General features: G+C 31.9%; 1 protein-coding gene across 3 annotated transcripts; it reads right to left on the bottom strand.

Moving 5' to 3' along the window:
• Positions 1–20,738: 20,738 nt before the first annotated feature.
• Positions 20,739–52,209, bottom strand: LOC126768762 (elongation of very long chain fatty acids protein AAEL008004). Of its 3 annotated transcripts, XM_050487053.1 has the most exons (9): positions 51,863–52,209; positions 49,573–49,634; positions 38,375–38,456; positions 33,503–33,693; positions 30,146–30,226; positions 27,975–28,137; positions 26,391–26,527; positions 23,731–23,922; positions 20,739–22,404 (listed from the first exon to the last, which is right to left on the bottom strand). In XM_050487053.1, exons 3-9 carry the CDS (start codon positions 38,421–38,423, stop codon positions 22,276–22,278), a joined length of 942 nt encoding a protein of 313 aa, XP_050343010.1. In that variant the 5' UTR covers positions 38,424–38,456; positions 49,573–49,634; positions 51,863–52,209; the 3' UTR covers positions 20,739–22,275. The 3 variants fall into 3 exon arrangements, with proteins under 3 accessions (XP_050343010.1, XP_050343011.1, XP_050343009.1); XM_050487054.1 differs by lacking the exons at positions 49,573–49,634; positions 51,863–52,209 and adding an exon at positions 45,082–45,100; XM_050487052.1 differs by lacking the exons at positions 49,573–49,634; positions 51,863–52,209 and adding an exon at positions 44,683–44,905.
• Positions 52,210–53,373: the final 1,164 nt, after the last annotated feature.

Genomic DNA, 53,373 nt, shown 5'->3' with positions numbered 1-53,373 from the left:
ATTACATCAGTGCAACAAAGATGAGTTTACGTTTATTTGCGTTTATTAAAAAATGTACAAATACATTTATAATTTTTTTTTAAATTTGATTACTAAAGGCTTGTACATATCTGACAAAAATATGGTTTTATTGTATTATAACATAAAAATGCATAAATATACTAAGTTGAATGAGATGAAAATTCCTCTCGGCCGTGTCTAGTAAAGTACTACAGGATGTAAAAACAAGGGCATGATTAACGTCAAGTATATTTTTTTCGCAACGGAAATAAACGTAATTTTATCTATAATACGAATAAATAAAATTGAAGTGTCTGTCTGTGATTTCAAAATAAGTAACTATTTTAATGTTATCTTAACCAATTACCATTATTATTATTATTATTATATCTCTATCGGTTCGTCGGTCTTTTGTCCAGAGCAAACTTCTAAATTGGTAAAAAATACAAATATATTTGGTCCATGGTGCTGTTTAGTCTTTATTTCATCAAAATCGATCAATATCGAACGTTTTAAAAACTCAAAGGGTATGGAAGTGTCGAAATTCCTCTTTACTTTATTCTATTTTATCAAATAGGAAGTCGACGTTATATATTAAGAAAAACATTGTCTTATTGTACTTATAAAAGTATTGTAATCAAATATATAACAATTATAGGCTAACTTAACATTCAAAAAATAAAAAAAAATCTTTTTTTAGGATACCAAACGTTGTTTTGCTTCCATTTATATTGTTACATTTTAGGATTCTTTATCATTCTATGCACAGGCATACCTCAATATCACTAAATAAGTAGTGATTAGCCCTTAGTGATTATTTTTTAAGCAAGTATCATGCCTGCTCGATTTAAGTTAATCTATTGTAAATTTACTTACTTTATAAAGTACCCGTGCCCACTTCGTTGGGCAGCAAACATTGATTGTGGTTCGGTTAAATAAATAAATCATAGCACAGTACCTGTGCTATGATTTATTTATTGACTGCCAAAAGTCGCGTTAGCCGAACATTAATAAAATTGTCTTGCGTATTTGATATTTTAAATTATCTCTAAACTATACAACTAAAAAGCATACTCTAAAAAACGATTGATGAGATTACGACACGTATGTGGTTCCACACCTATGTCGTGTTATCTCTTTAAGCATTCGTCTAAATTATATGCAGTAAAGCGAAAGTTTCTTTTGTTTAAAGCACTTGAGACGATAAGTTTACTTATTTTAATAAGAATTCATCATTGTTGATAATATGACCAATAAACATGACCTAATGATTTAAATATCATTTTTTTAATATAAAAAACTACGTTTTGTGACTTAAATATAAAAGTTAGACATATGGTGCTGCTGACTTTTTTGTAGGCATTATCAAGCTTTATAACTTTTCTCTAGAACTCAATCACATATATCTCATCGTTAAGCCAGTGTTCGTAAAAAACGTTTTCTTTCGACCGTTTTTCTCAGACTTACTTTGCAAATCCGACTAGCGCGAAAAAGTATTTTCATTTTTCGGGTTAATATATAGCCTATTATACTCACAAATAATGTGGCTTTCTATTGGTAAATGAATTTTCAAAATCGGTTCAGTAGATCCAAAGATTACCCCCCAAACTTACTTACTTACTACCTGACAAACTTTACCTCTTTAAAATATTAGTGTAGAATAATAAATCAATGTAATTATAGACATTAGGATCAAATGTCCTCGACTTGACATGATACATTCGATCAGATTCAACGCATTGAGAATGTAAAGAATTATTGATGAACAATGTCGAGGCTTTGGAAAGAATTTAGCATTTATCATCGATAATTGATTTAGCATATTCATTATCAGCAAACAAATATGTGGTTCTATAAACCTGTTGTCTTTTCAGATAATTATCAATCAGTTCCAAACTAATTTATACTTTGATTTGCCCTTCCTGATTCCATACGGGTAAAATAAGGAGTGTATCTCGAAAATAAAGACAGGGCCAGTTTAAGGGAGAACATTCGGGAAGGAACCCGGGTTCTCTACAAGAGATGGGCCTCCATAGTAGAAATTTCTAAAACAAAAAAATCCAATTTGAGGATTTAGGGAATTGATATAGTAAAATACAAATATAATTCTTGTATTATACTGTATCTCCATATGTTTGTTAAATAATTAACTTGATTTGGAATATTTTTTTATTAAAATACTCGAATGAAAAAAATTGTTCATGTTATTAAGAACTAAGGGTCACTCACCCTTCAAACCGGAACACAACAATACCAAGTACCTCTGTTTTGCGGTAGACTATCTGATGAGTGGGTGGGACCTACACAGACGAGCTTGCACAAAGCCACCACCAGTAGACCAGGGCTCTAAATCCGGCTGTGATTACACATATACAATACACATGCAATGGTACAACAAAACTCGCGTATATTTAAATTCCCATTAAACACACCTTAAATTAAAATACCTTATAATATTTTAAAAACTTCCGGTTCGGTTGCAAGTGTATAATGTTAAAGTGTACATAAAACGATTAAAACAAATATGTCAATTTTCATAATAAAAATACTTTGTGACAAACGAAACTATAGTCTATTCCAATCGAAGAAGGAGGGAAGCCGAAGAAAGTGTCATCCACACTTGCTTTGATTGCGTAAGAAAGGATATGTGTATGAAAGTTGTAAGGACTGAGATGACGAGTGACAGAAAGGAATGGAAGAAAAATACATGTTGTGCCGACCCCAAATAATGGGATAAGGACAGGAAGAACAAGATGAAGAATATTTGACATATGACCAAAGTATATAGTTTATGTCCGACCGAAAATTATAAATTAAAATAATATGAAAGTTTAGTATCAATATCATAATAGTAGTGTTTTGACAAACTGGTTAATAATTATAATTTGTATGTTTGCACAAAACGACCTTGACGTATCTATCTAGCCGGAATGACTCCTTCACTAATGTTATAAATAGCGACGTATATCAAATGTTAAACTTTACGATGGAACAGTACCTACCGTACTAGAATTTATTTTTAAACATTCCCACCGGGGTAATTGACTGGTAACATTAAAATATCATTTACACGTTTCATTGCCTTGAAAACTAAAACATATGACAATCACAATAAACCAAATAGTAGGTCCTTACATATGTAATTGGCATTTTGTACGGGAGGAATATTAAGTCAATTTTTTTTTAAATATATTTAATTAATCAAAGTATACACAGTTGTTATCTATGTACTTTTGCCATCTCATAGGTAGTTCGATTTTCTAAAAAAACCATGGGGGCGAGAATCAATAAACTCTTTGTAGGCGGTTTGGACCGCCGCATCGGAGTTGAATTTTTTTCCTTGTAAGAAGTTGTCCAAATTCTGGAAAAAATGGTAATCTGTCAAGGTCCGGGGAGTACGCTGGATGTCGCAGACATTCCAATTGTAGCCCATCTAACTTAGTGGTTGTTTGTTGTGCAGTGTGTGGCCTTGCGTTGTCGTAGAGCAGCAGTGGCCTAGAGCAATTGACCAATCTCGGTTGTTTAGCAGCTAGATCTTCCTTCATGGTTTGTAGTTGCTAACAATAGGAATCTGCCGTAATCGTTTGGCCAGATTTTAGAAAGCTGTAGTAAACGACACCGGCGCTAGTACACCAAACACTCACAAGTAACTTTTTCTGAGTAAATTTTCGTATTGGGCAAGATTTGGCTGGGTCTCCAGGGATGAACCATTGCGACGAGCGCTTCCGATTATCGTACAGTATCCACTTTTCATCACAAGTAATGATTCGATTTAAAATCCCTTCATTATTGTGTCAGTTGAGCAAAGTAACACAGCAGTCGACGCGTGTTTGCAAGTTCGATTCACTCAATTCATGAGGTACCCATCGTTCAAGTTTTTTTACTTTCCCGATTTGCTTCAAGTGGATTAATATAGTTTTATCACTTACCCCGAAGCCTGCAGCTACCTCTGAAGTGCTTTGTGATGGATCCGCTTCCACAATAGCCTTTAATTCTTCATTTTCCACTTCGGTCTCCGGCCGTCCACGGGGTTGGTTCTGAAGGTCGAAATTTCCAAAACGAAAACGTTGAAACCAAAAACGTACCGTTCTTTCTTTTGCGATACCAGCGCCGGATACAATAATCCTTCGAGCTGTTTCTGCAGCGCTGGTGCCACGGTAGAACTCGTACTCGTAAATATACCGCTATTTCATGTTTTCTATTGTGCGGTAATAAGCAACGCCAAAGAAAAAAATAATGAGGAAAAAACAAATGAATGACTGTTTTCAAAACTCAAATGTACCAACTAAATGAATTTATAAATTTGAATTTGGAATTCTTAACCAAAGATGAGATATTTCAGATCAAAGTGGTCAGAACGACAAAACGCTAATTTCATATGTAAGAACCTAATAAATCTGTAAAATTTCTAACTTAGCAATATGTTGTCACGTAATTACCTCCACAATATACAATTGTAATTTGATACTTGGATACCTATAACTGTATGAATTGTATTTTTATTTATTGTATGAATTGTATTTTAGCCCTTGTTGAGTTGCTTAATGCTGTTAATTGTTTTAATTAAAGTAACGAAATTTTGCCTATTGATTAAAATGAAGCAGATAAACTTCCGCGTTGAGGCCTGCGCGATTGCCTTTCGCGAAGTGGAAGATCGCCTTGGTTTCTGCAAGGTGACGCCAGCCACTGGCCTTCCCCGCCTTATCGATTAATTGCTGAATAAGATACAATTTCGTGTCAATGCCCGAAGCAGGTAATGACATTGTTTTTCAAATTCACGTGTTATCTGATACTAATGAACTGTAGTAAGTATACATACATACAATCATACAAACTCAAATACAAAGATTTGTGTATATTTTTTAATGATTGTTCATTCGAATGTTCACTTTTTAATTCAATAGTAATGTGGCTTTAAATTGCTTTATATGAATATAACTGCATTTTTTAAATATAAATAATATTATATATTTTTTTTATATATGTTTTCCAAATAAATCATTTTCGAGATAAAAAATTGCTTTCGTCGGCAGGCATATATATTACAGATCACAATAATGATATTGTTATCTTGCGTAATCAGGATACGTTTGCAGGATTTTTTTTATCTAACACGCTAATAAATATTCGTGCACACTTTGAAAAACAATATTTGTTAAGCAATATTTGTATACGCGCTCAAAGGTCGCCTCCGTTAGTACTGGCACATGGAGTGTTTAAACTATGTATTCAACATCTGGTGGAATGTCAAGTTATAGCCAAAGTCATGGTTACGATTTCACAACTGTATTCTACTACAATAAAGAAACTGCTAGTCATCAAATTATAAGACTTGAATATACAAAATATAGGTACTTTAAAATACTTCAAATGGTTTTTATGTTTGTTTTATTAAATGAATACAGAATAACTCGATCAAAATATTTACATATTGTGTTAGTACCTACTGTATATGTTGGGTAGATGGTGTCGTGATAAAAAATATTTAAAAGTGTGAAACAAATAGAATTTAAAATGATGTTACAAAAACATTTAAAATATAGCAAATGATATAAAATATTAAGCAAGTAGTGAAAGTCATGCCTACAAATATATGTGTATCAGGGACGAAATGTGTGTAATTTGTGGTCGCTTCGTGGTGTGTGTTCTGTGCTGTTTCCTGATTTAACATTCACGTGTATGTGTATTTAGTAAGGGCAAATTGTATTGTGTAATTTCAAGAGTAAATTATTAAAGAGTTGTTACTGTGAACTCGCTAACAAAATTATTCTATAAGGAGTTTATTTGAATTTTCAATAAAGTTGTTTAAAAAAAACACTTGAGTTTAGCTATATTCTATAATAAGTCGTATATTATATATTATAATTTATATTATTTTAATCAATCAGTCTGGTTGATTATGCTGGATATTTTATTCATTGTTCACACATTGTACTCTACAATTTGTTCGTTAGTTAAAAATAAAAATATTGTTTATAGTTAGTAACTGTATTCTTTACAATGAATAGTTTTTAACGTATAAATATAATTGATAAGGAAAATATTAATTAACTATATAAAGGCCATTAAACTTATATATTTTAAATATATAAAATATATATATACCTGAACATTCTTAAAATCATTATAACTTTATATGTTAAAACAAATGCATAGTGTTAATTACTCAACAATTATATTAAATACTTTTGTTGGCCTAGTCTATTGTGTAAGGTTTTTATTTTAATGTGAATGCAGTAAGTCTACTAACTAACTTATAAGTATTAAGCAATTCTAAGCAGTGTGCATACAGTATGTCTTTAATACTCATAGGGTACATCATCGTATATAGTTAAACATTAGATTCACTAGTTTATTGCCGATTACTGTGACAAGAACTGGTTATATGCTTATTATTTTTACACTTAGCATAAACCAGTTTTGTATAATGTTGACAAACTTGTGACGTGTAATACATTATTAGATAGATTTGCTTTGTAACGTTTCTAGCGCGTGATAAATTAAAAAAAAAGGCCTTACTTACTATTTGTCAATAAACGTGTGTAAAAGATAATATTGTATAGTGATTATCAAAACCCAGCAGATGTTCTCCCGACTATATATATTTCATTTTTTATAGCGATTGGTTGATAGGTTTATTTTTATAGCGATTAAGCTTCATTGGCCGCTTACCGCCAGTTAAAAAAGGACCTGCAGCTGGCAATAAGTCGGGCCAAAGAGATGGCGAAGGATGAACTGCTGATGAGCCTCAACCGAAACCCATGGGGGCGAGCATATGGAGGGATTCGCGGAAAATTCCGCACCCAAACCACCCTCGTGACGGAGACGCTGCCGCCGGAGCTTGTTCTGCGCCTGGTCGGGGAACTGTTTCCCCACCCAGGCGAGTTTGTCCCTCCACAGATGGCCCTTCGCTCTGTGATAGAAGACTTAGTGGCTCCACCATTGATCACGGAGCGAGAAATGGAGATGGCCCTCGGCCGCTTGAGGGCCAAAAACACGGCGCCAGGTCCGGACGGTGTTCCAGGGCGTGTTCTGTGCGATGCCCTGGAATACCTAGGTACAAGACTTCGGGAGCTGTTCAACGAATGTCTGCGCAGCGGGCAGTTTCCGAAGCCTTGGAAGCAAGGGAAGTTGGTGCTCTTGCCAAAGGAGGGGCGGGCACCAGGCTCCTCTTCGGCATACAGGCCGATAGTGCTGCTGAACGAGACGGGCAAATTGTTTGAGAAGATTCTCGCAGCTCGTCTCGTTCAACACCTCGACGAGGCCGGTCCGGGTCTCTCGGAGGCTCAGTTCGGGTTCAGGGCGGGCCGTTCAACGATCGACGCCTTGAACGCCCTGAAGACTCGGACCACGGAAGCAGTGGCCCAGGGGCAAGTGGTCCTGGCGGTGTGGTTAGACGTTGCAAACGCCTTTAACAGTCTCCCATTCGAGACGATCAGGGAGGCACTCCGATACCAAGGGGTGCCGATCTATCTGAGGAGACAGTTGGAGGCGTATCTCCAGGACAGGGACAGGGTCGTATGGGCAGGAGGCGACGGGAAGTTGGTCCGGCGTCGGGTAGGCTGCGGCGTTCCACAGGGGTCGGTCCTCGGCCCAATTCTGTGGAACGTCGGCTTTGATTGGCTTCTGAAGGCACCCGTCCTTCCCGGTAAGGGGGTGTTCTGTTACGCAGACGACACCCTCATTACCGCGACGGGGCGGGACTTTGGGGAGGCGGCCCGCCTGGCCGAAGTTGGAACAACTTTGACCGTGGACCGAATGGAAATGCTGGGCCTGAGAGTCTCCATATCCAAAACGGAGGCTCTCCTTTTCCACGGTCCACGGAGAGGCCCCCCTCGGGAGGCGAGTATCACCGTCCACGGGACGGTGATCAAGGTGCAGGCCCAGATGAAGTATCTGGGCTTGATCCTGGACGGGCGATGGAGCTTCAGACAGCACTTCGTGCAACTCGGCCCGAAGCTCATCAACACAGCTGCCACCTTAGGTCACCTCTTACCCAACGTGGGAGGACCGGGATCGCTATGTCGGCGCCTCTATGCCGGCGTAGTGAAGTCGATGGCACTGCACGGTGCCCCGATATGGGTCGATGCGCTCACTGCTCACAACCGGGCCCTCCTGCGGAGGCCGGTCATGGCGGTAAGAGCAATAAGAGGGTATCGTACGGTGTCTTGGACAGCGGCGACCCTACTCGCGGGCGATCCGCCCTGGGAACTCCAGGCGGAAGTGCTCGCAGAGGTGTACCGCTTCCGGGCCAAGGCAAGAGACCGCAGACCCGTCCAGGGTCGGTGGATGTCGGGCGGATCAGGGCTCTAGCCCAGCAAGCCCTGAAAGCCCGATTGGAGGAAGATCTAGGGTCCCCTACAGCGGGCCTGGCGAAAGTGAAGGCGGTACGTCCCCACTTAAGTCGCTGGGTCAAAAGAAAACGAGGCACACTCTCGTTTAGGTTGACGCAGGTACTTACCGGACACGGCTGCTTCGGTGAGTACCTGCACAAGATAGCACGGCGGGAAATGTCACCTTCCTGCCACGAGTGTGGTGCGCCAATCGACACGGCGCGACACACCCTGACGGACTGTGCCGCGTGGGGGCCCCAGAGGCTTTCTCTGGCGGCAGTTGTCGGCGGAGACCTCTTCTTGCCGAGCATCATCAACGCGATGCTCGGAAGCGATGAGTGCTGGTCGGAAATGGTCTCCTTCTGTGAAAATGTAATGTCGCAGAAGGAGGCCGCGGAGCGGGAGCGGGAAGAGGACGCCGCTGCAAACCTGCTCCGCCGAAGAAGACTGGGGAGAAGAATGAGGCGTTATGCGCACCTTCTCCCTCCGCCGCAATAGGCGTCGCCGGGACTAGGGGGTTCTGGTAATCCCCCTAGAGAATGGAGGCCTCCATACGCAGGCCGCCCGTCAGAGCGTCGCGGTAGCATCCCGTGGCGCTCCTCGTTATGATGGAAAGGGTACCGCTGGTTTTGTAGTGGGTATTCCGTTGTTTGGAGCGCACTCGGCACCTCGGACATCGGCGAGCCCCACATACCCCCCCCCCACTGCTCCCGTGGGGGAAACGCGTAATGCGTTTTTCCAGCGTAAAAAAAAAGGTAATAAGCTTCATGTGCTGCAGCGGCATCGGTGTGTCACAACAAAGGACCGACATAGTATAAGAAACTCTATGAAAAAGTACATATACATGTTTCCTGGCATGTCACCTTTAATGGTGATCGGTGAAACGGTGTCAAAACTTACCAACTTACTTATAGGCAAGAGAAGTTTAGATATTCAAATTTCATTCGCACATTATACACATCATCATCATTGATTAATATACAAACACATATATATAAAAATTTATGATTTTTTCAGACAAGACCTATTTGGCGACATACATTTGAAGAATTGACGCTATATTAAAATATTATATTATATTATGTATGACAGTTTAATCGTTGAACTAGTAAGACTCGCGGCTTCACTTTCGGGTGGTGCTGCGATTTTAATATATTAATGCCTATTTGAGTAACAGTTATAGTAGTATAACATAGAAGTTATATATTAATATATATTAAGCTATTGTCTAAAATAAAAATTAATGGTTGTTTTGGTTGTATTCGTTTTAGTCCTATTTATTTAATGTTCATAATATTTAAATATAGAAAAATATATTAAGCATACTGGCAATTATTGTTTAATTTCAATAGTTTTAATTTTTAATATCTTATCTATTATTCTTGTATTGAAATTGAAATATACTGTTGCTGACTGACGACCGATACGCAAACAATCGAAAAAGGATTTAGTAATACTATAATATGTTTTTTTTAGTAATACTATTATATGTTGTGACTGCCTCGTTGGTCTAGTGGCTTGATGTAAGGCCGCAGAACCTGAGGTCCTGGGTTCAATTCCCAGGTCGGGCCAATAAAAAGTTATGGGGCTTTTTTGTCAGAAAATTCTCAGTACCATCCCGGAGTCTGGAAGTTGGAAGTGTGTACACTCCCGTGCCTCGGTAAGCACGTAAAGCCGTTGGTCCAGCGCCTGAACTCTTTTCGCTCGTGTCGGATTGTCGTCCCATCGGATTATGAGAGAGAGGGAAAAGGGAGTCTACCTGTGTTTGCGCACACACTTGTGCACGAGCCAAAATGGTCTAGTGGTAAGAACGCGTGAATCTTAACCGATGATCGTGGGTTCAAACCCGTGCAAGCACCACTGCCCGCATCTGCATCTTTTTTTAATGGAAATATTATTTTAATCGTGATAACTCTTCGATAAAAAAAGTTTTTATTGTATATGGGAATAATCATTAAAATTATTATAAAATTACGTTGAGGTTAAATAAATCAAGGTTCAAGGAAGACGATCTGCGACGTAGAAATAATTTGTAAATAAGCCGAGTATTATTTGCACTTGCTAAGTGCTTGTTTGGTGACGACACAAGCAGTACTCGAGGAAGTGCACATCAAGATATCTTATAAATAGAACCTTTTCCTAAGATTTAATCTGACACACAGAAATACCTTAAAATTTCTGAATTTTATATTTCATTATAATTTATTAGAAATATGATATTTGATTTGTAATTAATTTTTTTTTTATTTTCATTTAAATTATGCCATAACGAACGTTTCACTTTTTTCTACTGTATTATTTTTTTAAAGGCAATTTTTTTATTAAGGTCAATGAAACAATATTTTATTAATATATCATATCATCAATTTGAATTCAAGCATTTAAAGTTTTACGTGTAGGTTTTATACTGTAAAAAAATACTAATAATGTAAAAAAAAGACTAATTCCGTGTTTGTGATATACCAACTAAGCGATTTGTTACTTCAAAATAATTTAATTGTCTTAATGGGACCGGCATGTCATGACCGGTAATCGCTATGTTAATCGATGGAATATTTATTTTATTTTTAGTATTGATTAGCCGTATACCCGATGGGTTTTTCCATCGGCAACATCTCAAAAAGCATATTATTATAATATACTATAATATGTAATATTATTATATGTAGTTTTTGAAAATGCTGGGATTATACTAGATGTTTTAATATTTGGTCGCGGTAATAAGTTAGCTACGCATAAAAAATATAATCTTAAAATAATTATGGCAGTTTTACGTTTTATCTACAAAGGGTGAGATTTAACATGTATATAAAGATTACAGATGAACAGTTCTTCAAACACAAATTAATTTAAAGTCATCACTCGAGACGGTAAACGTATACATACGTCTGAGCCATATTGCCCACTTTAAAAACTGGACTAAATGAGGTCAAATTCTTAAACCGTAACCGTAACAGCCTGTGAATGTCCCACTGCTGGGCTAAAGGCCTCCTCTCCTCTTTTTGAGGAGAAGGTTTGGAGCTTATTCCACCACGCTGCTCCAATGCGGGTTGGTAGAATTCACATGTGGCAGAATTTCAGTGAAATTAGACACATGCAGGTTTCCTCACGATGTTTTCCTTCACCGTAAAGCACGAGATGAATTATAATCACAAATTAAGCACATGAAAATTCAGTGGTGCTTGCCCGGGTTTGAACCCACGATCATCGGTTAAGATTCACGCGTTCTTACCACAGGGCCAACTCGGCTTTTTTTAAATTCTTAAAATAATATTTTCTCTTCACCCCTTTAGATTGATAGCCACGCACCGGTAGAGGCACTATTGGTAGACACCCTCGTTGCTGGCCAGACGACGTCACTTGAGTTAAAGGAGCCGCAGGATGTAAGCGTCATAAGAAATATTTTGAAAAGTTTGTAATAATAGAGATATTTAGAAAAAAATATTTGGTCTAAAATTTATAAAGGTTCTAAAATGTTTTAATAAAAAGCAACATTATATGAATTAAAAAGAAAAGTTTTCTGCAATTGAAGTAATACCTTTATTTGTTCGGCCTATTACAGTCGTGTCATGTTTTTCTACATTACAAATGTGTTTTAAGGGTTGTGAAAAAAGCTGATATAAAATAGCATGAGTTCAAAAGATTAAACTAGCTATACGTCCAGTGACACAACAGGAAAAAAGGCTTAGTGATATAATGTATGTAAATTTTAACGTTTTGAACTCCGGGTAACAATCATGCATTTCATTATTCTTATATTTATTAAGTTTAATTATATACTTCAGAAATCTCTAGCCACAGTTAATGTATCCAACATTTTTTTTTTGTTTGGTAGGGCATGTAGTGTAGTATATAAGCAGCTGACACATGGTATTGAGGGCAGTAATAAATTTATCTTCAAACCTTAAACATCTACTTTATTTACCTAGTCCCGTCCTTACAACAGAACCCTTCCATTGTTTCTTGTAAACATATTATATTTAACCGTAATCTTTACGTATATTGACTTTCGATTCTTCTTAAGTCGAATTATGCGGCAACTCTAACCAACTAATGTCAGATGGGGGTTTAGACTAATTTCGCGTCGCTAGCGGGGTACGGTTAAGCCATCATAATTTCTTATCATTATAATAACAGAACAACACGGTATATAATTAAACTTAAACAAAGATTATAATAATTTTTCTTATTAGTTCCGGTCTTTAACAACTTTTAAGGTATTAATCACGTAAGAAATAGTTTATTTTAATATGAGGTAACTTGATTCGGCTTATTTTTATATCTATCAGATGAGAATCAGTTGCGATCATTGCATATATGTAACGCAGAGAGATTCAATGTGGAAATGCATGTGTTGAAACATTAGAAACAAATGTAAAGGAAAAATTAGATCGCGGGTCGCGGTCTTTTAAAAATTAATTTTTAAAAATGATACTCGCACAATGAGATTTATTAATAACATTCGCACAAAACAAACAAATCGACCGGTAACCTTTAAAACCTAAATCACAAATTGTAATTTGTTCTCTAGGTATATTTTTTACATTTCGATTCGAGTATTTTCTATGTACTTGGATATCTGTCTAGAATAATTTTTGATTTTTTTAATGTAAATTTTTCCGATATTTTATTAGGCCGGAGAAGAATCCAACAAATAAGATATAATTAAAATCGGTCCAGCCACTGTTAAAAATTGTGTAACTAATCCGATTTTGTTATATATATTTTTATTAAACAACTTTATTGCACACATCCAAGAAAAAAAAGATAAATACAAGTAAAAAAGGAAAACAAAAGCTTAAGAATGGTCAAGCTATATAAACATAATTACGGACTGTAATATGTATATATACTACTATTATAAAGAGGGAAAATTACTGTTTGTAATGCATAAACTCAAAAAACAACTAAAGCCATTTCAAAAATTGTTTCACCTTATGAAAATTGTAATGATTTAACCCAACGTATCAAAATTTATAATAGGTATAAAAATACAACAACGCGGTGCCTCTCAGAAAATATTTGTCTCTTACACTTTATATTTAATTTAAATGAATATCTTAGGAGTTATCGCGGAATTAAAATTCTTATGCAAGGAAAATAAGTATGGCGATGGTCAATGGTACAATGGCAAAGTACTATGTTTCCTTATTGGTAGAGTTGCGTGCAAGCCCGTCTTGGTACGCACAACCCACTTATGACATATTCTACCGCCAAATAGCAATACTTAGTATTATTGTGTTCCGGTTTGAAGTGTGAGTGAGCCAGTGTAACACACAACAACACAACACAGGCGGACCGCTAGTATATTTTATAAGGAAGCACAAAAAATGTACGTAAAGCTACTGTGTACTCGATCAGTACAATTTCATTAAATATTATATCTTAAGCGACACGTCTGCTTAAAACTTTAGTGGTCCAAAACGGCAACCTCATCCATTTGGAGGAGTTTGCTTATTTTATATATTATTATTTATATCCCCTTATAAATATGGGTCTCATATATGATTTGATTGAACCGGTACATGACTCTCTCTTTGAACTATAGTAATTATAAACGTTCAACGAAAACAAAAATGTAAGACCTACGAACCTGTTTGTGTACTCGATCAGTACAATTTCATTAAATATTATATCTTAAGCGACACGTCTGCTTAAAACTTTAGTGGTCCAAAACGGCAACCTAATCCTTTTGAAGGAGTTTGCTTATTTTATATATTATTATTTATATCCCCTTATAAATATGGGTCTCATATATGACAAATTAAAGTAGAAGGAAATATAATATGATCATTTTTCGGTAATGATTGAAGGGGAAAGGCGGTTATCCTTGTGATTCGAATATATATCTTAATCATACAATGCTATTATAAGAGATTTTTGTTGTGACAAAAATGTCTTTTTTTTAAATATGTTATAGGTATAGGCGGACGGGCAAATGAGGCACCTGATGCTGAGTAGTAACTATTCACCCTTTAACCCTTTAACCGCCTAGGTCGAATTAATCCGACAAATATTTTCGGGCCCATTTCGCCTGAGTCGTATATTTACGACCAAAATAACACTGATCGTTTTATCAGCTTTTTTATTTAATTACGTTGTATTCTATCAAAAATATTTTTACATTAGGTAAATAGTTAACTAAGTAATCGTTTACAGTTTAATACACTTTAGCCTCTTAATTAGAAGTCTTAAAAATAATGTCCAAAGTTAGAAGAATTACTAACATTATTTTTAGAAAATTGTATTGTGTGTTTCGATTCACTGTGCCGGGCGCTGGGGGCACGCCAACAGATATGAAGTCGGGCGGTTAAAGGGTTAAGACGAAACGCAACAATACTAACGATAAGTATAGCTGTTTAGCGGTATAATGTCTCATGAGTGGGTGGTACCCACTTAGACGGACTTGCACTACGTCCTACCAACTAGTAAAGCACAAACGTTACAGTGGAATGCCTTGGCTTTTAAAGTATAGGTATTACGTACTGAACATTTTGTCTCCTTAGGAGATATGATATTTATAGTAATAAAATTGCTATAGTATAATTAGAAATGTGTACGGATTTTGAATATAAAAAAATATCCTATGCAAAGTCTTCGAATTACCTTCTACAACTTTTCTTAAATTTTTATGATAAGCGTTCGTCATGAATAAAAGCTTCTGGGTCCCCATTTTCGGTCTGTCTACCTTGATGTAATAAATTATACCTTGAAATTATAAATATCGTAAAATAAAATTCCAGCGTCAATCGGATCAGAATGTTTTGCCTGAAGCCGATGATTAAAAATTACGTTTAATATACAATATACATAATATGTATATATATATATACACTGACGGTACACTACTACAAACGCAAAAATGTTTCTAACTTGATTCGCTATACAACCTTGTAATAAGAGCATCATCCAAGTTTACTTATTTTTTTATTTTCGTAAATATAAATTTAGACAGCTTTGTTACCAGAAACATATTATGATACGCGTACAAAAACAAAAAAATACTTGTAAATGACGTATGTAATTGAATGAATGTTAAATACTTATTAAGGATAAATAAAAACTTAGACTCTCTAATATATCCTGTAGGTAGATTTGATAGTAATTGGAGTAAATGTGATTCAAGAAATATAGCCACACCATTCTACAAATAGGTAGGTACTTATAATACATTAAATAAAAGTTATTTGAAGTTCAAGACACATTGTTGTGAAAAGTTGAGAATATTCATTTATAAATACTTTAATTGATTTTAAAAAACGACTATGTTAAAATAATTCATAGACATGTGTCATGAGAATAAGATTAAGGTTCAAAGTCAAATCTTAGAGCAAAGTTATTGACCTGATGTGCAGTGGCGGAGCAAGCCCTAAATTTTATGTGAGCAAAATACATTTTGCGAGGCCCTCTTTTTTTGTTCTTACTGGAGTGGGGCTATAAAGTATAACTTTAACTTGTCGGCACCTGGAACTCCAGTGCACCGGAATACCCATTAAAAACCAGCGGTACCCTCACTGTTTCTTCGGGGGGCGTCACACGAGAACCCAACTAGCCACCTAGCCAACTAGGAGGGTTGCCGCCTCGTAGGATATCATGCGATATCCCCGCACTATGCGGATGGCCACTGTCCACTGCGAACTTTGGATCTTAGTCCTGCAGCGGCGGATGCCCGATAGCCTGTGAGACCAAATGGGTGCCCCATATAGGTTCCTAGGTGTTCCAGGGCTTTGCTCACAACACACCCTGGAACCTCGTCTGGACCCAGTGCTATGGTTCTGGTCCCTAATCAATCGAGGGGCAGAACCATCTCTCGCTCCGTGATTGAAGACAATGTAGCTCCACCACCACACCAGTGTGGTGGGAGTGTGAAGGGATGTGCTCGCCTGGGTGGGGGAACAAATTTCTAACCAGGCGCAGAAGGAGCTCCAACGACATTGTTTACGTAGTGAGAGCGCCATAGGCGTGGAATTTTCACGGTAAGTTCAGCCCGACGGGTCCCTATTTAGGGCCACCAACAGGTCCTCCCTTGCTCGCTCTTAAGACGACGACCTATCGTCAGCAGCAGCTCTTTTTCAGCTGACGATAGACTGCCAGAGCAGTTGTCCCTGCAAGTTCACGTCAAGTCCGTACGCCGGGTCTTCGGCATGGTCATCACACAGCTCCTTTAGAGCACTAAGTTAGCTCTTCGACGCTGGCTCCTTCCCACAGAACCCTACCGCTGCACGATGGCAGCCTTTGACCATATCAAGGTCCAGCTGGCCTAAGGACCACCTCGGGAGGAACACTCTCGGGGGTTCCGCTGGAACGCACCTATAATAGTTGGAGATCTCAAATCAAAATATTTGTTTTACGATAGTCTTCACCTCCTCTTCTACCCTCCAATTCCTCACTCTGCATGCTGTGACAGGGGTGGCGAACGATAGGTCCACCATGGAACCTACCTGATGCCTCGCGCAGGTGTGCACCTGCCCTTGCAAGGCCCTCTACCTAAATAATAAAACCATATTTAGTTTCGTCAATAACATCTATTTATGACCAGTAAAATTTTGTCGATGCGTTCACAGCTTTTATGTGCGATCACGGGGCAAGGCCGAAGGCGGTGTCCCACGTCGTGCACGGCTTACGCCGCCTCTGCTGACATGTTAAATAGTTCTGACGCAAAAAGATATCGTTGTTACGACAATTACGAAATTTACGAATATTAGTTTAGCGCTTTTTATCATCTACATAAGCTTATATAATAAAATATTTATCATGTCTTAATTAATTAATGTTTTTTTTTAACATAAGTTTTATATATGTCTGTAACTTTAACAAATCCAAAATATTTGTAGACGTGCTAAAATACTTGTCTATAGGACAGACTGAAACGTTCATAAAAATTGTCTCATTCAAGTTTGTCCTGTCTATGTTGTTTAAAAATATATGTTAATTAATTATTTCATTTAAAATTGTTGCAAAACTACTATTTTTCCGTGCGAAGGCGGGACGGAAAGACAGTCATATTTTTAGAATAATTTTAGTTTACTAAATAAATACTCGTACTTAAACTTTAATGTTGGCTCTTTGACTACACGGTCTAATTAATCTTTTGCTAATTTAATAGTTAAGGATCACAAGGAGAAATATACGTAGTAAATATACATTGCATTATGCAACGATATTTCAAATACGTTTAGGTACTAATATTATAATGCTGAATAATTTGTATTTGAACGCACTTTATATAAAGGCTATCAGGTCGTTTAATATTTTTGTGTTAGATCTACCAGCAACGGACTAAAAATGAACCAATCAAATAACCACCCACTGGCAACTGGCAGAGACAGAGAAATTCAACGAGAGTTTTCACAGCAGGTTGGCTACTAGTATCAGAATAAATTGTGGAATAGGCAGATTTTCTTACGAGTTCAACATACAGCCTGTTTATGATTAATATTCTAGTTTCGAGATGGCCCAGTGGTAAGAACGTGTGAATCTTAACCAATGAACGTGGGTTCAAATCCGGGCAAGCACCTCTGAATTTTCATGTGCTTAATTTCTGTTATAATTCATCTCGTGCTTTTCGGTGAAGGAAAACATCGTGAGGAAACCTGCATGTGTCTAATTTCATCGAAATTCTGCCACATGTGTTTCCACCAACCCGCATTGGAGCAGCGTGGTGGAATAAGCTCCAAACCTTCTCCTCAAAAAAGGGAGAGGAGGCCTTAGCCCAGCAGTGGGACATTAACAGGCTGTTACTACATTCTATGTTTCATGATTAATTTATGAATGTAGAAAACAATATATATATAGTAAATAGAATTGTTTTTACGAATTTCTCTGAACCTCTGGATTTAAAAAAAAAACATTATTTATAACTATAAAATGAATAGTATAAGAACCCACTTAATAAACCTGGTTTTATGTGTTGTTGATATAGATTACAAGTGAAACTAGGGAGATTATGTTTCTTTTTCACCTTGAAAAATAACAAGCGGCGTCGATTTTATACCATAAATAATTCATAAAAAGTTCAATTGTAGTTAGTACCTAGATGTTGGTGTTAGGTATATATTAATTTTATGTTAAACGTTACCAGTTTAATGTTAATGTCCATCTGCTTCCGTAGCTATATACTACTTACCATATTTTGACAAATCGTTTTCGTTGGAACTGTCTTACCTAATTCAAAATGCGCCTTATATGCTCAGCAACAAAATTTTTTTTATAAATAAATATTATCGTCATTCAGAATCAATTGAATGGTTATAATTTACCGATTGCGAAAATCTGTTACTTATTATCGTGCCTTTTTGAAATATTACTTATTTATTACTCGCACTGACGTTTGCTTAGAAGCAAATTATGAAGTCGGTCTGAGAATTATGACAGATTTTAATTGGTCAACCCCGTCTAACCTTGAGTCCTTGACAGTCTTGTTAGCAAGGTAGATTCGATTAATTACCTACGGACTTAATGATTTCAACACATTTTCAAATTATATTTTGAAATTTTATACAAATATTTGAAGACGCATAAAACCTTAACATCTGGTTTAATCACAAGATTAATTAATGTTGACAATCTAATTTAAAAAAAGTTTAGTCTTAAAAAAAGCTTGTATATTATTAAATTGTGACAGGATAATGTTTCGTCGTGTCTTTTTATTTAAAAGATTAATTATTACATGTCGACAACGTTGACATTGGCGAAATTATTACCTATTGGCATTGCATTATCAAACACCGTAAGCAATATTTTTAATAAAACAACAAAATGTGACCCATGTGTGTGTTATATCAATTTATAACTAAATATGAGGATTCCGGCGGTTAAAGAAACTCATGTAAAAAAAAGTGTTACTATTAACCCGTATTGAAGTAGTGTGGTGGAATAAGCTGCAAAACATTTTTTTTTCAAAATGTAAAGGACAACAGTACGTTAAGTACGTTTAAATAGTTCGTACTTGTATTAAATTGTGGTCGATTAAATAATCACTACCTCATTAGTCAGTTAAAGTTACATTTTTAAGTTATTATTTCACAATCTTTTATTAAACTAATTGTTGACAAAATTATTATATGTTTTTAGCTTTACGTATTTGCATAGCATGCATTATACATTGGTATATTTTTTAAATGTTTAGTTACTTTACGTGATTTTTTCAAAGGTTTCTTTGGAAGGAAGTTCTTCTTTAATATAATAATTTAATTGAATAAGGATCTAGGTCTATATGAGGCACGTCGAGGTTGCGTGACACAATTCTAACGTGTAATCATCTCGACCAAGGACTACGCCAAACGACCACATTTACGTATTTCCCAATATGCCAATGATTTGCAATATTATATTTAACCTCAGAACAGAGTGTTACTCAGAAATAGCACTTGTTTTGGATTAAATATGTAACAATATTGCATTTTTCATAGCATTATATTAATAGCTTCAGAATTTAAAAACTATGTAGATATTTAAATCTTATTAAAAAATCAAATTATATGTTATAAAAAAGACCCTGTTTAATGTAATTTATTCTAAGCGTTTAACTAATAAAAAATAGTATTAACTCTGAATAGTGTTTTTAGTTGTCCTTAGTATTTTATTAATGAAAATTTTCAGACCAGAACAGACAGATGCCATTTTTAAAACAAACTATTCTTATTCATTTTAATAGCTATGATTTATAACACGATATATAAACATATTGCGAAAGAAATAAATAATTAATTTCTTTTATTTACTCTACGACATGAATTTAAATGATATGACCTGTAGAATACTGTTCTATTTATTTTGTTATTGTACTGTTTACGAAAATATGTACATAATTGCAAGATTTAGGCGACAGGTGGTAAATAATATTGGCTGTCTTACGAAAATGCACGGTTATTATTTTTTATAGTGATTTTATGTATAGAAGATATATGATTTATATGCATAGACGTTTAAGCGCCTGATTTTTAATTCATTATTTCTTACTGTTAATAGTTGTTAGATAGGAAACCTATTCTTGGGGTCATCCTCCTCGTGGTGAGCTAGTTGTCAAGTTGGCCTGTCGATGAGTTGACAAATCATGCAGAAACCTATACTATTTTGATTCAAAAAATTAAAAAAATTGTAAGTGATATTAAGACTTACGAGTTACGTAAATTTACATTTTTGTCGAATATTGTGCCTAATATTTTATTTTTGTTTGACGTCTGTCTTTTTCATTTCTATCATATTTTGTTTTAATCACTTTATACATCTGTCATTAAAGAGATGGCATGTATAAAATAAAATTCAATATCTTATCGACGATTTGGTCAACAAATTTGACATTGGGAATGCTTTGCCACTATTATATGATTATAGATTGTGTACTATTGTTTTATATATTGAAATTATAATGTAACATAGCAAAGGAAGCAATAAAACTCTTAGTAATATTTTGTAAAATACTTTAATAAAATAATAAATAAAGGTTGCAAAATAGTGAATTCGTAGCGAATATTTGAGCATCGTATCTCGGGTAACCGCCCGATTTCGCCCAAAGCAACCGTTTGCCATTCACACAACACAAAGCGTTATTACACCAAAACTTGATACAAAATTAACATATTAAGAAATAGTTGTCGATGACAATACGGCCCAAGTCTGAATGCCATTCATTATTTTAAAACTGGTCGAGCTGCCAATAACTATGCTTACAATTTAATTTATTATTACTTTCTCTTAATGATTATTATTTATAAGTGATTCATGTTTTCTTTTCTTTATTTTTTTCAACTACGCCTATTATCTATTACTCTTTTTTTTTACTATACTCGTTTCTATGTCACAATTTTTAATTTTCCTAAAAAGCGCTTGTTGGCAACTCAACCGGCTTACAACACTGCACAGATGTCTAATAATAAATTTGTGAATATAAATAAATATATTAGTGATATATCCAATACATTCAGTATTTAAAAAAATCTTTGATCATTTTACATTTATTAAAAAGTTTATGAGAAAAGGACATATATATTAAATGCTTGATAACGAAATACAAAATAAAATTGCAATTAATAAATGACACTGGATTCGAAGAATTGTATGGTAACATCCTTTAAGACTCAATCTTCACCATAAAGTTATATTTACATAAACCCCCGCGTATACTGTACATAGCACGGTTCATAGAACTCGATTCATTCATTCATTGTATATACAATTTGTTCACACTACCAGCCAAGATAACAATCAAAATATTTTGCGAAAAATATTTTGACTAATTTATACAATAAGGAAAAATAAAATATACTATATCCGAAACCAATATAGCATATACAAGATAAACATTTCTTTAACAATTCATAGTCTAGTAAATAGTTTTTGTACTTAAAACAATATAAGGCATTCGATGATTCAATTTTTAAGGTCGAATGGGACGTTGTGCTTTACGATTCAAAATCTAATACAGAAAGGAAATTGTGAATCGGCTTTCTCTGAGAATAAACGATTATAATTTAAAGTGACGTATAAAAGTTAAATGCGATCTTTGCAGTCGACAAAAACGTGTCCAATTGCACTAGAAGCTTAACATCGAAACGACGTCCCAGGCGGGAGCGATTGAAAATGTTTTGATATAATTCGGACACAACACTGTCCAGACTAAAAAGACGGTTTCAAATACCTCGATGACTCATACTGTCTTAACTTTTATTAAAGCTATTCGTGGGTTAGTTGGGGGAGAAACGATACTATCGACGACGATGTAATCGCACCCGCTCGTATCGTAAACTATCGATAATGTACGGGACTTATTTAGATGTCTCTCTTTGGCGCGAAGAGCATCGAGTCTCGGTTATTGGTTGATTCAGTACAATGTACGATTCGTCCTCGATCGCAGTGGTAAAACCGATTCCTAATTCTAGGGTTAGGTTTGGATTTAAGAGCAGACCCTGATTTACACCGTGGATACACTAAGGATAGAAGACTATGAGATCGGCCGTCGACGGACGAAGGCATCGGCCGCCGAGGACGCGTACGAGTTCGGCACGGACGAGCCTTCTTCGTGCTTGTAGCCGTTCTTGCCGTTCAGCGAACTGCTTTCGTCCAGCACCGTCTGAAATCAAATATATGTTTCAATTTTTTTATTTGTAATCGTAGATGGTAAGTTATTATTATGGAATTTACATTATATTTACTCGGTAGTATCATTTCCACTATAAATATGTTCAATTTATATTAAAAACATATAATTTTAATTACAAATTAGATTGATGTATAAAGCGATAACATTAATAGTGAACTTTTTATTAACACTAATTTTTTGCATAGAGATAAAACCTTGGGGATTCTGAATTTTTGCATAAATAACTAATATTGTATTTTCAAATTAATTAAGAAATAATGAGCGTTACCGAAACGTCATATTTTAATTGATCAATTACATTTTAGTATGAATATAAACTTATTACATTGCCAACGAATGCGAGTTTGTTTATTTGTTTGTTACGCATTTTGCATACATGTTGTTAAGAGCTATAGAAATAAAGGTGGAAACTAGTATGAAATAAATTCAAATATATTTCGGTCAATGAGTTTAATTATCCGGCAGACGCGTTATTAGAATATGTCAATACTCCTGAGATGTCAATAGATTGTCGATCGTTAATTAAGCATATTTATTGATTAGGCTATTAAACATTGCCGTTACATAATTACGCATAAACAAAGAAATCGATTATCTGATTAATACATATAATTAGTATGTGTATTTTATATTATATATATAAATTGTTTTATATTATATATGTATGTATAATATGTGTATTTTATATTTACATTTAATAATTTGTATTGTTTTAATTAAATATTAATATTATTTTTTTCATACCACCACCTACCCCATATCCTATCTGTAATTACTTACACTCGGTTACCTGGAAGAGATCGCTGTGTAGCGATAAGGTCGCCATAATTGTACATTTATTTAGGCAATATACATGTTTTGTATTTTTCTATTTGTGGTGTGATGTACAATAAAGTATTAAAGTAAAGTAAAGTATAATTATATCCGTTTTATATTTTAGTTATGCGTAAAAATAAAAATTGTTTATGCTTTACGAATACGCAGCATGGTTTTTTTATATCATTTTACACGTACATAATTGTTAAGACACGTAAATATCGTTGTTGGCCTTCAAGTACAAGGTACGATTATAGAAGGTATGTGAGCATTGTATACAATGACGTTTTATATAAAATATGTTGTATACATTATAAAAAATATATGTTTCGCAATAATACTTTCTCGCTTTGTGATTATTTTGTTATGGTTAAACATTTTATAAAATATCAAAGGACTTTCATTATTGCGATTTTTCAAAATCGATTTCCTAAATGGGATGCCATATGCTTACCATAATACCAAATATAGTGGACATACCATGCAAAGACCGTTGTTATTGCTCCTAGGTTTCCTGTCAGCCTTATTGTAGCGTGCTTTGTAGAAATCACTGAAGAGGAACAGGAACAGAAAGCCGTGCATCGCGATCCAGTAGACGAAGACACGCGGGTACTGACAGGATGGCCGGAACAGGACTTGAAGCTGGTGACTGAAGATCAGCACGAATTGCACCTGAACAAAATCGTAACGACAAAAATTAATTATATTTCACACTTTATTCGAGATCTTTCACTCGCAAGTTAACATTTGTACGAAATGTAACGTCTGTTGGAAATATATGACGTAATGTTACATTTAAATGTTGCTAGTGTAAAAATGGTGCGATTTTTTTAATATTAAAACTGAATGAATCTACGAACTCCAGATAGTTTTGTTTCTGTAATTAGTTGTTAAAAATAATTTCCTATTTAAATAAATTCCTATATGACATCCAAGTTATAAAAAATACATGGACTATTTCAATAGTCGTAACAGCCAGTGAATGTCTCACTGCTGGGCTAAAGGCAGGAGGCCTTTAGCTTTTTAAGGCAGCTCCCTTTTTGACGAGAAGGTTTGGAGCTTATTCCACCGCGCTGCTACAGTGCGGGTTGGTGGAATACACGTGTGGTAGAATTTCAGTGAAATTATACACATGCAGGTTTCCTCACGATGTTTTCCTTCACCGTAAAGCACGAGATGAATTATAATCACAAATTAAGCACATGAAAATTCTGTGATGTTTGCCCGGGTTTGAATCTACGATCATCGGTTAAGATTCACGCGTTCTTACCACTAGGCCATCTTGGCTTCAATAATGATTAAGACTTAATAATGGATGATTTATTAATTTTCTTTTATGATATATAATAGTTTGCCTTCGCAGGTAAAGGTCGAACGATAATCGCCCTGTATAAAAACTGACAACCAGTCAAATCGTTCTATGATTTATTATAGTCTTGTAGAAGAAGTGCTATTGATTAAACATATTCATAAAAGATTGGCGGTGACGTAATCATTAATTATTTTCAATTCTTAGTACTTATATATTTCCTATTAATTTTCTTAACGTTGTAACGCGTGTTTTATTCAAAATCAATGTGTTAATTTTAACATGAGATAATTATAGTATAAAAACTGCAGTTGAGATTTACCTTTTTCATTGTAAGATTATATAATTTTCAAGACTCGATCAGAAAATAACGATAACGAGCGAGTAATGTACCGAAATAGTTGTATCAATATAGTAATATTACTAACAAAAAAAAAATTGGCAAATTGGCCTTAAAATGAAATTCTTTATTCTTGAACTTAGTTTTAGTATATTAATATATCAGCCAAAAATAGAATTGCATAATTTCAAGTATGGAAGATTATTAAAGGGAAGAGAAAAGTCTTTATTCTGTTTATGGTGTATTTTTGGTACACTCACTGGATTTTTATAAAGACAATATTTATTAGGCCAAAAATTCGTCACGTATATGTTACAGATTAGCTATTTCTCTTTTAAGAAAATATAGATGATTAACCATGACATTGCATTCGTTTCAATCGTAGAATCACACTTTGAAGAAGAGTGTATCTCCAACTAATATAAGGCCGACCTCCGTAATTATTTATTACTAGACTTTTCCTTAACAGGTCATCAAATAGAACGCGTTCAATTTAATCGTTTGTTAATTCCAATGTCCGACAATTTTCTATTTATTTTTTATATCCTAGTAACTACTAAGTTTACTGGTGGTAGGGCTTTGTGCAAGCTCGTCTGGGTAGGTACCACCCACTCATCAGATATTCTACCGCAAAACAGCAATACTTGATATTGTTGTGTTCCGGTTTGAAGGGTGAGTGAGCCAGTGTAATTACAGTCACGTAACATCTTAGGTAGGTTAACATTTCTTATAATGCCTATGTGCGTTGGTGACCATTTTTTTTATAGTTTAGGTATACCTAAGTAGTATACCTAAACTATAAAAAAAAACTATTACATGACAGTTTTTTATCTGTTGCTTTTTGAATGCAGATACAATTCTAACGATCCCAATTATATGACGATGTTTATTATCAAATTATTCTTTAAATCTCCTAACGAGTAACAGACGCTTTGTTCGACAAAAACATTACGACGAATGTAAATAGTAGCCGCTATGTAAATCTATAATAAATAATATATATTTACACTCGATGTTGTATTTGTTTTATTTGTCATTGTCATATTTTAAATGATTCTCTAGCAAACGTTCAATGATGTAAGTTCCAAGTACTTTAAGCGCGTGATCATATATAATGTTCAATTATGATTTATTTTTAATTTAATTTATAGTTTTAGGATGGATATGTCCTATGTAGTATACAAGAGAACACTTTTCAATTCGAATTGAAGTAATTTTCCAAATATGATGAGATGTTTTAATATCATGGCATGATGATAATATAGGCAGGGCGTGTTGTGATTTGCGTACTGTATATATAAATTATTTTTTGCCATAAGCACTGTTCCCTATGGGCAAACAGATCGATCATCGAATGTTTATATCACGTCGGTTGAAAATCCACGGGATAACTCATGCGACTCGCATGCATCTATTAGACGTTGATGGTAGTATGCCAGAAGTCTTAAAGCGAGTGCCCACAATATCTACAAAAGAGATATATTAACTTACCATCTGGAAGGCAGTGAGGTACTTCTTCCACCAGATGTATTTCTGGTACTTGGGACCCATTGCAGACACCATATAGTAGAAGTACATAACGATGTGTACGAAGGTATTCAACAGAGCGAAGAATGTGCTGTGACCACCTGCGGAGGAGTAAAACGAACAAATCAATTGCTAATTACTTGATAGATAATATAAGACATATTATCGTATATAAGATTAAAGTTTTATAATTTAATTCTAATTTATATAAAATATATATAAAAGAAAAACTTTAACAATACATATTCATTTGAGTTAAACGTATAAAAATAATAAATTAATTCTAAATGAAATTTACAATTAATGTAAATTTCATTGTAACTAGTTAATTATTTCGTGAATTTTTTTTTTCACCGTACACTTATTTAAATATAACCAAATATTTTTTTTATTATTTTATTTTTCATGGAAGAGATCGTTCTTCTACCGTTAAGATTTTATAAAATTTAATACAAAAAAAAAAAAAATCAAATTTACTTCGAGAAAAACTAACGAATTTCGAACGCAGGACATATTCGTTATTTTTAAATTTGGTTCTTGATTAATAACGTCTAATAAAAGTCGACATTGGTTTAGTTTTGTGTTAATATAATTATACGACAAATAGCTCAGACTATAAAAGGTTGTCCCTGGAGGTGATCGAGTGATTAAATAGTTTTTTACAATTATTTTATTTTTTTACAAACCTGCAACTTTATATGCTTATAAATAGTTTAGTAGTTAGTAGTTTTAGTATTATTTTATAACAATAGCTAATTACTTATATCATCTAATTATATTTGAGGTATTTTTGTCTCAAATTTAATGGACAAGAAACGCTATGAAAAATAATTCTTATCTATCGTTTACATTATCAAATACTTGCGAGAGAAAAGACAAAGTCAACTTCATTTACAAATGTTGTTTTTAAATGAAAATATGACGTTATTATAGAATCGTGTAATAAAACAATATTGATATATTTGTTGTTACAAAGGTCTGTATAGTTAATGTTATTGCTGTTGGAAATATATGACGTAATGTTACTTTAAAAATATAAATCAATAAGGATGTGCTAATCGAACATAATAAAATTAGCAGGCGTTGACTGAGAAACTAAGCAACAAATATTCGAACGAAACATTAATCTCGATGTAAACATTTGTATATGTATCGTTTTTTCATATTGACTTGTCTCATTTTAGGGCTAATGTTATTAACAATAGAAGTGTTAACACAGCTTAACCTTTCAAATGTTTGTTAAAAAAATAAGCGAGCTCTTCAATCTAACAAAATTAAGGTTAGGGGATCAAGGATCTCTGACTGTGTACTTGATGTATTCATATACATATATACATACAATTAACGTTCTATATGCAATTAATATAATTACTCATTTATTCATGATACAAATTGGTTCAATACAATTTTAGCTTTGAAAGGAAAACAAAAAAATCATTCATAAGATATATCATATTTTTCTTGAAAAAACACGATTCATATACATTTTATCAGTTTTCATTGTAATTGAATCAATATTTAAAAATATAAACAGTGCGTGTAACATACCAGGTGCGAACTTGAGCCCGAACCACACAGACATGGGCATGATTCCGTGGTGTATCACGTGTAGCGTCGACACGTGCTCGTTCTTCTTGCGTAGCACAAAGAACAGCGTGTCGAAGAACTCCGTGAACTTGCTAAAGTAGTACCACCAGCATGTATTCGCCATCTACGTTTCATTATTAAGTTATAAGTAAAAGTTAATTTACATAATTAACAGTTGTCACCGTATATGTTGAACGAGAAGGGTTATAAGTTATTGAGGTGGATACACATGTGGCAGATTTTCATCAGACACATGCAGTTACACTCACGATGTTTTCCTTTGCCGCCGAACATGAAATGAAAATTCAGTTGCCCGTTTTAAATCTCGTTTTTTGACGGCGTAAAAAGTGCTTTATCTTACAGTACTAATGTCTAAGAGAGGTGACCATTACACCATTAGGTAATGAATTTGCCATTTCTACCTTCTTAAAGTTAATAAAAAAATGAAATGCATACTTTTTTGATTGAGTAAGTATTGGATACGAACTAACTGACTATAACGGTACGTCAGTACGTGATCGTATGCGATGTAGTCGGTCATAAGGAAGAATTATTACAAGTTTAGAATAGTATAAGAGGCACATACATTCCTTTTATTTCTTTGTAACGTTAAAGTTATTTTTGTAAACCGGTTAATTCTAGTTCGAGTTAATTTTGATTTATATCACATTTTAATATTCTTATGCTATTTTCACCAAACATCTACCATGTTAAAATATCTTTTGGCTATTGGAGGACGATAAGGTAGCACGAAACAGATGAATAAAAAAATAGTTCAGCGTTTTTAAAGATTTAGTTATTTTAATAATTATTTTTCTACATGTATTGGCATTACATCAAAAATTGTTGTAAAAGATGTATTATAATTAGTGTTGGGTATATGGGTTTTTCCGGATGTTTTTCGTAATGATTCTCAATATAAAGTTAAGCCTTTTTTACTCACATTAAAAAGTTTGGGAATACCGTTAATTTAAACAATTATGCGTTGTTGTTTAAAACTTCAAATGTTAAAAAAATGAATTTAATTTGAACAAAACAAAATCAAAATTTAATATTGAAAATTTTGTGATTAATATTAACTAAAATTAGTGTACATTTAAACATTTAAATAAAGGATTATTTCTAATGTGTAGCTTAATTTGAAAATTATACAATAGGCATACATGTACAATTTACCGTTTTCGCAATACATCGAAATTCTCAATGCATTGAATTTTAGATTAATTTAATACTATTCTACAAACATGTCATAAATATTTATGACCTCAAAGTCTTATGGCATATAACAGTAAGCGGGGCCGTGATGCGGGAGGCGACGGACGTATTTAATGAATCTATTTACGTTGTTACGATTATCCACGAATTTTGATAGCGGATAGATAAGTAATTATTTATAAAATAAAGATTTGATTATATATAGTTAACTCTAATTCACGATTATAACGCGATTTCGGTAACACATTTAAAAATAACATTGTATAATAGATTTCGTTATATTATATAAAACTAGTTAGTATAATAATACTGAGCTTGCATTGGAATGCCTCTTTGTTTGTCGACTATTATCAGATACGACTTGCGATAAAATATTTTCGATCGTTATATTAGTTGATGTTCCGCTGTTTTATAGAGTAGTGGTATAATAAAGTGGTTAGTAGACCTCAGAAAAGTGCATATATGCGATGTGATCGATCATACAGTGTACTAAATAGATGTACGCTTAGTACTAAGACCTGTACACTAAGTATGATGTTTTCTGAGTATTCATTCATTCTATTTTTTTTTTTTTTTTTTTATAGAATAGGAAGGCGGACGAGCATATGGGCCACCTGATGGTAAGTGGTCACCAACGCTCTTAGACATTGGCATTGTAAGAAATGTCAACCATCGCTTACATATCCAATGCGCCACCAACCTTGGGAACTAAGATTTTATGTCCCTCGTGCCTGTAATTACACTGGCTCACTCACCCTTCAAACCGGAACACAACAATATCAAGTATTGCTGTTTTGCGGTAGAATATCTGATGAGTGGGTGGTACCTACCCAGACGAGCTTGCACAAAGCCCTACCACCAGTAAGTATAACGTATGATGTGTGTTCGGAATTAATGAAACTTATTCTTATACTTACCCTCATGGCTTTGGGGCTTCGAGAGTAGTCGACGAGTTGACATCTGAAGTCGTAGTGGCCCCACCATCCACTCGCCAAATACTATCAAAAAAAAATGTATAACTGATAAAAACTGTTTTTTAAAAAAAATTAAAAATAAGTATACTTACTTAAGTAAAGTTAATGTATTATATAATTTGTATTAATATGTTATATATTTATATATTTTTAATTAATTACATAAATACAATTTTTACGCACTCCTATTACCTGGCCGGCGTTTTTGTTTAGGCTGATTTTTTTCTATACATAAAATGCTTTTTATTACTAAGACAATAATATATTAATATAATTATACACTATGCGAACGTTAGTAATAATTATTATTATAATATATAAAATTAACATAGGTATTAATTTGTTTCATAATATAATCCTTGGCCTTCTAAAGTGCCTTTAGAGTATTGATAAATATTGAATAGAAATGCGCAAAAAACAAAATTAAAGCAAATATACGATCATAAATAATATAAATAAAAAAAATATTTAGTCTTAAATTTTAATATACGTTATATTCATTTTTAAAACAAAATATTTAAAAAGAACAATTTCAGCAAGTTTACGATTTCGTTAACTTTTATGAATCACATGGGTATGATCCACCTTTAGACGCGCCTATTTATCATAAATATCTGTTTAGGATCAATACATAATACTTGAAGATAACTTGTTATTTCTATGAAAAATATAAAGAGAAAATGTCTCAAATGAAATAGAACATGTCGTGTTACGTCTACAAATATTTTTCCAGATAAAAAATATCATGTATGAAACAATCTGCCTGATAATTATTCTTACTTTCGACTGCGAACTTTTTTTTTCTCTTTTTCTTCTTTCATCTTGGTAGAATAAATGAAGTAAACATTCGACAAAAAATATTCGTATATTGATATTTAATGAGAATAAACAAAGTCAAAAGTTTGTTAACTTTACGGTCGTTGTTTAAAATAATCGCAAAGTACATGTGACACTTACATCATGATTATTTTTTGATAACCGATTGGTAAATCGTAATAGAGATACAGTTAACATGCCAAGCTTTAAACATATTTAAATAGTTCCATAGTGTTAACAGTATTACTTTAACCTGTGTATCGTCAATCATACCCCGAATCTTTAAAATTAAATACTTCATAAAGCTAAAGCTTCATTGCCGTCGTGTTATATGTGTTAATTAAATTATTTTCAAAAGTCGTTAAAGTTGGTAATTATATTTATTTTTGTTATGCATTTTTTTTAAAGTTACAATACAATATGATGTGTGCATTTTGTCCTGTACACAATGACAGCTTCCAATTAAATGCCATGAAAGGAAATTTATGCAGTTTTATTTAAAAATAATAATTGCGCATTGATTTTAATACAAACTTAATTACGTTTTGCATTGATTTGGCAAGGAGACGATGTCATCATTCGTTATAAAGAGAGGTATCGAATCTAAATACATGAATTAACACATACCAAGACATTCTTTGAAAATATACAATTTTTTATTTTTTATTATTGATTTCGATTTAATATTTGTTTTATCGTAGTCTATAGCTGCACTGCCATACTTAATATAGTAATATTCCACTGGCATAAGTAAAGATAAACAAACCATAGATTTACATATTCCATGCGATTTGCTAATAGCTCTGCTGTGTGCACTATTCCACTTAACTACTTATGTATTCTTTACTTCAAAACTTCGCTGACATTTAAAACGCATTTCGATCTCGACATGTCATGTCAATTAAAGACTTATTTCTTAAACGTATTTTTATAGATTTTATAACACGCAAAATACATAAAACTACGGTAGGACATACGCCATTTCATAGCGCCATTTCATAGCGGCAATAATTTTCTGAAACGCAAATTTGTTCACGTAAAAATACATGATTTGTTGAGATAGAAACCATTAATAAATAAAATTTCAATCGTTTACTGTAGAATTACCAATTAGAGATCGATATAGAAATTTAATTAAAAAACCGATTAACAAAATAAATGACTTCATTTTAATGTTAAGATCTTGTGGTCTAAAATTAGCCATTTATTACATTTCCTGGTCAAATGTGATGTCAAATAAGAACAATTTGTATGAAAAACCAACGGCATTTAATAAAAACATAGTACATACAATAATAAGGAAACGTTACCCACTTGAATGCTGGGGTTGTATAGTTTTAACCAGACTCCGATGACCTTGTGATGTTTTCCTATTGTCGTATGTTAATATTTTTTTCATTTTATTAAGTATGGTAAGTGGTTATATAAACTGGAAATTTCTTGTATTACATTATTATCGTAATAAATTAGAGACAAGGAACGATATGAAAACGTGTGTTTACTCCGTTTCATACAAATAATTGTTATATATATATATATAAAGTACTGTTCATAATAAATGTAATAAAATATATTATTGTAATAGTTAGTAAGTATTGTTGACAAAGATATAGTAAATAATGCATACACATTACGATTATATGGACGTTTTGTATAGATTATAAACTCAGGTAAGTTATAATGTTACCTACATTATAACGCCTACTGAAATACATATATGACCTAAATAATTCCATTATTTACGTCCAAGCAACTAGTTTAATCAGATAATATTGTTATAGCAAAAAGAGGCCGAATATTAAAGTCTCGCATCGCACGCATCTTGCCTTTAAAATTAAGATCATAAATTTAAAAAAAAATAGACTACACGACTTGAATAAGCACACGATCATTTTAAATATAGAATCGTTTAAAAACATCATTGTATTTTTCCATGACATTTGAGGATTATTTATTCATTTCAAAGTATTTAAATAACAATAACGACGTTGATGTGGGTAAATTTATGTGGGATAAGGGCTGTGTCTGGTTAAGCGATAGACTGATCGTAAGTATGACTCAAGCTTTTGAAAATAGTAAAAAACTAGCTTCGGCCCGCAACTACGGTACGGGGTAGGGCGGTAAGCGTTAAGCCTAAGGAAGTTTAAAGTATAAACTACACATTTATTTAGTACCATTGAAAACGATATTTAAAAAATATTTTACAATAAATAACAATGTTTGACAAATACAATAAATACAATAAATAACAATGTTTGTAAAATATCTGTTATTATTTGTGCATGAAACATCCAATATTTCTTTGACTAGTGATCTCAATAATGAGACATGTTTTTTATAAACGACCACAATTTAATGTTCATTTTTAAATATACCAAGACATGTTACTGTTACGTCAATGTGGGAAACCCGACAACAATAAACCAATCAGTGTATTCGGCGCTATATTTGATTACTCGATATAATATATAGAACAAAGGTTACCTCATAAAATATCCAGGCACTGAATATGGTCTGCGCCAGGTTATAAACTATGAGTACGCTTCTTAGTTCGAATGGTTTCCTATTAGCCATAAGCGTGGGTCCAATTTTTCTCGCACACACCGCGTAGCACAGACAAGCAGCTAGAGTCGGCCAAGGCGAGGACATCATCGGCCAATCCTTAACACGGGGATCTGTAACAAAATTACGTTTAAATATAAGATATTCGTTTACGAATTCATCGAACATTAATATCAATAATTATATTCTTTCTTTGTTAATATTTTTTTTAATAATCCGTCCAGCCGTGCGAGCTTAGACATTCAAGAACAAACATCGTTAAGTTATTATATTTGTATGCTTGTGGCTTTTACAAGCTAAGCCGATGGAAAACCAAAATAAGAGTTAAACTCGATGTCACAATGCCATTCCTGTGATCACTGTGTTAATAGTAAGCACAAGGCAAGGGAGTATCGAGGGAGTCGATAGGCTTGATCAGGCAGTTTTAATTTATAAAATCGTTGCCATGTTGCGAGTACCAGCAGCGTTTTCCGGTTTCAATGGAGCATTGTCCGGTTTAATTTGCGACAAGATACATAGAAGCATGCTCGACCCAGTTTATCGTTTGTATAAGGATAGCTTTTAAATGGTTTAGGACATTACCCCAAAATACATAAATTTTAACCATGACGTGTATTTTTTTTTACTTTAGTGTGAATAGGGAATGTCAAAAATCACGAAACCCTTTGCGTTGAAAAAAAAAAATGTTGTTTTTGTGACTGAAATATAAGTTTTTTAAATTTAAAATATCCAGTTTAAAGCATTATTTTCAATCTAACTGACGTCAAAACTTTAAGCACACTTCAAAGTAACAACACATTTTTTTTTCAATGCTTTAATGTAGTCAATAAATCTTCAATTTATTTACGTTTGCTTTAACTTTTATTATTTTATTTTTATTATTTTTACTAAAGACGGAGGTTGCTACAGTTTACATTTAAATAAATTATTATATAATCGTTCTGTATGTTTTCGCCTCATTCTAGTCGATATTGGTAAAAGTGACTAATTAGTCTAATATGTTTTATATTTAAGATTTTGTAAGAAAAACCCAGAATTATTCACATAACGGTAATTAATATAACGAGTTTTATTATTCTAATTCGCAAACATAATCCTGACACAGACATATACCAGTTTAAACCTGTTTCACGAATTCGCAACATAAAGATAATAGGGTTATTGGTTGTCACAAAAATAAAGAGACTATTAGCTAATATTTAGTATCTATCTCGTGGTTTTCGTGAATTATCACATATTTATTAACTTTAACATTAGCCCGTTACAATTTAAGGGTGTGCGCAAAATAATTTAACTGCCACATTTCTCTTGTGATATGTATATTGTGGTAATCAAATGTGATATATGTATTTATACATTTATCATAATCAAATATAATGTGATAATTATACCAATTTTTTTTAATTAAATTATGACCAACCTTTAGTCACTTAACAGGTCACGAATATAGTTAAAGCGAAATAAGCGAGGTTAACGACATTTATGACGAATAGCTGGCACCTTAAGGGGATTTTTTAATTTGCAAACATTATACCGAAAAGGGTACAATGTCGTTCTTTTGGTAAAACCATAGTATTAAAATGTCATAAATCCGTATCCTTGGAATATTCTCAATAACCATTTCTAGAAAAAAAAACTATATTGCTTGTTATAATTTTGTGTTTATAATTGTTTTTTAATGATATTATTATCAAAATCATGTAATTGATTAAAAAAAGTAAAAATATGATTCGGTAAGCTTGTTCTTTGATTTGTATTATTTACATTCGCGAGTCGTCTGTCCGATTGAGATGAATCTTTGGGCAGTTGTTGGCACTTGAGTGAAGGTTTCTGGGATAATGCCTTCAACGTATTGTATATAACTGTTTACAAAAAAAGTATTATTTTGCATATCATGCTGGGTTTTGCCTTGCTTACTATTAATTATTATCTATGATATTTTGTAGTAACGCCTCCAACTATTAATTGCTAATTTTCATTTATTATAATATCGCAATGTATTTATAAGGTACAATGTCAATCGCCACTTTACTGAATTATAAATAAATATTAACATTTTCATAAGCATACCGTGCTTCAAGAGTAAACGAGGTTTTAAGTGTCAAAATACGTCATAAGCGTTGAGTTGTTTACGGAATACGTTGTCGAGTTCCTGTTAAACGTATACATTACATCACTAACTTTTTTTACTCAATTATTGATAGAATTGTTTTCAACGACTTTATTAAAAATATTAACACTTATATGGTGACCAAATGTCACAATTATACATTTCATTGGTCATAAGTTGATATTTTGAAATAAATACAATCACAGTGGATGCTGTCAAACTGTTCAAACTTCGATTTAATGAGTGGAATTCACGGGCAAGGTGAAAATTAACTTAGGCTACGAATAATCGCTGACATAACGATAGCCGGAGATGGCATAGCTGCGGAGTTATGCCCTAGTGGATCACTTTGTAATACTTTACGTAACGTCGTTGAGCAAATCTCTAACTGGTGAGCTCGAAGTCTATTGCCGGCTCAAACTACTTCAACGACGATGTTACCAAATTTATCCTATTAAATGTAAGTGTGGTTGCCAAGAAAACACGTTATTATGATTTTATCCAAAGAGTATCTTAATTATACCAAGTAAAATTTTAAAAATACATATAGCGCTACTGATAATGAGAAATTGTGTATGTAATCTATAAAATATGTATCCTTATGTTTTATTATTATGTTTAACATTCACATTTTCCACTGCGGTTTTCATGGAAACTAATAAACATAACTTTAAAATAAATAATTGCGCAAATAAAAAAATAGTATATAGACGCTTCTGTTGAATAAGTTAATTTATTTGTTTTGTTTGTAAAGACCTCAAAAATGTGGTATATCAATTAAAATTACGAGATCGAGACGAGGTATCAATGCCAGTGAAGAATCAACTTCCGCGTTAAATATTCTTGAACTTATGTAAAATCAATGACAGATTAATTTTCATTTGTAATTTATTCAATAACGTAACAACATCAGCAAATTAGTTCAAGATAAGGATTCTGAAAATTCTATAATTTAAACGTTTTTGGACAGTGACGTTCAGAAATTGATTTTTAATAACGCGTCATTTTTCTAATATTTTACATAATTGGAATGTCTAATGAATTTGCGACAAGAAAAAAGGGCATAATTTTGATATAGTGTTAAACTTGTGAGCTCAAAAGAGGTCATTTACTCTCGCTTATTACGACTTGGTCGTGTAAACACGATACGGCTTAATATTGCCTACAAATGCTATGTGAATAGTATTTGAATGATTGTATCATATAAAAAACCATTTTTTTTATTAAAACTAGAGTGTTAACCTTAAATTCTGAAAATGAAGAAAAGTTGATTTCATATTAAACCAAATCAGCAAAGGTGATCGGCCGTTGATGTTTTTAATGTTTGTTTGCACGCCATGTTTTGAGTACAATTAACAGGTATTTTATAAAAATAATTATATAAATGATTGTGCGGATACAATGTGTTAATTTTTATTAAATATTTTATTTATTTTTAAGCGTTTTGTAAAATAAGAATATTTTATATTATTTTTTAAGTTTTCCTTATTTATCCCTTTCAATTTAAATTATCACAGATAATAATATGTTTATCAATTCCACTAATTTATAAGTTCCTGATTCTATTCCGATCCAAATTCGACCGAACCGCAGCTGGATCGTTGTGTTAGTAGAATTAGAAAACGGTTAAATGACAACGATTATGTTTCGATACGATTGCGATAGTTACTTTTAGGTCCCCATTATATATTAGGAGTATTGAAACAAGTTCCGATAGATAAAAAGTATGAGAGTTGATCGGAATGTGTAATATCGCTTAAAAGCCTATATAAGCGAAAATTACGTCGCATGTGTGTGTGTGTGTGGCTTCACGATCGATTTCGGCCACGGCGGCCAATTTCAAGAGTCGTTAGTCAATTGCGCAGGACACATTATAGTGCACAAATGTATGCGAAAAAACATAGATGCACTGTCTATTCCCTCACTCTCATATTCCCATAGGTCGGCAATCCGACACGACCGGTAAAAGTTCAGGCACAGGACCAAAGGCTTTACGTGCTTTCCGAGGCACGGGAGTGTACTTACTTTCAACTTCTCCAGGATACTACTGAGAATCTTTTTCGGTAGAAAACCCAATAACTTTATATTGGCCCTACCCGGGATTTGAAACAGGATCTGCGGCCTTATGTCTAGCCACTACACCAACGAGACAGTCAGAGAGTGACGTCGCATAACAATTACTCGACTCACATAATATCATTATTATAATTTTGCTTTATAGAAAAACAGATTTGGATCTAATTATCATGCAATCGACTAAACCATACAAGAAAATGGTTTTTTTTTTTGTAACTATTTTTACTGTTTAAATTTGTGTCTTTCTTTCACTATTAAGAAAATGAAGAGTTCAACAGAGAACCCTCCGCTCACGATATACAGAGCCTTCAAACCTCTTTGATTATGCCGCTACAAGAGTGGATTCTAGAGATGCGAAGAGACTGCTAAATATCCAACACATATGGTCGTTTTTTTTTTAAATAAATTTAATAAAATATTAAATTTTTTTATTACTATATAAATGCATTCTGGATTTGTTAATAAATAAAAGGTTATTTTATTCAAATACCTTTTATTTTACCTAAGCGATAAATTATCGATATGAAATTTAGTTAGTCACGCGATCACAGCTGATCGTCATTAAACGTAAGACGTCATTAAATATTTCTTAAAGTTACAAAACTTACCTCCCCTGTTGTCCATGAGGTCCTTGTACCAACTGTAGACACTCTCCATCTTTGGATTGTTTTTACTATCGACTAATTATATCTGGAACAACAAAAATGTTACTGTTATATAGTGAAACTGAGTACAAGTGACATGGTATTTTAATTAGGCCAGTAAACATAAAGGCGTGGTGTGGCACATGACGAAGCGTTCGTGACTAAATGGCTATTCGTTGCCGCCATGGAGTGGCGATTATTCGGCACGTGCACCTTGTTCAATGAATTTACTTTTTTTTCATTAATGATCGCTTTTATATATTATCATGTGAAGGGAAAAATATGCCAAAAATATAATTATTCTACTCTATAAAATATTTTCATAATTATTTTACGTCTATTTAACATAAGATATAAGAACTCATTTAAAAGCAGTTAGACATACATATGTATATATAGAACCAATCAAACGATTGTTATGATGATTAAATGTTATTAAGATAATTATATAGATAATGATGAGAAGTTGTTTTTTTTTTTTATATAATTCGATTTGATTGTTAACATATCAATGAAAATAACAATAAGGAATCATCAACCAGTTACAATATAAAGATATTATATTAAAGAAAAATCCTTATTTGTTTGTATAAATTTGTCAATTTAGGTGTCTAGAATTAATGAATCAATGTAATGGTTATGATTACGTAAGTTAACACAAGATTACTTGTATCATCGATATCAGCCTACTTTCTGAATTATCATTCTTACATTCTCACGTAAGACACGGTTTCACTACTAACATAATGTATACGAATAAAGACATTCGCAGATGCGGAATGTCTACATTGCATTTATATATATACATATATTCACCTGTATATAGATTAACAACGCGTAAATAAACGTTTGTACAACGGAAGCGTAAGGTTATATTCAAGCGCCGTCCTTAAAAATTATCCGTTTTAGATTAATTGTGAATATCGCATATGGAATGAGCGATTTAAAGAATTCCGGCAATTACGTCATGCAACATTGCGATATCAAGAGAAAGGGGGGCGTGATTATTTGCCAAGTTTAACCGATTTTTAGGAAACACGCGCGATAATACATTATCTGTGCATTGATAAGTTGATAATGATTTATATGTTAATACATTGATGTTTCAACATGACATATTTTACGTGTAAGCAAATTCAGCACGTTTGTTTCTTATAACGTTTTATATACTTTCGTGCTATTGTCACGTTCCTTGAATTGTATAACATAACATCGACAATCGCGAGGAAATAGAAGACGTTGTTGATAGAAATAGTCGAGCACTATTAATCTTGCGTATCACATTGTTGCATTCTAGGAATTACGCTCAAGCTAACTAAATATTATCATAAACATTCATCTTTCACGATTTTCGAATAACTTTTCTATCCACATATATATTCCAATTTTAAATTTATAAAAAGTTAATATGTTATTTTTTTTCTTAAATCATCAATCGAAAATTTCGCACGCCAAAATATATTTTAAATTCAAGGTAGGAGTTCGTTTACACACAATGCTATACACTTGTTTATTGTTAACATAAAAGATACACACACACAATTTGTCGTTGGAATTGAATACAGATATGAATAACCCAAACTCTTATACAATCGAATGTCATGCGACCTTGACATAAAATCAGCACTTGCTAAGTTGATCTCGTGTCTCTACCATCAGCTTAAAATCGCCGACGGATTGATCTAGTTAACCGTTTTGAACGTCGATAGACGTTTAATTACTGTTTACAAGTAATTATCACATTAAACATTATTTCGATTATGTAATGAGGTCGCCGAAATCGCGCAATTTTTATAAAACCGTAGTAGTAAAGAACAGGTGACAGTATTTCGCGTCGAATCGCCTCTGAAGCCACAACTTTCACCGCAGTAGTCGAGTACGACTTGCGCGGGCGCAGAATCGCGGTGTGGCGCGCATGCTTTACGTAAGGACGTTGCGCCAGAGCACACGCACACAGCACCGGCTGCCCGCGCTTGTGCCCTGCGGAACCACTGACCTACTGCCACAGTGTCGCACCCCACTACACGAGGTCCATCCCATAGAACGTTCTCAAACATTGCGTTACACATGTTACGTGCGTCAAAATACGATTAGTTGCTTATTTATTCCTTGAAATAAAATTACACTATTGCTGCAGGTGAACACCAACCAGAGCATCACATTTAATATTGCACCTGAAAATTATTTCATCAACTTTTAGTTTTAGAAAGAAAAATTAAAATGATTGTGCAAATTTGTAATGCTTATTCACGGGCTGAAGTTGCGATAGTATGTTTCGTAAAAGGAAAATATACTTTGTATAAGGTGTTCCGTGAACATCTTCGTTTATTATCTAGTAACTAATACATTTTTAAAATAATAATAATTGGAAAAATAATCATTGAATTTGTTGTGTACGATTAAATTATATGAGTTAAGTCAGAATATCATTGCTATCTTGTACGGTATTTTTATAGTTAAGATTTCGATGTGATATCGTCTATCGATTCGTGTTTTAACAGAGAGTTATATCAGTAACTATAATAATACGGTTTACAAATTTGGCAAAGCAAAATATTTGTTGAAAGTGGGAAATGAATAAGTTCAAGAATTCCCTTTAACATTGTTAATTGTGTTTAGAGGTGTAAAGCTAGAAAATTTTACGAAGCATTAAATTTGTGGTTCGTAAAATGCATTTTATATAATATAAAAAAAAGTAAACAGACGATATTTTTTTAAAAAAATAAGTGGTGAATTTTAAATAATTTTACGCAATATTATAATAACATTAAACTACATTTTAGACATTAACATTACTCGATTAAAAGTAAAACATATAACATAATTAACCTTCTTTTCGAACTCTAGAATTACAAATTTAGTACAGACTGGGACTGACGTAGGACAAAACTCCGTAAAATAAAATTTAGTACAGTTTAAAAATTGCATTATTATAGAATTATTTAAATACTTATTACAAAAGGATTTCACTACATTAAATATAAATATTTTTCAATAACTCTCATATATGTTCAGGCTGGCGATCTTTTTATCTGAACATAAATCATAAGCAACTAGTAAACCAATAAATGTTCAGATTTATATTAAGGTTATACAATATTTTATATACTTTTAAATGTGAATAAATTCGTCTGTGTAACGTGTTTCTTTTTACGTAAGGGTCCGAAATTGGGAGTTAATTGAACGACACTGGTTTCAATGTAGTATAATTATATAGAAAAATTCAAACCTACACATTTTTTGTATTTATTACCATATATATAGAAGACATTCCCTTATGGTACTAATCAATATGGCGGAATGAATATACGGAAGCATCGTGTTTTATTCCATGAAGCGGAATTGTTTTAAAAAAATGTTTCAAGTAGTAAAATATATCTGTTTAAATTTTTTTTAAATGATTACCTGCATTGCGCCTGCTCATATAAATATGTACATTTTTTTATAAATTGCTAAAAATAAAACGTTCGTTTTTATTATAATTAGTACTAATTATTATTATTAATATGAAACAATAAATAACAAGAAATTAATATGCAATATTATTAATAATTTTTTTTAACATTTTGTTGTCGAAGGCCCTAGATCCGGCGGCAGGCCCAAGAAGCGCTGGCTCTCATGATCTCACGATATGAGAGACAACGATCTCACTAAGGAGGACGCTTTAGATCGGGCAAAGTGGAGACATACTAGGCCGTTACTAGGCCGGGAAAACGCTAGGCAGAAGAAGAAGAAGAAGATAATTTACGTAAATCAATGTCACGTGTACTTTATACCACATGCATCATAGTATAGGCAGACAACGCCTAATTTAGAATGCTGTACATTTTGTCGCGAATACTTATATAAAAATGCTCTTCGAAATGTTTTATTGAATGCAGGATTTTAAACAATGAAAATTGTAACCGACGCGATTCTTTAAAAACTTCATACTGTTTCATGCTAAAGAAAAGCCTCTCATACTAAACGAGGCCGTACAGTATAAAGGCATGAATAGACGTCGACTCCGGCAAACTCGGACTAGAATTGTGCAAATTTAATCATCAGTGTATTATTTCCGATACGCAATTATAGCATTAATATATGTCAAAAATTTAATATTTAAAATTTGATTTTATTATTTAACATTTAATTTTGTATCTAAAACTCGCTGTATTAGTAGCAATTATTTATATTATATTTAATTCATATTTAGATACATATACGAACAATAGAGTTAAATGGACTTACTATATTTTAGGAACTAAAGACATTAACAGCTACTCTTTAACATTTTTTATACTTTAAATAATTTATTTAAATTAAAACTTGTAAATATATATTAAACTTTTACTAGGTAATATAAATACATTAATTAGCATACAATGAAAATAGCAACAATGTTTTGTTTTACTTACAACGAAAGCGAATTTTTTTCAATATTTGTATTTAAAAAACGTCTGTGGCACAAACTTTGTCATATTGTTTGGAGCTATTGGTTACGTTGGGGTTGCCCAACCGTTTATAAAATCGATATACAGCGATGATGGCCAATTAAGAAACCTTCGCTGTTGTTATGTAATTTGATGAATAAACAATTATTCATGAGCGTTTCAAGAAAAAACTATGAAAGAATGCAAGTTACGATATATTTTACTTACATTGAGTTTTTTGTAACTTTGGGTATGTACATAGGAGTAAAAATATAAAGATAGCAAACAATTTGAAACCATACTAATTGTTGGTCACACAAACTACACTAATAAGTTACGTTTTAATTATATTCCTTGTTTATTAACTACAATATAGTATAACAAACGCTTCTATATATTTTTATCATATCGATAGCTACTGGTTTATTTATCGGGTTACGTATTTTAGCCTTTGTAACTCGGGATTCCCTTGTCAAAAAAAAATGTACTTTTTTTATAAAAGACGATTATAAAAAAGAATCCAAGAGTTCTGCATCCTGGAAGTCTAAACGACAAAAGAGTCAGTGTTATAATTAGTAGTTCCTTCAACAAACAATAATATAAAATACTAATTTTTGGAGGATAGCAGGAACTTCTTTGGAATTGAATTACTTATCGTTTTTTATTTTAGAATTATCTAGTTTTTTTTTCAGTTTTTAATGAGATCTGTGGTTGTTTATTTTTCTGAACCCGTGATAAATATCAACATCAGTAAAAGCGTATTCTTAAACGAACTCAACGAAGGATTTTCATAAAATAAAAAATAGCGCGTACAAAGTTTCAAACAAACACGCAGATAGTATACAGATTCATTTAGTATGAAAAACATTTTATTAAATATATGATATCAATCATATTATAAAAAAAATATTAGTAAGGAATAATATATGGTCTAATACGTAAATGAAATATTACATTTCATTGTTGAAATAAATATCAGATTTTTATAAAAGTATGTATCAACTGTAGGCAAGAATTTCTCCCTTTTTAATAATTCAAAATTAAATCGACAAATTTTATATTATTCATAATCATCATCATCATCATCACCAGCCGAAAGACGTCCACTGCTGGACAAAGGCCTCCCCCAAGGATTTCCACGTTGGATTCATAATCATTAAATAATAAATAAAATATATATTATTTATTTAATGAATATTCATTTTCGTCGTTTTTTCTTTAGAAATAAACAATAAATAGCACGATTCTTCAAAACAACACATTGTGTATCATTATAGACAAGTTTTCACGCATTTAACATTATGAATTATTATCAAAGTTACATGGAGATATATTTACTAGCCTGTAATATATTTTACAATTTTAAGCAATATTAACAACAATAACAAATAAGCTTAACATAATTTATTTAAGGAAATAAGCGGTAAACCACAAGTCCACAGAATAAATGGTGTATTATCGTCTTTAAATTTTAAATATCATGTACTTATGTATTTTTTGTACATGTATAATTTATTTTTATAACGCTAATTATAATTACTTCTTTAAATTTATTAATAAATCTCAATAATTATATTCACTAAATATTTATAATTTTACTTTTTTATTAAAGAAAGATAATTAAATTGTATTTAAACATTATAAATATTTACGTAATTATACACCAAAGATCAGTAGCAAAAGAGAAGTAATAAAAAAAATCGAAGCAATACAAAAATAAATTTATTGCAATAGATTGCATACTTTTGTAATTAAGCAACGGATTAGACAACTCTTAATCGGAATGTGTAAAATTAATAAATATATAGTATAAATGAAAATAATGATCGTAATAAACTATTAAAGTACAGTAATACTTACATAAATCAGTACGAAAGGATATTGAGTCCTTTCAAAACGGCTGTGTGTGCGACAGAATACAAAATAAAATACGCGTGTCAACTTTCGCGTATCGTCTTATGCTCGCCAATGGGCAAACGCGAGTGGTAAGCGCTTGTGCGGCGGTGCGAACAGCAGCGACTGAAGCGAGCTCTTAAACTGACTCGCTTAGTTTACGTCGAACAAGACACAGCCACCAGTCACTCGTTTGCTTCACTTAATAGACGTCACAGAGTAACTTGCTTGACCAAAATAAAGTACGCTGTGTGAACGACACTATTACTTATCTTATACTTAAAATTCATTGACATCTTTTTTCATGAATATACGTAAAATATGAACATAAATAACATGCAGTAATTTGTAAGGTTATAAATTTACCTTAAAAATTGATCATCTGATTTTTTTTCATTGTTTAAAAGGCATGACATTGTTAGGTTATATGACTGTTTTTTTTTTAATGAAACAAAGATAATGGTTTTTCAGGCATAATAAATTGATTAGCATCGACTAGTCTCGAATCTCGATGTCGATATCAATAATGACTATTCATTCAAAAACCATTTTGTTATTATCATTAATTATATTCTGGAATAATGTTGATAACACTGTTTTTAAAATATTTTGAATCTATAATGGCTTTATTAATGTTAAATCTATAATAATTATTATTGTATATAAACCAAATACCAATGTCCTCGGTCTAATTTTTTTTTTAAATAATGACAAGTTAACACTTATACGAGTTGCAAAGTTCTAGGGTAGTGCAAAATAGTGTATAATTAATAGATAATTGATAAGGTAACACATCGAACAGACTGATCTAGGACAAGACACATGCCTTGTTAAACGCAGACCTTGATTATGCGTGTGTTCTTAAAATTAAACTATATTTATTATCTATTTATTAAAACATATTATTTACATTTATTGTATAGCCTACATATATTTTGTACTAGTCAGTTTTAACTTTAATTTAATTTGACTTAATTACGTCTAGTGTGGACGGAATTAATCTTACTTTTAGATTTTAGGATTAGTGAATCCTTTATGATAATATAAATTATTATATATTTATTGTTAATAATCAGTAACTTATTTTAAAATATAATAAAATGTTTATTATTTTTATAAACATAATTCGATATGATTATAATTTAAAATCACCTGCTTAACTTAAATTGTAATTAACGATGACAACGTATTCATTTGAAACGGAATTATTATATAAAACGTCATTATTTTTCAATATCATTAAAAACAAACATTTCTTAACGATATTTTAAATTTTTCAGTTGGAATTTTTGAAAGTTCATCAGGATCTCATAATCTTGTTGTTGAAAAGCTTATACATTTCACTACAAAAGTTACCAACTATATGTAATTCGGGTAACAGAAGTTACAAGTTTAAGCTTGCTACTTGTATTATAAGTAAGTTCTTCACAAATGTCTTAAAATATTTTATAATCTTAAGAACGTACATTGTAAAGTATATATTGGAAAATAAATAATTTGTATATAATTAATAAATATTTATCTCGCTTCTAAATTGTGCGCTTATCAGACGAGTAAAGCAGAGAAACAACAAAGATATTATTTGTATCAGTTGTATTAGCACCAGACAAATTATACTGTGGAAATAACTAAAAACATGAAACTAAAGCAAAGGCAAGCCACATAGACCATTTAAGTCTTTATTCTTTATCGCGAATGCTGCAGAGCTGAATCAACTCGTCGATCTTTTAATATAGAGTCCCAATACTATTGGAGCTTAGTATATTTGCTGTTTCAAGGATTATTTACTAAAACGACTCATGTTAAATAATGCTAAATGACATTTAAGAGTACATTCATTTACCTTACATTGAGAGTGACAGTAACAGCCTGTTAATGTCCCACTGCTGGGCTAAGGCCTCCTCTCCCTTTTGAGGAGAAGGTTTGGAGCTTATTCCACCACGCTGTTCCAATGCGTGTAGGTGGAATACACATGTGGCAGAATTTCAGTGAAATTAGACACATGCAGGTTTCCTCACGATGTTTTCCTTCACCGTCAAGCACGAGATGAATTATAAACACAAGTTAAGCACATGAAAATTCAGTGGTGCTTGCCTGGGTTTGAACCTACGATCATCGGTTAAGATTCACGCGTTCTGACCACTAGGCCATCTCGGCTTTGAGAGTAGTGAATTTTATACGTTTTGTTTTTTTACTATGTAACAGACAGTCATTGACCCTAAATTAGTAAACTAATTTGCTATGTTACAACACGTATATATTTCACGTCGTCATAGTATATTGATTCATTTTTTTTATTTTTATTTTAAAAATTAAGTCTCATTAGCAAACAATGCCGTTTCGTGTTTGTTACCTAAAACATAAAGTAATTTTTATAAACGAGGAAGAAAGATGGACCAAGATCTTTTAGGGACTGCGAGGACATTGGTTGAAGCCATATATTTTTCCATTTAAATTAACTCTCTGAATTCTATTGATCAGGTACGAAATCAGAAAATTAAATGCGCCTTTTTAATAATGTAGTGACGTAGCTTAGATAAGTCACAAAGTATTCTTAAAGCTATCGCGTGACGCCTGCTAGACTTAAAAAAATAATGACCTCAACACCAGTAAACGTAGTTTGACAAGCGTTTTCTTAAGCAACCAAATCGTTTAATTTAATTGCTTATATGCAGCAACTTTTGTGTGGCATCATATACTTACAAACCTTAGGGTTTAATTTTTTTTGCCAAAAATATTGCTCCGAATTATTTAGTTTGGAAATAAAGTACAATTATTGAATTCAAATAATTAAGGACACACTTTTAAACATCCTCTCACGTCGTTTGGAGGACATTATTATTAGTTAACAATATGTCATTGTTAAGTTTAAATATAATTTAAAAAATAGTATTGAAACGTATGTTTTCATTTTGAAAAAAATATTTTTAAGGAAAATTGTGCTGCTAAAAAGGCTACTATATTTTTGAGAGTCACCACTTAATCAGGCAAAAAAAAATCCTTAATACATATAATAGATGAAAAAACTATGACATGAATTAACACGATATCATTGCTCTAGATCTTAAATATATATGATATTCATTTTGGATTAACCAAAAAATTTAATGTCGGCGAAATTGTTATCAGAACTTAGGAAAAAAAGTTACGACGGAATCTCTTAGTTGTTGTTATTGTCATGACAACACTTTTGGTTGGGTGTCTTAGAATTTCAACACAGCAGACTCTGAATGGATTTGAAAAACTTAACAAGCCCTATTCAATCCTTCGTACATGGATGATATTTTAACCTAACGTTCCAGTTTATATATAGACCCTTAGGATATTTTTCCGGATGAAATGAAAGAAGGCTAAATATTAAAGAAATAATAAATAAACAATTACAAATATTAAGTTAAAAGTTAAACCAAGTTCTAGTAAAAAAGAAAGAAAGAAAACGGACAAGTAGTAAAAAATACTTTATCTGACTCACAAAACATTAGCTTATTTAAGTCAAAACATAGACCGGAGGCCCTTTCGAATACAAAATCTAGTAAATAAAATTGTGAAACTATAAACGTTTTATTATATTCCTTCATGACAATAACGAACCATATATAGATTATGTATATTAATTATAATTTTTACTTTTTTTAGTGAAAGGGAACAAGTATATTTTAAGTTTTAACGTATTTTGCTTCCTTCGTCGTATTTCCGTGTCACAAAAAAATGTTACGTTATTTATATTTGCAATATCATTATCGTTGTTATTGTATTTTTTAAAGTCCTTAATAATCTATACGTGAAAATTCAACATTGTCTTTTATTATTTTATCAATTTAAGTGAATGGGAACAAAACATTGATTTTGAACAATATCCAAGATAGAGCCCTAACAGGTATTAGAAATATATAAATAATTACTGGACTAATTGCAGCCCCTAACATAATAAACAACACGTCGTTATTTTTTTTTAACGATAAGAATATAAAAAAAAAGGTAATAATAAAAAGCACATTTTACGGGAAACTATTTTTGATTTAAAATTTGTGTTTTTAGTATAATTTTTTTAATAAAAAAAATTAATTCATTGCCACCAATTTGTTATTACACACAATTTAAGTTAAAACGTATAAATACAATCTTACTTTTCTTAAAAAAATCTTAATTCAGTAAACATATTTTTAACCTATTGCTAGTGATAATATTATAATACATTATATATTTTGGTATAGAGCTTATAAATGTAATATTAAGGTGTACAAGTAACAAGTAAGGTGCTCTCATGTAATAATCTCATGGGTACTCAGTAGAAACTATTATAATACGAATTAATAATGCAAAAATTATTTTTTAATGTAATTGCAAGGACTTGTTAATGGACTATTATATTATTTATTATAAAGTCTCTAGTGTATAAGTGTAACAAATTATTAAATAATGGCTCATTTTATAGCTTCAAGACAACATATTGACGTTAATTAATTAGTAAACCGGCTGTTTACTAAATAATTAATATTTAAACTGTAAGGAAAAAATATTGAACAATGCAAATATAAACAAGGCATTACGCCTTTTTTTATTATGATAATTTATTCATTTATTAAATTAATATTTTAATTTGTACAATTTGTATTTAACAATAGCGAATGTGTTATATTTTATTTGCTTCATGTTAATATCTTTTTATTTAGTTCAATTGAATTTACTGCCATTCTTGTGTTGTTTTTATAATACCTTACAGAATTTGTACAGAATAACTAATTAGCTTAAGTTTAATAATTTATTACGTTTCTTTCATCATTTCTATTTCCATATTAGAAAAAAAAAAAAAATTCATGTGAACTTCTTTAAAACTATAAATTAAAACAAACTTACCAACTGTTTTGGTATCACAGCAGCAACACAGTTGTCACTTTGGAACAATTTTGATAAGATATCTGCAATGAAAATGTCATTATGAATTTGATTTCAGTACTAAATTAATTCATATTTAACGAAAGAAGAACATAATTAAAGATAATATATAAAAATATTAATAATAACTGTGAGGATAGAGAAGTCTGTATACAATGATTACTAACAAGTATGTTCAAGAAAGTAGAAAATGCTTCATTAATTATTCAGCACATACAACTGAGATGTTCTCAGGACTCATGCAATCATTACATACATCAAAACTTATTTATTTTTAATTATGAGTAATTATTTTTTGTTGTTATAATTAATACTATATACATAATATCAAATGAAAATATATTTTAATTAAGTTTAAGCCTTTTATAAGAAATATAATAGTTGTTTTACAAGATAATTAAAAATTGATTCTGAATGATATTATATACATATACAGTTGCATATATTATATCTTTATTAAAAATCTAAATGAACATGAACATATTTTTTATATTCGAAGAACAAAAGTAGTCTGAGAGCAGAATTTGACTTGCATTGTTTCAATATTTTACCAGACGGCTCCGTTATGCTGCAAAAATGATAAAAAGCTTCCATTCTGAAATGGAATTCTTACAACAATCAATAAGACTTTTAGATCATTTGTTTTTTTAATAAACTAGACAGTCTTCTTTACTAAACACTATATCTAAGGTAAAAAATTTAGCTTAAGTAGAGTCAGCTATAATATAATTGAATATTTACTAAAATTCAAGACTATTAAAACAGATGGTTTTTGGTTCTATACCCTTGTTCCTAGATTTCATCAATATCAATGACTTAAAAAAAAACTGTGTTGTATTTGTTTTTTGGTGTACAACTTAAATCTATGATGAATTTAATTTATTTCTCAATAATTTTATAATTTCTTAAAAAGCCGAGATGGCCTAGTGGTTAGATCGCGTGAATCTTAACCGATGATCGTGGGTTCAAGCCCGGGCAAGCACCACTGAATTTCCATGTGCTTAATTTGTGTTTATAATTCATCTTGTGCTTGACGGTGAAGGAAAACATCGTGAGGAAACCTGCATGTGTCTATTTTCATTGAAATTCTGCCACATGTGTATTCTACCAACTCGCATTGGAGCAGCGTGGTGGAATAAGCTCCAAACCTTCTCCTCAAAAGGGAGAGAAGGCCTTAGCCCAGCAGTGGGATATTAAAAGGCTGTTACTTACTGTTCTCAATAGATACTAGAACAAAACTTAAATTTGTTGATGTAACTAATAATAAAATAATGACATTCACAATTAAAATATTTTCTAAATTTATATAGTAATTATAACTTTAATTAGATGTATATTTTCTGATATATGTCATATTTATGCAAAAGAAATTCAATAAGTCGAAGTAAATATAAAGGTTTAACTATTAATAACTCAAGTCGAAATTTGCTATATGAGTTGTGTTTATTAACAGTATAGAATATAACAATGTTTTATGTTTAATTAAACTGGTTGTCACTTTATTGTTTCAGTAGGAATAATATATTGAACAGTCTTTATTAAAAACAAAACTATAATTTAATTAAATTTATTTTAAGCAGGCTATTTAAATATCATTACTATTTTAGTAATTTAAGTAATTTGGATAGTTGTTAAGAACTCTTTTAAGCTGATAAAAATTGGTTTTATTTAATTAACATTACTATTATAGTTACTAACTGTTAAAAAGATCACTGATATAAAAGATATGTTTTTAATTAAGTGTCCTGCTTTTATTTAGAGCAATTTAAAGTGCAATAATATTTCATAAGTGTTGTTTTGACATACTTGTTTATTGATTACAATATAGTTAATATTAATTTATTTTCAGTTCTTCCAAAAGCTAGTTTTGAAAAGGTGATAATTTAATTGTAATGTTGTAACTTTCTTGTGAATTCCAATTAATCTGTCTAATTTTTCATGTAAAAAAATCAAGAGGTTTAGCTAGTTATAATCACTCCTTCTCAATTTAAAAATTGATATTTTAAATTAATATACATTGATTAAGTCTTCGTGCTTTTGCTTTTTTTTCTTTAACATTCTTGATATGAAATAAGACTCGAATTATTTAATAATTTTAATTTCATTTTTGTTAACATGATATTTTTTTTGTAGTACGAACGTTCTTAGAAAATTTAATGTTTCTTTTCGTATATGTATCACTGTGGGCGTGTACGAGTTACCTACAATTTTGTAGCATATAGTAAGTGGATACTGATTCAATTTCACTTACCAAAAAAATCCCTGATAATATCACTGCCGTAGATCATCACAGAATAATACAGTAGGTGCTTAGTTGTATCATTATTGATGTAAAATTATATATATACTAATGTAATTCTTGACAACGTTTGTCACCTCTTCATTTATCTTTACTAGATGACTAATTTAGGTTATAAAAATAGCCGTCAATGACTTAATATCTATTAATTATACTTAATATTTTGAAAATCTCTAACAACATTATTATACATAACAATAATTTTCACTAAAATTACTTAAAATATAATTTTAAAGATTCGGAAAAATGCATTTCTATACACCAGCTCAAGCACTCTACTTCCACTCTGTATTGCCATTTTCCAACATCAACCACCAGTTAAGTAGGGGTGGCCAATAGCCACAGACAAATTCTAATGTTAATACGAAGTAAACATCGGTTACTTAATGTTTATATTTTTCATTACAATAATAATGAAAAGGTAATTTATTTTAAATAAGTATTATAAATGCAGGCATGCGGCAGTTTATTCGTGTCATTATAGCATGCATAAATTATCTTTTAAATTGTCCATTCTTTCTTTTATTTTTCGCAAATAACACTTAAATAAAATATTATTTTTAATAGATAAAAATGTATTAAAGGTCACCTTCAAGTAATTTAGTAATTATTAGCTTAGATTGTCAATTCTATACATCATATATTTCATAGTACCTAAAATATATGCTAACGCTAACTATAAATTGAAAATATATAAATATAGTGATTTACGTTGTACATTGTTAACAATTTGAGGGTTCAAAAATATTAAGAAGGGATTTTTAATTTAAAAGAGAGATGAATCAGTTAAATTAGTTAACTTAAATATAAACTTTATTTCAATAAGTATTCAAAATATTTTTGCATCCACTTTTAAATTTATATTTATCAATCTGAACGAAGGGAACCTTAAATTTGATGGAATAATTACATGATAAAACTTCCACTTCCACACAAATCAGTTATTTTCTATCAGAATCATTATAGTGCTATTATTTATTGACCAATATAAAAGCTCAAAATTAACCGATCTTTCTTTAAGACCGTGGGTGTCATTGCTTAGATCAATATTGATCGGAGCCACCTAATATGATTTAGGCAGTTCAAATGTTGTATTTTCTAAAAAGTACGTATTAAGCCGTCCAATATGTACGAATACTAAACGTTATGCAATTTTTTTTCGAAGCCAAAGGGCATAACGTTACATAACATTTTTAAGAAACACAAGTAAAAATATATGGTCCCTGAAACACAATCAGAGCTAACGAGAATTTTCGAACATTTCGAAAATTCAAATTTCGTTCGGCCCATAGTCCAGAATTACTTTTTTATCGATATGTCATCAGAATCAAGAAAATAGCAGTAAAGTAAATTAAGTATAATTTTATACTTTTTGTTCGATATCGTAGCGATAGATGAAAATTGTATATAATATAAATTGTACAGCGTAAAACAGCAACAAAAAGTATGTAATAGGCATGATG

Source organism: Nymphalis io, chromosome 5 (assembly GCF_905147045.1).
Source record: "Nymphalis io chromosome 5, ilAglIoxx1.1, whole genome shotgun sequence".
Lineage (NCBI taxonomy): Eukaryota > Metazoa > Arthropoda > Insecta > Lepidoptera > Nymphalidae > Nymphalis > Nymphalis io.
The sequence above is the reverse complement of the archived record's forward strand: the minus strand, read 5'-3'. Positions and strand labels throughout refer to the sequence as shown.

Excerpts from the sequence above, each read along its gene's own strand:
- LOC126768762 (XM_050487053.1), bottom strand. The coding sequence starts at position 38,423 with ATGGAGAGTGTCTACAGTTGGTACAAGGACCTCATGGACAACAGGGGA. Across the intron at positions 30,227-33,502 it reads GTGCCTGGATATTTTATGAG|TATTTGGCGAGTGGATGGTG; the intron begins GTAACCTTTGTT and ends TTTTTTTGATAG. Across the intron at positions 28,138-30,145 it reads GAAGCCCCAAAGCCATGAGG|ATGGCGAATACATGCTGGTG; the intron begins GTAAGTATAAGA and ends AATGAAACGTAG.